The following is a 71,562-nucleotide window of genomic DNA, read 5'->3' on the forward strand; positions in this document are numbered from 1 at the left end:
CTTTCAGGATGGAAAGTACATGTACATGTTCCAGCCAGTACGTGAATGGACAGAAAGGCCCTTCAACTGAAAACCCACCCCAGGTGTGGGGACGGAGGAGGCCAATGTCAAACCAGTTCAGATCCAACACTTAAGACACCAGAGAGCTGAAGGCCAGTTGAGCCTGCTTAAGTTCTTGTGCTGGGGTGCCATTTTCCAACAGGGCAGAAGATACTGAGGCCAGACTTGCTGGATGAAGATCCTGGAGCCCACCAGGATAGAGGTAGATGAGAAGAAGCCAACAGTCATACTCCAGAGCACAGACAATTGCAGAGGAGATTGGTTTGGGCTAAAGAAAGAGGTGAGAGAAGGAGCCAGGGAAGACTAGAAAGGGGAAAGCAGATGGGAGTGCAGAAACATTGGCTGATTGTGTTTTGGGATAGAGAGAACTATATCAGCACTTCCTTTTCCATTAGAGCATGGTCTAAGCGTCTGATACAAGTGGTCAAAATAGGGGGACTACTTAGAACAGATCCATTCCTCCGTCTTAATCAAAAATAAAGATGTCAGAGTACATTTTCTATTAACCTCATAAGCCTAGAGCCCAAGACAGGTCTACGAGCAAGAGTGAAAACGTAAACCTGGATTGTCTCACCTACTGGAAATACAAACAATTCAGCAACTCTGAGCAAGAGACAGCTCCTACACTGATTTGAGTTGTAGGTATATCCTGCAGCTTATTAACCCCCAGGACACTCTGGGGGGCAGGAATGGGCAGGGGTTCAAACAACCCTGATAAAATACAATGTAGTCACCTGCAGAAATGACCACAGTGGTACCAGCTACATGAGCTTCCCAACAGCTTGGGGGCTCCGGAGGAATGTAACTGTGCCCCTCCAAGACAGCCCCACTGGCTTATACAATTACAGAAGTGTAGAACTGGCAGGGATGACCTTGAGAGGTTATCTAGTCCAGTCCCCTGCACTCAAAGCAGGACTAAGTAAAAACTAGCTCATCCCTGACAAGTGTTTGTCTAACCTGTTCTTAAAAACCTCCAGTGATGGAGATTCCACAATCTCCCAAAGCAATTTGTTGTGCTTAACTACCCTGACAGTTAGGAAGTTTTTCCTAATGTCCAACCAAAACCTCCCTTGCTGCAAATTAAGCCTGTTGCTTCTTGGCCTATCTTCAGACATTAACGCAGACACTTTTTCGCCGGCCTCCTTGTAACAACCTTTTATGTAGTTGAAAACGGTTATCATGTCCCTTCTCCAGACTAAACAAACCCTGTCTTTTTTAATCTTTCCTCACAGCTCATGTTTTCTAGACCTTGAATCATTTTTGTTGCTCTTCTCTGGACTTTCTCTAATTTGTCCACATCTTTCCCGAAATGTGGCACCCAGAACTAGACACAATATTCCAACTGAGGCCTAATCAGCGCGGGGTAACCTGGAAAAATTACTTCTCACTTCTTGCTTACAACACTCCTGCTAAGACTTCCCCCTTCATCCCTGGGCCTGGGCCTGGGCCAGGGCCAGGGCCAGCCCTGCGCTGCCAGGAGCCCCGTCCCCTCAGCCCCACCCCGTCATCCGCCGAGCCCGGCCCCCCGCCCCTCTCCTCGCAGCCCCGCCCCGTCATAAGCTGAGCCCGGCCCCCCGCCCTCTCCTCACAGCCCCGCCCCGTCATCCGCCGAGCCCGCCCCCGCGTTCTGGCGAGGCCGGACAGTTTCCGGTCTCCTCACTTCCGGTTCGCCGTGTGCGCTGCGTCTTGCCGCTGGGAGCTGTGGCCCTCTTCCCGCACGTGGCCGGGTCCTGCCGCGCTTCCCCCGGCGGCGCTGCGGCCCCAGTTGTGTCCGACTCTCGCTGACCCGGTCCCGCACCTCTGCCCGCCATGCTGGTGCTATTCGAGACCGCGGCCGGATACGCCGTCTTCAAGGTGAGGCGCGGGGCAGGGGCAGGGGTAGGCCGCGCGCCGCCGCCTCGCCGTTCCCCGGGCGGCCCGTAGCTCTCGCGGGCGTTCCTGCGGCGGCAGCAGCGCTCGCCGTGCCCAGCCTCCGTCAGCCGCTGGTCGCCCTGCCCAGGCCGGGCCCTCGCGAGCTGGGCCTGGCGCCCCGAGCCTAGCGCCGATACCGAGCTGGGGAGCGGGGTCTGGCAGGAGTTAGCCTGGCTCTGGTACGGAGTCTCATCTCTCTGGCTTGCCCCAGGTGCGCAGGCGGCGGGAGCAGGTTAACACAGGAAAGGGAGGATTTACTCTCACTCCCTGCGCCACGAAATCGTTGTCTACCTCGCGTGGCTCCTTGGAGGGTAGGTCTGACCCCTGCCTATGGCAGTGGCAATTGGTGGCTCTGTCTGGTGGGGTAAAAGGGACGTACCCCCTTGGGGGAGGAGGGATAGCTCAGTGGTTTGAGCATTGGTCTGCTAAACCCAGGGTTGTGAGTTCAGTCTTTGAGGGGGCCACCTAGGGATCTGTGGCAAAATCAGTACTTGGTCCTGCTAGTGAAGGCAGGGGGCTGGACTCAATGACCTTTCAAGGTCCCTTCCAGTTCTAGGAGATAGGATATCTCCATTAATTTATGCAAACAGGATGTTAGGAATCATTAAAAAGGGGATAGAGAATAAGACTGAGAATATATTATTGCCCTTATATAAATCGATGGTACGTCCTCCTCTCAAATACTGCGTACAGATGTGGTCTTCTCATCTCAAAAAAGATATACTGGCACTAGAAAAGGTTCCGAGAAGGGCAACTAAAATGATTAGGGGTTTGGAACGGGTCCCATATGAGGAGAGATTAAAGAGGCTAGGACTTTTCATCTTGGAAAAGAGGAGACTAAGGGGTATATAAAATCATGAGTGATGTGGAGAAAGTGGATAAGGAAAAGTTATTTACTTATTCCCATAATACAAGAACTAGGGGTCACCAAATGAAATTAATAGGCAGCAGGTTTAAAACAAATACAAGGTAGTTCTTCATCACGCACCGCACAGTCAACTTGTGGAACTCCTTACCTGAGGAGGTTGTGAAGGCTAGGACTATAACAGCGTTTAAAAGAGAACTGGATAAATTCATGGTGGTTAAGTCCATTAATGGCTATTAGCCAGGATGGGTAAGGAACGGTGTCCTTAGCCTCCGTTTGTCAGAGGATGGAGATGGATGGCAGGAGAGAGATCACTTGATCATTGCCTGTTACATCTGCTCCCTCTGGGGCACCTGGCATTGGCCACTGTCGGTAGACAGGATACTGGGCTAGATGGACCGTTGATCTGACCCGGTACGGCCGTTCTAATGTTCTTAACCAATCATGCAGTGTAGTGCAGAGATAAATTCATTCCTAACCCTGCAGAGGTCCCTTTACGTATGAGGTTTGATTTACAGCAGGGGTTCTCAAATGGGGTCAGGACCCCTCAGGGGGCTGTGAGGTTACTACATGGGGGGTCACGAGCTGTCAACCTTTGCCCCAAACCCTGCTTTGCCCCCAGCATTTATAATGGTGTTAAATATATAAATATATAAAAAGTACACTCAGAGGCTTACTATGTGAAAGGGGTCACCAGTACAAAAGTTTGAGAGCCACTGATTTACAGTATTCTGTTTGACTAAGTGTAATTGTAAATGTTAGGTTTCAGCATGGTAGCCGGGTTAATCTGTATCAGCAAAAACTGTGGTGTTTACCCCTCACTAGTCCTCAATGATTTCCCTCTAAATATGCTCACATTGCATCTATTTCTGGCATTTCTATTTTAGCATTTGTTGTAATTGCTATCATGCCTATAGTTCCTAAGTGAAAGGACTGAGACAAACGTAACAGCAGTGATATTAATATATTTTAAATACTGCATTTACAGGGTGTGTTGAATTTAATTGTCTGCTATTGTTTATGTAAAATGCTTGGCTTGACTGGTGTACACGTGTATTTGCATGCTGGCTGAAATTGGGAGAATTCATCCGCTATATTTGAAAAGCAAAGATTCAGTTCCCACATCTTTCACTGGACACACAACCCTATCATTACATAATCATAGATAGGCTGATGTGCCATGCTGCTGAACTGGTGTACTCTGTAACCTGTGTGCCAGGTGGAGTCAGCAGCAACCAGGGCCAGGTTTAATATCTAGGGGTTCCCTTTCAACAATACAGCACAAAACCAGTAACAGGGGAAAATTACATGGGAAAATTGAATGCTTCTAAGAGGCAGTACTTCCCCTCTTACAAGCACAAAGTCTGAGTGTAGAAAATAAATTTTTAATGAAAGGAGGGAAGTCACCCGGCATTAAATAAACAACAATAATAATATATGGAGATATACCTATCTCATAGAACTGGAAGGGACCTTGAAGGTCATCAAGTCCAGTCCCCTACTTTCACTAGCAGGACCAAGTACTGTCCCCCCCCATCCCGTCCCTAAATGGCCCCCCTCAAGGATTGAACTCACACACTGGGTTTAGCAGGCCAATGCTCAAACCACTGAGCTATCCCTCCCCCCCATTAATTTTGGAAAATGCCACCAGAAGGATTCAACCAAAAATACCCACCCTAGGGTATGTTACATTATTTTATGATATTCATATTGCAATAGTCTGAAGTAGAACTTCTTAGCTGATTTTACCATTTGCTCTACTTAGCTGCTGCTTCCTTCTCTAGATGTTCCTGATTGTGCTATTGCTGCTAGGACCACATTGTCTGCCTGTAAAATGATCTAGAAATCCCGAACTCCACAGGGCCAGGGCTTTGTTTAAATTAGTGGTTTTCAACCTCCGGTCCGTGGAGCCCTGGGGGTCTGCAGACTATGTATAAGGGGTCAACCATAGGTTACTATGAAAATGAAGTTTCATAAGAATGACCATACTGGGTCAGACCAAAGGTCCATCTAGCCCAGTATCCTGTCTTCTGACAAGTGGCCAGTGTCAGGTCCCAGAGGGAATGAACAGAACAGGTAATCATCACCCATTCCCAGCTTCTGGTATACAGAGGCTAGGGCCACCATCCCTGTCGATCATGGCTAATAGCCGTTGATGGACCTATCCTCCAATAATTTATCTAGTTCTTTTTTGAACCCTGTTATAGTCTTGGCCTTCACAACATCCTCTGGCAAAGAGTTCCACAGGTTGACTGTGCGTTGTGTGAAAAAATTACTTCCGTTTGTTTTAAACCTGCTGCCTATTAGTTTCATTTGGTTACCCCATGTTCTTGTGTTATGAGAAGGAATAAATAACATTTCCTTATTTACTTTCTCCACACCAGTCACGATTTTATAGACCTCTATCATATCCATTCTTAGTTGTCTCTTTTCCACGCTGAAAAGTCAGTCTTATTAATCTCTCCTCATATTGCAGCCGTTCCATACCCCTAATCATTTTTGTTGCCATTTTCTGAATCTTTTCCAATTCCAATATATCTTTCTTGAGATGGGTCAACCACATCTGCGCACAGTATTCAAGATGTGGGCATACCATGGATTTATATAGAGACAATATGATATTTTCTGTCGTATTATCTATCCCTTTCTGAATAATTCCCAGCATTCCATTCACTTTTTTTGACTGCCGCGCTGCACATTGGGTGGATGTTTTCAGAGAACTATCCAAAATGACTCCAAGATCTTTCTTCAGTGGTAACAGCCAGTTAAGACCCCATCATTTTATATGTATAGTTGGGATTATGTTTTCCAATGTGCATTACTTTGCATTTATCAACATTGAATCTCATGTGCCATTTTGTTGCCCAGTCACCCGGTTTTGACCCCCTCAGAGAATTCTAGGAAATTGGTGAGGCATGATTTCCCTTTACAAAAACCATGTTGACTCTTCCCCAACAAATTATGTTCATCTATGTGTCTTATAATTCTGTTCTTTACTATTGTTACAACCAGTTTGCCCGGTACTGAAGTCAGGCTCACTGGCCTGTAATTGCTGGGATCACCTCTGGAGCCCTTTTTAAAAATTGGCCCCACATTAGCTATCCTCTAGTCATTTGGTACAGAAGCTGATTTAAATTATAGGTTACAGACGACATTTAGTAGTTCTGCAATTTCACATTTGAGTTCCTTTGATCCTGGTGACTTATTACTGTTTAGTTTATCAGTTTGTTCCAAAACCTCCTCTAATGATACCTCAATCTGTGAAAGTTCCTCAGATTTGTCACCTAAAAGAATGGCTCAGGTTTGAGAATCTTCCTCACATCCTCAGCCGTGAAGACCGATGCAAAGAATTCAGTTAGTTTCTCCGCAATGGCCTTATCACCCTTGAGAGCTCCTTTAGCTTCTCAGTCATCCTGTGGCTCCACTGGTTGTTTAGCAGGCTTCCTGCTTCTGATGTACTTAAAAAAAACGTTGCTATTACTTTTTGAGTTTTTTGGCTAGCTGTTCTCCAAATTCTTTTTTGGCCTTCCTAATTATATTTTTACATTTCATTTGCCAGAGTTTATGCTCCTTTCTATTACCCTCATTAGGATTTAACTTAAACTTTTTAAAAGATGCCTTTTTGCCTCTGACTGCTTCTTTTACTTCGTTGTTAAGCCATGGTGGCACTTTTTCAGATTTCAGATCCCAGAAAAGGCATTCTGGTGCTCTCATCAGTCAAATGTATGTGAATACTCCAGAAGTGTTACCACCACCATAGAAACCCACACTTTAGCGCTCTTTCTCACGCTGTGTCAAATGCCTTGCCGAGCACTTGCAGCATTTATAGTTGAATTTTGGTTAGTCAGTTTTCAGCCTAAGCCTTTTATGGCAGGGGTCTGTGGACCATAGGCTGAATTTCCAAAGGGGTCTGCACCTCCATTTGACATGTTTTAGGCATCCGTAAATGAAAAAACGTTGACAACCACTGGTTTAAATGTTCAGTTCTGAATAAGGAGGAGGAATTGGAATTGGGGAACTCAATAGAGGATTTCAACCTGTGGGGCACGCCTCCCTAGGAGGGTGCAGAGTAACATTGGGGGGGGGGGCTGGGACCTGGACCAGCCCCCACAGATGACAGGGATGGAGGGAGCGCCACCCAGCTCCGCTCCTGGTCCCGTCTGCCAGCCCCACACCCAGGGATTCGCTCCCAGCTGTCTGCCCGGGGTCTTGGCTGCCCATCCCGTGCCCGGGGATCTTCTGCTGGCTCTGTGTCCGTCTGCATTTTACTAAGAATTCTTAGGCCTTGTCTGCACTACAAAATTGTTGACCTAAATTAGGTCAACGTACAGCCACCACATTAATTGCTGCAGTTTTTCATATCCACGCTGCCCACCTGTCGGGGTGCATGTCCTCACCCCGAGTCCTTGTCCCGATTTAAGGGGGCAGTGTGGGGGGTTGACAGCCTGAGCTATCAGGCCTGCACGGGGCTCGCTGCTGGATCCCCCTTTCCCCAGGGCTGACAGGCTCATCGCTGGAGCCCTCCGACAGCGGGGCTTCAGCCATGAACCCAGCACCATCAGCCCTGGGGTGAGAGGTGGGGTGGCTCCAGCTTTGAGCCTGGCGTGGGGCTAACAGCCAACAGGCAATGTAAGTAATACAGTGTCTACATGGACACTGCATCTCCCTAACTACATTGACCTAAGTGCTATGCCTCTCGTGGAAATGGAGTTATTAGGTCAGGGTAGTGGGCGAGTTACATTGGCAGGAGAAACATTGTAATGTAGACCAGGCCTTAGTGCACTGCAAATTAAGTGAACGCAGAATACGGTGGAGTAGTTAGTATAACTGTGATCTCAACCCACCTCTGCTCCCTAAAGGATTTCTTTTTTTGGACAGCAAGCTGAAATATCAGTCTGTTAATCAATTTACTCTTGAGGCTGTATTGGTATGGCTGCATTGTACTGTAAAGAGGGGGAGCTCTGTTTTAGAAGTGGCCTCTTTCTTCCTCAAGGACCTTGAGGCTCTCTATGAAGGTGACTTGTTTTGTATTTATTTTCCCATAAGCCTGGTTCTTAAAAAAAGAGAGAGAGAATGCAGATGTTCAGAGAGGGCCTGCCTTTATTGGGGGGCGAAAAACAATACAGTAGCTGTGTTCCTGCTGAAAGTAAAACGCTGTTAACATGGTTAAATATTGGTGGGGCAGAACTGGAGAGAAAATGGTAAGTAGTGGTCAGAGACTGGATGGCTAAGAGCTAGCCCATTGACTCAACTAACATCAGCTTTCAGGCAGGATGCACCATAAAAAGTGGGGTCACGGTTTCTATACCAAACAATGATCCCAAACATCTTTAAACATTGGTTTAATGATTGTTTTTTATCCACAGGTCCTGGATGAGAAGAAACTCCAGGAAGTTGACAGTTTATGGAGAGAATTTGAAACACCTGAAAAGGCAAATAAAATGTAAGCAGTTTGAGGGGCTGGCAACCTGGCTTTGGAAGATAACTGTATGTTCAGATCAAGGAGCAAGGCCCTGCGTTGTTTTTCAGTATAGTTCACAGCTCTTAAATATTAGAAGAACGATCTGACCCAAGAACAAGGGGAGATCAGTGGAATTAAAAAGTGAGAAATTCAGAACTGATAAAAGGAAATGCTTTTCCCCACTGTGTGTAATTAAACTGTGAAACTCACTGCCACATGAAGGCGTTGAAGCTGAAACCTTAACGTTCTAAAAGGGATTGGATATTTATCTGAATATAAAGAATATCCTGAGTTTGACCAACTTTTGGCAGGTGTATTAAACTTCTGTCTTCAGGGGTTAAGCCAGTCTCAGTATTAGAGATCAGGGTGAAACCTAACATGGGTGGGTGTGGCTGTGGCAGAGTACCCTACATCTGCCCACTGCAGGCTTTTTACACCTTCCTCTGAAATGTCTGATGCTGATCACTGTCAGGATATTAGCCTGAATGGACTTTGGTCTGATCCAGTTATGAAATTCCAGTGTTTCTGAAAAGATGTTTGTCTCACTCAGCCTTGCAGCATAAGCCTTGAGCTGCTGTTGGAGATGACGTAAGTGCAATTTAGTAAGTTAAGAGAGGGTAGCTTTATCGGTGACCTTGCTTCTGTTACAGATAATACAGCTTTTTCTGACACAGATTAATCAGGATTGGACTAGAGTCAGAATCTAGGTCTGGAGATAATTGTCCTGGGTCACGATGGCTTCTCAAGCACAACTCTTTAGATAACAGAGAGGAAGATTACACCAGGAGGAGGAAGTTGGGCCTGAGGAGGTGACACAGCTGATGTAGCTGGGAACAGTCCATAGGCTACTTGGACCTGGTAAATTGATGGGGAATAGAAAATCCTTCCATACACGTGTGGATGTCAGTCTGTGTTCTCATACCCTTTCCCCAGAGCCAGTGATATGCATTTAGTGTGCCTGTTCGCCACCCCTTACCTTTCGGCCTCAACAGTGTATTCTTGGTGCATGCTCCCAGCATGGCTGTTCTGTTTCTCACCCAGAAGGGCAGGGTTTCCCCAGATGTCTGCTCGTGTGGAGAGGCTGGGAGGAGTCAAACACCGTGGATTCTGGCTCACACTTAGGAAGGGAAAATGTGGGGCCCTCTTGTGTTCTCATCCCATATCCTTTCCACTTGCTCTGCCACCCATTTATTCCTGCCCCATTATCTTCTCTGCAGTCCCAGACCCCTTATCCCCTAATTCCCCATCCAAGCGAACGTTTGTATGTATAATTTGTTTTCTTTTCAAAAATGGTTTGAGAGCCTTTTGAATTTTCTGCTATACTCAGATTGTTTCCTCCAAATAAAAAACAAAACAAAAAACACAGATTGTAGGTACATGCGCGCACACACGCACACACGCACACACACACACCATGGCCGAATTAAAGCCTACGGTGCCAGGGTGTTGCTCAGGTTTGATGGCCATAATACATCCCCTTGACTCATACAGGTTTTTGAGTCATCACTACCTACCACACCTCTTGGGCATTGTTTGCACATGCACAGTATAATCCATTTGGCTTTCGTGAGTGTTAGGAATGTGCCTATCTGAAGAGCCAAACTGTTTCATACGCTGTTTTCAATATTGTTCCTCCAAGGGGTTGTGGGTGCCATGCAAAAGCAAAACAGAAAAAAAGTAGAATCTGTTAACTTTAAGAAAAGTTCTTTTGGGGGGCCTGTATCTCAGGAATCCCTTGGTCAAATGACCCCAAATTTGGATGTCTACCCTGTGCCCCCATGAGAGTCTGTGCATTTCAAGGAAATCCAAGTAACTGGATTGTAGAGCTCTTAGAAGAGTCAACCTGGAAACAGAAAGAGTTTCGTAACCTCAACTCTAGTAGAGCTGGTGCTCTGCTGTAGTAGAGGCAGTATATTCCTTGCTTTTACTAGTTAATCAAAGGAGTAGTGTTAAAATCTGAATAGTTGGTGTCTTTTAAATATGAATTGCAAAACAAAAAGATGGTCTCATGTTTAATTTTTTGTATGTATTTTTTCATTAGAAATATTAGCTCTTGATTTCTCACCTCTTTGGAGATCTCTAGCAAGATCTTTGGGGGACTTGGGTGATGAAATAACAGGGGTCTGAAAGTTGATCTACGGTTCCAAGACTCAAATTCCCTTTCCCTTCATTTGGAGGTTGGGAGATCTGAAAATCAAACTTCAGCCTCCTGTGATGTTCTAGGGAAGTAGGGACCCGATATTTATGATGGGAGTTTGGGAAGTTAAGACAGATGCTATGCATCATAAAGGAAGAGGGAAGGACAGGGCTACTCTATTGTAAACTTGAATATAAAAATAAATTTCCTTTCCCCTAGAGTGAAGTTGAAACACTTTGAAAAGTTTCAGGACACAACAGAAGCCCTTGCTGGTAAGTAAAGATGAGAAAGTTAACTCTGAACTTTGCAGCTTGGTTCTTTCTGAAAAGAACCAGTCACATACTTTCATTATATGCCCCATACTCTCCTCTCACCCTCTTATTATTTCTTCATTGTTTATCTTTTAGATTACAGGTGCTTCAGAACAAAACCATAAGTATTTGTTTTCTCGGGCAGCTGCCGTGCCTCTGGACACTAGATAATATTGAAATCTAGTTATTTGCTCCTGTGTTTATGGTCATGAGTGCACAAATCAGTAGTGAATAGAACCCTGTTGTCAATGATGCATTGGTGTTGGTACTGAATTCTAATGATTTGATTCAACATTTCGTCACTACCACTGAGACAACAGATAAAATGCTAGTAAAACCTACATTAGGGCTGTTTACTCTGCACTTCATGGAGATGTATGATGGATATGTTTGTGTATTTGATAAATGCCTATTTTTCTAAGATCATGAATTCCTGAATTATTTGTAATCACATGCAAAACCTGCCACTTGAGTGATTCTTAGGAATTAAGCACAAAAGCATTATAGGCTCTGAATAATCTGAACTGAAGTGATAGAAGAATATAGGCTAATAGTTACTTAGGGGTGGCCTGACTCATGTTCTTGAAAGGAGTGTTTTTGTCTCTCCGTAACAGTAAAATCAGTTGATAAATGTCAAATGTAGTATTTTGGCCAAACAATGAGTCTCGCTACATTAGAGTTGTTAGGATCACAAGTACAAAAAACAAAACAAGGAAAGTACAGGAAAGGAGACCACTTTTAAACATGGGATGGAATGAAATCATAACTGAGATTGAAATTACTGTTTTTTCCCCACCTACATTTGTGCACACTATCTAGAATGAGTGTGGCCTTGTTATAGCACTGGGTGCCAGGAATTCCTGGGTTCTAACTGTTACTGTGATACAGAAGAAGCTCTGTGACTTGGGCAAATCACCCAGTTTCTCTGCCTCAGTTGAGGAATCTGTGAAATCAGGGATACTTAAACTACCCAGCTCACATGATTATTGCTAGGATGGATTTGTAAATTGTTTTGAAGATAAATGATAAATATGTAGCTAAGCATTATTTAAATATCAAATGGTTTAAGAACTATCTGTCAGATTTAAGGTTATATAGCTAATGTCCCAAATAGCAAGGGTGAGAAGGCATTTATCACAGCAGTTACATTTGTTCTTCTATTTCTTTCTTTCTTTCAAGTTTTTTGAAATAATGGGTCACTGGGTTCTGCTTCACACACTAGGCTGGAAATGTTGTACCAATCCCAGAAGGTCAATGGAGCATGAAGATAACTTGTCAAGGGAGTTGCATAAGTGACCTCTTAAAATATGTCATGTGGGTTTGTGAAGCTTTTACAGATTTATTTATACTTCAAAATAAAGATTCTTTTAAAACTCCTCAAATCCACATCACATACCTTAAAAAGGGCTGTATCTGACTTCTGCCATCCGCACAAATTGGCTTCATGCTTCAGTGCGCTTTCATGGATATTGCAACATCCCCATCAGAGAGTATATACTGGACTATTGCCTGTGGTGGGAGCTGGTGATGTATGACTTCATGAGGTCTGAAAAGTCAATTGGGCATTGGGTAACTCAGTTATATGCTAAATCTTCTTAGTCGCTTCTGGGGATGTTCAGTACATCTCTAAAGTTGGTGGACTGTTATCTTTAACAAAGTTGGCAGAGCTAGGAGTCCATCTTGGTGATCTTCCATATATAGGGAGGAGGGAAAAATTAGAGGAGAAATATTCTCAAATTAAGAACAGCAAATGTGCTAACATTTTATGACATTTGTTTAAATGACTGCAAGATCAAAACATTTCAACTGCAATTTTGGTTAGTATAGTAGCTTGCAGAGGTGTGAATGTAAGTGTACAGCCTTGTGTATCAAGTTGGACATGGTATTTTTAGTACCTGTTAGATTTTAGAAAGGTTGGTTGGTTTGTTTATTTATTTAGCCGCATCTTCGTTCTCTTCTTCCCTCTACAGCATGCACAGCTCTGGTAGAGGGCAAGCTCAGCAAGAACTTGAAGAAAATTCTAAAGAAGATAGTGGCAAAAGACGCCCATGAACAGTTGGCCATAGCAGATGCCAAACTCGGTGGTGTCATAAAGGTGAAAACTGACTGCTTCTCTAATTTGTTTTTATTCTGCTGAGATGTTATGAAGAGGGGCCTCCGTATTTTGTGGTCCTGTAGCCATAGATTGTGCTGCAGATTGAGCTTTCATTAGAAAAAAGTTTCTAGTTCTGAGCTGGAAAGAGAAACTTTCAGATGAATATAAGTTGATAGGATGTTGTCTGCTCTGCAACTGGACATCCTGAAACTGCACTCAGGTGTGCACACTTCTTGTTGTCTCAGTGGGGTATCAACTGTGAAAGCAGACAGCATAAATATAAATTGTTGCCCTACTGATCTTATTTATAGAAACATCCAGTAGATGTGCTTATTTACTGTTGGTTGCTTTGGCAAGTGAGGCAGCTGCTTATTATAAGGGTAGCTGGGAGTTCACATTCCCCACAGCCCCCAAATATGTGCCTGTATTCTCCATGTATTCTGAAAGGGGGAAGTATAGAGGAGATACATTAGATTTATATTCTAAAATCCTCATTTGTCTCCGAGATGTCAAAACCCCAAACCATCTCACATTCCTTCTTTAGAACCAGAGCCAGCTACAAAACCCTCCGCTTTCTATTGTGACCTGTTCGATGGCACAGTTGTGGGTTGTTGATAGAAAAATCTGCATAAAAAGTAGTGTGCAGTGTAGAACTAATCAGTTACAAAATCCTGGTGTTGCCCCAGATCTTAGGGGCAGAGAACACAGAGCCTTACTTACAAGTCTTGTTGCTCCTGATACCAGGATGTTAAAGTGAAAAATACGTATGATGATTACAGTGCTGGAAATCCTGATGTTTATTACCCATGAAGGTTGTCACTGCTTCTGACTTTTTTTTGCCTAGCATAAATGGGTAACAAGTATACCTTAGTAGGAGAAAAACTATAAAGATAGTAGTATTGAAAGAGAATTTGTAAGAGGATTTGATTTAACTTGGTTAACACCTAATATCCACCTTAATTTTATAGGATAAGCTGAATTTAAGTTGTATTCATAGCCCAATGGTTACTGAACTGATGAGAGGAATTCGTTCTCAAATCGAGGGGCTTATCACCGGCCTTCCATCGCGGGAAATGGCAGCTATGTGTTTAGGATTGGCACACAGGTGAGTTGCCATTGAAGCTGTAGTTCAGTACTTTCCACCGGCTTTATTCCATTCCTGCATCCTTGGACACCCAAAACTCCGTTTGATATCAGAGGGAGTCTGGGGGGGTGAAATGAATACAGGATTAGGCCCAAAGTCTAAGCACATTAATTTTGGTCAATCTTGCTCTAGAAGCAAGCTCTTACAAGGTTCACTGTGTTTAGCACCACAGGTTCAAGTCAGATCTCTCAATATTTGCTGTAGCGTTAACCTGAGTTGAGTAGTTTTTTCTTGTATATTATGTACGTAATTGAATAGTATCTTTAAAATGCAGTCATTGGCAGTACGAAAATGAATTTGACATTAATTCATCACCACTGAGGTATCTGATACTTCAGTGCTTAATGTAAAAGTTGGACTCAGTGTTTCATGGATATGTAATTTATATCTCCATGTACATATCGCAGTGGTACATAATATAAACATTAAATAAAGGCAGAGTTCTTGACTGTAGATTTAAGCAGAGCAGTAGCTCTGCACACAGCCATGACAAGTACACAATTAGGTGCTAGAAACTTGAGTTTCAATCCAGACTCTGAGAGAGACTCACTGCATGGCCTTGGGCAAGTTGCTGAACCTTTCTTGTTTACTCTTCTAAAAGGGAGATTGTTACCTTCCTTGCTGGGGTAATTGAGAGGATTAATGTTTGTGCAGCTTTTTGAAGATACAAATCCCTATGTACAGGCAGAGTTTTATTTTGGCATAATCCAAATGTGTGATGCAAGATCCTAGAATGTATTTCAAAAGTATAGATGTTGGGCTTGTGCTAAAATGAGGTTAGAAGGACGAGGGAAGTTTATCTACAGTCACACTCCTGAGTTTCACTACTTTATAGACACAGTTTCCTGTGGATCAATCCCAATCGCTGCAAAACTGGCAATACTTGCTCTGTTTGTTTTTGTGAAGAAATTTGCAAAAAGTAATGAACAGCAAATTTCCTGCCACTGTGTTCATGTAGACTATGCAGAGGGACAGCCAGCCAGCCATGCTTCTCCTTTCTGGTGCCTTGGTTCAGCCCATCATACTGGGTACTGTGTGTGCTGCAGTTGTTATGGGACCAACCAGCGGCAGTGCTTCTCCAAACTTCCCATTACATCCAGCAGAGGCCAGTCCTTAGCTTTAAATTAAACAAGTGTGAATGAGCCTACAGCTGGACTCATTCATGCAAAATAAAACAGGTGGAGAATATATGTTTTTTGCAGTGGAATGACAGGGGTGCAGCTAATAACGATATCTTTGTTTTTAGCCTCTCCCGATACAAGCTGAAATTCAGCCCAGACAAAGTAGATACAATGATTGTCCAAGCAATCTGTAAGTATATTCAGGATTTCATCTTTAAGTATTCTGCTGGGGGCAGCTTATTAAAATATGCCCTTTTCAAGATTTTTGCTAGTGTTTTAGTATAACAGGGCAGTTTGAATCAATCCAGCAGAAATTTTAAAAACTATTGCTTATGAAAGGTGTTACTGTAATTTACATATCAAATAGTCAGAGAGGGTGGTATTAAAAGGTGAAGACCTCTAGTTATCCAGAAAACAACTATAGCAGATGCAGTGACAGTTCAAGCTTCCCATTGCTTCAATTTCTAGTGTGACTCACCCTGACTAGTGATAAGTTAATTGTTCCCCTAAGAATTTGGTCCTTGGTACCTCTGCTGTGGGTGCCATTTGTGGTGGTAGCTTGTGTGAAGTGAACTGAGACCACAATGCAGTAACAGTTTTAAAGATGCATGAAAATAACTATAAAAGGTAGTACCACATTCTGCATCGTGGCTTTTTTTTAGGGGAAACAGACTAAAATTTCTTTGGCAAATGGAAAATAGAATATCTGGACTAATCCTTCCTTTTCCTTGAAGAATGCATGTTATAATGGAGTTGCTCCGTCTCAGGCAGTGGTGAATGGAATAGTTCAGTGCTGCAAATTCCATGCTCTGTCGTCGATGGAATCTTGTTGAGCTGAATATAATGATTGAATTCACAATTTCATCACTACTGCTGAGACAGCAGATGGGAATGTCCGTATTGCATTACAAGAAAATGCTTGTAGCCTTGGGGCTTTGTAACAGTATGTGCAGTGGGTGTTCTACCCTGCTGTAATAGAAATAAGCTTATAGCTCATATCTGCAGCACTGGAGTAGACAGCGCATTGCATTAGTTCTAGGTATTTTTATATTTTAAATAAGCTTAAAGGATAATTACAGCTGAAAATAATTTTTCTGGGCTGAAACTAAATCTTTTCAGTTTCTTTCATTATTGCATGGGGGGGGCTATGTGGTCTCTTCACACTTAACTCACACACAAATTGTAACTTAGATTTCATATGGAGGTGGGCATAATTAGTTTACTATGCATGTGTAGTAACTTTAACATACTGCATCACCTCTACACTGTTTGTATCTATGTCTGGTTGTACGGTGCCTCACACAGCAAGGCCCCAATCCTGATCTGGGCCTCAGGGTGCTACTGTAACTTAAATATCAAATAGTCGGACAGGGTGGCTTTTGACATCTGCATCCTGTTTAAAGAAAAAAAAATGGATTAGAGGGCTAAGATTTACACCTGAAACACAGTCCCACCAGCAATTCACACATCCACCATCTGGAATGGATGACTCGGAACTCCCAGATAGCCAAACTGCTGCTTTTGTTTCCCTATAATCATCACTGTTGCAGGAAACTGTTCATATGCAATACATTCAGTGTATGACATGTGAAAGAGGCCCGTCATTTGAATGGCAGGTCCCTGTGATGAAACCTCAGGCCTTACCATCATGTTAACTAATGGCTCTTTTACGTTATTGTGAAGATGATAAAAGTTTGGCTTAAAGCAGAGTTTTGACAAAATGAACAAAAAAAACAATTCAAAATCAAAACTCATCCTTGTGCTCATATGGGATTATTCACTGCCCGAACACTGCAAAACCTAGGTGAATTGGGATGAGTTAAGAATAGAATAGACTCTATGCATCCGAAGAAGTGAGGTTTTTACTCACGAAAGCTTATGCCCAAATAAATCTGTTAGTCTTTAAGGTGCCACCAGACTCCTTGTTGTTTTTTTTAAGAATAGAATGTTAGTCATAAACCTAAATTCCCTATTGTAGCTACCTATGGGAAACACATTAGCACCAGTTAAACTTTCAGAAAATCTGTTCCAAAGTGGCTTTGTACAGAAAATCCATAGCATGTATGTTGTCCAGTAAAATTAACAGTGGAATCATTGAGTGAGGAAAAAGGTTTGAAGGATTTTCATCAAACTGTGCATTACTAAGAGGTAACTTTCAATTTCTGAGCCTTGTTTCTGTGGAAGATAAAACAGCTCTCTGAAAATGCAGGGTTGCATTAGCATCCTTCATTCTGGCATGTCCTGACTTTTGAGTGTTTGACTATGCAACCTTGATGTTCTTTTAACGTAGTGTGTAATTTGATCTATTTTGTTTGCAAAGTACATTTCTTCACTGAAACAAATCCTTCAATGATTTTAAAATAAGATGACGACCAACCTCGTCACAGTACATTGGTGTTTGTATTTGTGCAAAGGAAACATTGTGGAAAAATACCGTGATATTTCCCTTTGCAGTGTTCATTACATCTGACTTTAAAATGTTCCCCTTTAAACTATACTTTTTCTTTAACATGTCTGTCCTGTCTGCAGCCCTTCTTGACGACCTAGATAAAGAGCTGAATAACTATATCATGCGCTGTAGGGAATGGTATGGCTGGCACTTCCCTGAACTAGGCAAAATCGTCGCAGATAACCTAACATACTGTAAATGTGTGCGGAAAGTTGGTGAGTAACAATTTTGAGCATGCATGGGAGACTGTTGAATATTAGTATCAATCGCAACTCGGTAACGCATTGTGGGCCAGATTTCCTGCTGTTCACGAACGTGCAGGCCATTTCACCTGTTCACAATCCTGTATCATCTCAGTGACACTCTAGAAAATGCTTATGTGGGAAATTGATGCTAGGAAAGTAATATAATTTGGCAATAGTTTGTTGTAATCTAGCAGTTGGAAACAAGGAGAGCTAGCACTGGCCAGCTCTCCCGGGACCACTAGCAAGTGCTCTACAGACCACCGTTAGTCCACAGACCACAGTTCGGGGATTATTGCTTAAAACTGATATATAGAGAGAAACATTTAGTGTTTTTTGGTGTTCTCTGAGACCACAGCTGGCTTATATTTACTCCTTGGAACAGAAGTAACAATAGATTTAATTTTGTGGACATCTGCATTTCAACATCTAGGCATGTTTTTTCCCTGTTGATTTGTACAGTGATGTGGTAGCTTTGCAGTTCAGAGAGGAACTTAATTGTTTCTTGTAGGTCATGTTTTCTTTAATTTTTGTTGCTCTTCTGGGCTTTCTCCAATTTGTCCACATCTTGGCACCATAATTCAGTAAAGAACTGGACAAACAATACTCCAGTTGAGGCCTTAGTAGAGTGAAAGAATTACTTCTCCTGCCTTGCTTACAACACTCCTTCTAATACATCTAAGAATGATGCTTGCTTTTTAGCAATAGTATTACATGGTTGTCTCATGTTTTGTTTTTGATCCACTAGAACCCCCTAGATCCTTTTCTGCAGTACTTATTCCTAGTCAGTCATTTTCTCTTTTGTATTTGTGCAATTGATTATTCCTCCCTAATGGGTAGGTGTTTCCATGTTGACACAGTTGGCTCTTACCTCTTTATACTCTCTCTGTTTTTGATTTACTTGATCATCTTTCTCCTTTTCTCCCCACCTTCAATCTTGTCCTGCAGGAGACAGAAGAAACTTTTCTACCTCCGACCTCTCGGAAGTTCTGCCAGAGGAGATTGATGAGGATGTGAAGGCTGCTGCAGAGATCTCCATGGGGACAGAAGTATCAGAAGAAGACATAAACAATATACTGCATCTCTGTGACCAGGTATATATACATTTAGAGCTTTAATTTAAGATGTGTAGCAATGTGGGCTGCTTCTTCTGCAGACAGCTGTTTGCCTATGGTTGCTCCAGCACACTTTCTTAATGGCAGTGATGATTCCTGTATTGTTGCTCGCCTGATGTACAAACATGAGGGCGCACAGTCACTACCTCATCTGATGCCATCTTGGATTGCTGACATGGAGAGGAGACGGAGGTTATTGGGTATGATTGTGAGAGGAAGGCTAACATATATTAATTAAAAAGTGCTTGGAGATCCTTAGAAAGAAGTATGCTATGTAAATTCTACGTTTAAATAGCCCCTTTCATCTCCGTTTCAAAATGCTTTATAAAAGTGTAGTGCTAGCCCCATTTTGTAAATGGAAAACTGAGGCCAAGAGCGTTAATGTTGCTCCCATTCAGTGACAGTGGTAGGATGAGCAGTAGAGAGTTCCTGGCTCTTAAGCCCAAACTCAGTCTGCTGCATCACACTGACTGACCATTGATACACTTTAATTTTTTGTGTCTAACAGTCTTTGAAGTAAAGAATATCCTGTCTTAAGAGAATGGGTACAGATATTTGTGTTAAAAGGGAATGTTCCAGGTTTTGTATTACAGAAAATAGCCTTAGTAATTGTCCTTCACTGTACTTGGCATATTGGGGTTTTACTGCTAGTAGTAGCATAGTGAAGAGAAATACAAATCCTATGCATTGTATTCTTATGGATCTGCTATGAAGCTGCCCATATAAAGCTTTCAGGTAAACCTCACTTTTGGCTGTTAGGATTTCACACCCTGTTACATTTCAGTCTGCTATAATTCACTCACATTATAAATTTGAATTATACAATTATAATTCAGTAATACAATTACAAATTCACTAACAGCCTCCTGACTGCAATCCTTGGTGCTTGACACACACATTAATGCTTTTACAGTTGGTTGTTAGCTGTTAGATTGCTTTAACCTGATCTTCCGCTCTGTCTGTGCCAGGTGATTGAGATCTCAGAGTATCGAACGCAGCTGTATGACTATCTCAAGAACAGAATGATGGCCATTGCACCTAACCTCACTGTTATGGTCGGGGAATTAGTTGGAGCGAGGCTTATTGCTCATGCAGGTAGGTCACTTTGATCAGTATATAGCAAGTTAGATGTGAACTGGCTTCACAAGATCAGTCCATCAACAGCTTTCCCTAAGGACCTGGTCAGTTGAAAGATTTGTGCTAAGCTCTTGACGTAAAACATTTTGCTGAAAGCCAGAAGAACCTAGTGTGATGTCAGAATATTGGCACGAGCACAGAAGTAGTCGATGATGATTCATTTTTCAGTTTGCCTGACTTCTTTTCAGAACATGAGGGCAACTTAAGTCACTACCTCTTCTGAGACGTTTTCTGAGCCTGTTGCCAACAGTTTGGTCACATCTGAGTTAATCTGTTAGGAGGTTGGGCTTAAATTGATGTCAGACTGACTTGAAAAGTGTTAGGTTTATCTCACCTTCTCAAAGTGTAGTGCCAGCCTACAGATTGTGCTGTCAGCATTCTTACTGCAGAGTGCAGTCAGCACTACCCATTAATCCAGTGGGATGTTTTGTGTCAAGTCAGTCTTCCCACCACCTTTCCAAATGAAACCTGGAGATACAGAATTGGTCTTAAGCATTGTTACTTAAGTAGAGGATCAACACCACTTCCCCTCCGCCTCGAAACTAAGGTAAATCATCTTATAAATCCTCCACCATCAAAGCTTGAAACTTGTCTCCTACCTTCCCTCATTTCCTAGTATCGGTCTCAGACTTGTAAAGGTATGTCCACATGGCAATAAAATACCAGTGGCTGGCCTGGGTCAGCTGACTTGAGTTTGTGGGGGTCAGTCTGCGGGGCTATAAAATTGCAGTGTAGATGTTTGGGCTCGGCTGGAGCCTGGGTGCTGGGTCCCACGGGGTTTCAGAGCCCAGGTTGCAGCCCGAGCCCGAACATCTGTACTGCATTTGTGTAGCCCAGCAGCCCAAGTTAGCTTACTCAGGCCAGCCACTGGTATTTTATTTGAGCATAGGCATACCCTTAGGCTGTTCATATTCTGATTAAACTGATAATGCTGTGACTTTTTCTGCCCTAGGTTCCCTTTTGAATCTGGCTAAACACCCAGCTTCCACTGTTCAGATTTTGGGTGCTGAAAAAGCACTTTTTAGAGCCCTGAAGACGAAACGGGACACACCCAAGTTTGGCCTGATTTATCATGCTTCCCTTGTGGGACAAACTACTGCAAAAAACAAAGGAAAGGTGAGTTGCTGAAATGATTTATCTTGCTAATTAGCTTTTTTCCGATACAGGTGAATGTCTGTGGAGATTAGATGGATAACTTTAAGAGTCCTGATAGGGATTTTTCCACTGCTTGCTATACTACTTTCTTTTGTGATGGTGTGCAGAATACCACCGCACCACAGATCTTGCAGTCAGCTGTCACTTTTTTTCCTATTAGAAAAAGGGAATAGAGTTGTCAGTGCAAAAGTCTGAGTGATAACTTGAGTGACAAAATCCTGCTGGATTATGTGATGAGCACTGGGTATCAAACTTCCTTAAAATGCGTTAAATTTCTTTGCTGTTAGTAAAATACACGAAGATTACATTAGGCTTCCTCAATTTCAGAGGAGGAAATCCTTGAAATCATAGGCTTCTACTCCATATTGGAACAAGCAGCTTATATTTAAAGGATATGAGGAATTTTAAAGGTGTTTTTTGTAACATGACTTTGAACGTGTGTTCACATTGAGGAAAAAGTTCTTCAATCGGTTTTTAAAGGCAGATAGCTTCCAGTGTATATGTCAAGTTGGCCTGATGTGAGAAGGGTGGATGGTGAAGTAAAGTTACCATATCAAAAAGTCTTAACACTGAAGTGGCTGAATGGGATGTACTACTTATTTTCAGGGCTAAGTGCTACTACTAAGGGTCATTTCATTCTCTTATTTCTTGAGATGATTTGCAGATCTGAGTACATAGTGAATCACTACCTTGTGTCCCATCTTAGCATTTAACACTCTCACCTCTTTTTCCAGATCTCTCGAATGCTAGCAGCCAAAACTGCATTGACTATTCGTTATGATGCCCTTGGAGAAGACTCCAGTGCTGAAATGGGAGCTGAAAACAGATTAAAAGTAGAGACTAGAATGAGACACTTGGAAGAGAAAGGGGTGAGCCTGGGATGCAGTGTTGAAAAGATAATTAAAGATATCCAGGAGAGAGGAGACTTTCATTTTGTTTCTTTTATGTGAGGGGTGTGGTTCTGAGAAGGCACTTCTCCCAACTCCTCTTCCCTGCATAAGATTGTGGTACTTTCCCTTGCCATACTTTTCCCTGGCCTAGACTGGGACAGAAAGTGGGGGACTTCAGGGTGAGCCCATCCCTGCATTCATAGGCCACCACTTGCATTAGCTTTCCCTCATTCCATATCAACATTTAGATGTCAATGTGAAACCTCAATTCTGATTGGGAGCATGAGTGAGATGCAGACATACGTTCCACTGACATAGATGCTGTGGTTGCTTGATCTTTTGTGGCATTTCTGTGTCTGGGAAGTAAGCTCCCTGGAGCTTTAAGGATTCTTCCCTTCTAATATTGCCCACTTTGATCAACGATACGTGTAGTCCACAAGAGCTCCCTCTGGAGCCAGTAAACAGAGAGCCATTGTCAGCCAAAGAGGATGCAAAGTGCTCCGTTCTTCTCCCATCACCAAGTACTAAGCACCTGCCTCCCCACACCAGTATTGCATCTGTCTACGTAATATGTTGCACTTGTGTCGGTATCATTGCCCTCTTCTGGGTGGAGTATCCACCCTGCTCCAAGTACGTGGTCCTGTTTAGCTCCAGTGGCTGCAGCCTTTAAAGCTTAGACATTCTACTACACAAGCTTCAGTATTGACATTTCTTGTAAATTACAAAAAGGGAACCTTAAACGGGTTAGAAATACAGTGCACTTGACACCTACGTTTCTAAATCCAGATTAAGACCCCTCTCATGAGTTTGCCCCAAAAAATAAATATTGTTCAGTTATACTTCTCTGGCAGCTAAGAGCATGTGTCTTTTTTGCCAGGCATTGCATGCCTGTCTTTGCAGTTTTAATTCCTTTCAAGGGCTGTGGAGTTTGTTCTAAACTGTTTTCGTTATGAGTAATTTGTTTTTCACATCTAAATTTTTGTCCTAGATAAGAAGAATAAGTGGCACAGGAAAGGCCTTGGCCAGGGCAGACAAATATCAGCACAAGAGGTGGGTAGTTTTCTGTTCAGCTTGGCACTGTATAACTTTATTTTTATCACCCTGAGACTTGGGTTTTGATCTCTGTTGACTTCAGTTCCAGGAAACATTTTTCATGCACTTAAATACTGGCAACATGCCCATTACTAAGTACCACCTACTTTTATTTCATTTAACACAATTGTGGCAGAGTAAAACAGGTAGATTAGGGTAACTGTCCTAACTTTCTGAGAATGGGTTGCTGAGACATCCTCTGAGAGAACATTGGGTATTCTTAGGATCAATGACTAGCTATTTTATTTCATGCTAGTCAGAATTATTTAAAATTTTAGAAATACAGGGTTTAGGTAAGCTTTTTTTCCCCCATAACACGTTTGAAAGCCACACTAGAAATTTCCTTTGACAATTTCATTCTAGAAAATGCCAGGCACAAAACTCCCAGGAGAAATCTTCAAAAACGTTCAGTGATGTAGATTGGTTTCATGACGTGATTTATGGCGGGGGTTTTATGTATAGAAAAGCTTTGAAATGGCAGCAGGTGGAGCATCAGTGGCTTTTAGGGTGGAGAGTAGGAAGGTGGTCTGATACTTGTATATCCTCAGCCTGTTGACTTGGGGAGTCTTGACTTCCTGGCTGCACGTGTGTGCAGAACATTTCAGCACTAACAAATGGAACTCTAGGCTTAAAAGGAGAGCGGACTAAAGATAATTTCCGATCTGTGTGGCTCAGTTTAGCAGTCGGGAATAGAAAAGGTGAGATGTACATTTTGCCACAAATAAACTGTAGAAATCAATATTTCTGAGTTTTCAACAAGATTGCCACTTCTGGTAGGATAGTAGCAGCTTTGATCATCAATAGTATTTCAGTGATGACCAAAAGGAGGATTACTGTGGTGGTGCTCTCCTCCTGTCACCACTACTGAAGCAGTATATGCATACCCATAAAATATTCTGATTGTTAGTAGGGTCTATATTTAAAACTCCTTTGCTTCAGTAGAAATACTATTCTTAACTGATGCCAGAGACCATGCCTTAGCAAGTAGCTGTCATTGGATGGGACAAGCTTTTAACTGCCCCAGAGCCTGGAACAGATGTTGCGATATTGAAGGAAGTCTGAATAGAGGAGTGAGCAGAGTGCTGAGGTGGGGGCATGCTAATGAGGGTGGCTAGAGCTGGGATGGTTTCAGAAGATGCTGGAACTGAACAAAGGAGGAGTCTCGGTATGTCTACACTGCGTTTTTAAAACTTGTGGCAGCGAGTCTCAGAACCTGGGTCTACAGACTTGGGCCACTGTGTCTGTGATAAAAACAGCAGTTTACATGTTGCAGCTTGGGCTCCGAAACGCACCCTCTCCTTGCGTTTCAGTGGCTGAGCTCCAGCCCAAGCCCAAACGTCTGCACAGCTGTCTTTAGCACTATAGCATGAGTCCAAGTCTGTAGACTCAGGCTCTGAGACTCTCTGCTTTTAAAATGCAATGTAGACATACCCTAAGACACTTGAGAGCAGAATTCCCAAGACAAAAATCAGAATTAGATATCCAGCTGCCTCTTGTGCCTTTAAAAAAATCTGGCTTTTGAATGCTGTTGAGTAGACTTTCTGAATTGCAGGGGATATCTATACTGCATTTTAAAACTTGCAGCAGTGGGTCTCAGTGCCTGGTCTACAGACTTAATTCACATTTGAAAACATAATCCCGGCTATATGTACAAAAAGATGGGTCTACACTAACTGTTACCATTCCCAAAAGATATCTTGGAGTCATTGTGAATAGTTCTCTGAAAACATTTGCTCAATGTGTAGCAGCAGTCAAAAAAGCTAACAGTGTTAAGAACCATAAGGAAAGGAATGGATAAGAAGACAGTAAATATAATGCCACTATATAAATCCATGGTACCCCACACCTTGAATACAGCGTGCAGTTGTGGTAGTCTTTTGCAGGGCAAGTACACCCCGTCACCCTGGGGGTGGGGCAAGGGCATGATCGCCCCGCAGTTAAGTCAATATGGCTGCCTTCGGCTTCTGGGCTGCATGGACTGATGGCCAGCATCAATGGGACTCCCCTTGTCTGCAGGGCAGTGCAACCTAATAGATAGAGCCAGTTAAACACACCTTGGCTGTAGGGAAGCGTGGCCTAATGGCCAGAGTAGGTAGGCAGGGGTTTGGTGGGCTGCCCCCCAACTAGGGCAGCTGGGGTAGGGGCATGCAGGCCCCCCTACTACACAGAGTCCCAGCCCAGGGCCCTGGTAATGGCGAATGGGTTTGCCACTAAGCCGGCAGGGAATCTGTCTGCAACATGCCAACTGCTGCAGAGACACTGGCTAGTCCCTCCCTGGGCTACTACCTACTGTGACTCCTGCAGTTGAAGTCACAGTGTCCTCGTCTCTGGGCTCCTTGGGTGGTGACTGCAATCTCCCTGGGACATCCTCAGGTACCTGGGCACCTGCCTGGGCCTTGGCATTTCCTGCTCCCAGTGTCCGGGATCCTGGCTGCTCCTCAGATGGAGCTGACGTGGTGCATCCTTCCTCCTTGGTCAGCCCAGACTGAGCTAGGCTGCTCCCTTTTTATACTGCAGCTGGAGCACACCCAGCAGGGTTGAGAGGGCGTGGCTTCTGCTGCTAGAGTGCTGCCCCTTCCACTCCAGCCAAGGGCAGGTACACCCCGCCATATCGTCCCATCTCAAAAAAGATGCATTCGAATTGGAAAAGTTACAGAGAAGAACAACAAAAATGATTAGGGGTATGGAACAGCCTCCATATGAGGAGATATTAAAAAGACTGGGACTGTTCATCTTAGAAAAGAGACGACTTTTCTGAGAGAGGGGTATATGAGAGAGGTCTATAAAATCCTGAATGGTGTCGAGAAAGTGAATAAGAAGCATTATTTACCCCTTCACATACAACAAGACTCAGGGGTTACCCAATGCAATTAATACACAGCAGGTTTAAAACAAAAGGAAGTACTAATTCACACAACACACAGTCAACCTGTGGAACTCATTCCCAGAGGATTTTGTGAAGGCCAAACTATAACTGGGATCAAAAAAGAATTGGCTGTTAGCCAAGATGGTCATGGATGCAACCCCATGCTCTGGATGTCCCTAAACATCTGAATGCTAGAAGCTGGGAGTGGACAACAGCGGACGGATCACTTGATAATTGCCCTTTTCTGTTCACTTACTCTGCAGCATCTGGCATTAGCCACAGTCGGAAGACAGGATACTGGGCTAGATTGACTATTGGTCTGACCCAATATGGCCGTTCTTATGTTATGCTTGTGCACCTGGCCACACCCTCTTGAAGGAAACAATTCTTCAGCTGTGGAGAGAGCAACATAATGGATGACATGTGGTCTCAGACTATAATAGAATTGAAATCTTGATTACAATGACCCTTATAATAAAAAGTAAAATTCAACACCTGAACTGGCTTTTCTGTGCAGATGTGACAGTTGTACTCTGTTTTCAGTGGAGATGTAGCATGGTTGGTGCCAGGATATCTTTTACTGGACCAACTTCTGTTGGCGAAAGAGACCCACTTTTGAGTGACACAGAAGAAGAGCTCTATGTAGCTCAAACACTTCTCTCTCGCCAACAGAAGTTGGTCCAGTACAAGATACTACTTGTTTCTCAATTGTACTACGTAGAATACAGCTCCTGTGTTCGTTTGTTTCTCGGTAAATGGAAACCAGGCCACCAATGATCCTTCACTTCCCATCAGCTGTGCTGTCTCCATTGAAAATCATACAGTGAGGAGATGTTGGTAGAGAATTGAAAGTGAGCATTTCACCATTGTATCTTATTTACAGTGCTGTTTCTTCCCTTGCAAGTTTGCAACTTAACTTACTCAGTTTTCTTCATTCCAGTGAAGTGAAGGTATATGACCCCTCTGGTGACTCTACACTCCCTGCTGTTCCAAAAAAACGTAAAATTGAAGAGGTGGAAGAAGAGGAGACGGAGGTTACAGTGAAAGGAAAGAAGATCAAAGTAGAAATTAAAGGTTGGTTACTGTATTTGTGTCTAATGCATCATTTCCTGTGAGCATTGTATAAAGGGAATTAGAGTGGCATCTGGTGGCCTTTCCGAATACACAACTGTTTTCCATGAGTTTGACATGGTTTTTTTAATCTTGTTGGCTGAAACTGGACTGCATTTGTTTTATATATATTTCTAAAAGGCCAGTGGTGTTCTAAGCATAACATAGAAGAGGTTTTTAAAAAAAAAAAAAAATAGCCTCAAATGTCTATTGCAGAATTACTTGAGGAGTAGATTAATCCTTAACTGACATTGTTTGGTATCATGAAAAGAAATGGCTCTCGCATTTAAAAATTTGGCATCGTGCTAACTTGTTTATCCCATTTACTATGAGTATGGATAAACCCCTATTATCCAAATAGTTTGGGTCATATCCAAAATTGGGGAGGATTAGAATTTCAGGATACATGTCAATTTAGAATTTCACAATCTGAATTTCAGATAATAGGAGTTTATTTGTATGTGTGTTAAAAATAACCACTCCATTCTAGAGTGATAGATCTTTATAGGCTAGCTACCAGCTCTGAGTTACCTTGTGAAAGATCTTGGATTGTAATTTCGGAATCGTTAGTTTTTGTATTGAGAATTGCTTTGCAAACTGCCTAGGCAGCTATGCTAAAAAGCTACTTCTTCCTCTCCTCCAAAACCTCAAAATAGCTACCCTGATACTTGCTCTGGTAGAGGAGCACAGAGTTGGCTGTGAGCTGCTCCAGGTTATGTCGGCTGCAATGATCTAAATCACAATAATTTACTCCTGGGGAATTCTGTGCCAAAAAATTACAAATTCTGCACACAATATTTTAAAATTCTGCAAATTTAAAATAACACTATATAACCACACCAGTTTCAAAAATTCCCCCCGGAGTAGAGAGTTAGTTAAATTCCTATGACAACCCAGTTCCTGCTTCCCTGCTCCCTCCTCCCTAGAGCCCAGCCAGGGGAGCCAGACACTCCCTCCCATCCCCCCAGAGCCCAGCTGTGGGGCCCTCCCTGGCCCAGATGCTCACCCCCCCCCCCACCCCCCCCGAGACCAGCTGCAGCCTTCCCCCTGGCCCTGAAACTTGTACACCTTCACTACAGCCACACCGCACCCCACCCCAGACACTCACACCCTCTACCCCCTAGAGGCCAGCTGGGGGGCCCTCCCGGCCCTCTACTCTCCAGAGCCCAGGGATCCTGAGGGAGAAACAGCCTGATGATGGGTCCTAGGCTTGTACAGAGTTTCTTGCATGCTGCTGCCTCCTTCCTTCAGGGCATGCTGGGAACCCTCCAGTTCCTTCCCCTTCACACCAGTCTTGTCTTCTATTTTCAAGCTGGGGTCTGCTGGTCCAGTGATCCCTAGTGGCAGCCAACATCTCTGCAGCCCATTTCTGTAGGGGGGGAAGGGAAATTCTGTGCGCACATTAATTTCTGCAAAATTCTGCATTGAGCAGTGGCGCAGCATTCCCCCAGGAGTAAACAATGGCTGGCAAAGGCTGTAAGAGCAGCCAGGGCCACTACAGGGATGCCTAATCCACAGCCCCCCTCTACAGCCACCATTCTCCATGCACCAACATTGGACAGTGAGGGTGAGTTCAGCGCAGTTGTGCTGGCTTTGCATCATCCTCAGGTCCCCTAATGCCAAGGTGATTTTCCTGGGGGTGGCTTTATGGCATCTTGCACTGGTGGAGTGGCTCACCGGCTCTGTAACTTAGCTGAGGATTGGGGCTACCCTCTCCCATGGTACAGATGTATCTTTCTGTAGTGTTGGGGAAAAGGTCCACATCATGACTTTTGCTGTGATATTTAATACGGTAATGAAACAAGAACACATGGGAGTGGTCTGTAATGATTTTAATGTTCTTTGCCTAATTCCTTTTGGAGTATGTGGACATTTTTAGTCACTACCTCTTCTGAGACCCTTCTGAATGTGTTGTCAGCACTAAATTAACCCTTTATTATAAGCACAGAAGTGTTTCCATAGACTAACTTTCCATTATAAACCTAGATGTGAAACACTCATACTTATTTCCCTACCCCAAAACTGCCCCAGAAAACATAGTGCCTTGCTGACACTTCTCTCAAGAATTCTCTTAGCACAGTGGTTCTTACAACTTTTGTACTGGTGACCCCATTCACATAGCAAGCCTTTGAGTGTGACCCCCCCCCAATAAATTAAAAACATTGTTTTATATACTTAACGCCATTATAAATGCTGGAGGCAAAGTGGAGTTTGGGGTGGAGGCTGACAGCTCCCGACCACCCCACCCCAGGTAATAACCTTGTGACCCCCTGAGGGGTCCCGACCCCCCGTTTGAGAACCCCTGTCCTAGAAGGAGAAAATCTACAGCCAATTCCGTATTCGTCAGGTATAGTTCTTAAAGATTAGTTTAACGTTTTTTTTTACTCATAAGCATGTCTTCTAATGGGTTATACCACAAATACCTTTGCCTACGAATCATATCTCTTGATTCATTTGGCCTTACTGGGCACTGATGCCTCTTAACATTTTGGGGATATATAAAGCTTAATTTTGGCGAGAGCTTGGAAAATCGGAACCACCAATATCATATGTAGTGGGCAAACTTCAGCGTGGTTCAGTGGATTGGCAAAGTTACGTTGCGCATATGTTAAACTTTGTCAGATGTCCTGGTTTTGTTGGAGAGTCCAGAGCTGAGATATGGTCCTGTCTTTCCAATAAAGAGGTGCATTGGTGAGACACACATCTTAAAAATCTAACTAGCTGCTATCTTCTGCAAACAAACTTTCTTAAATTATAATTAAGGGTGTAAATGGTTCAGGAAAAAACATTAAAATTTACTCAAAACAAACAAACAAACAAAAAAATCTGAAGAGCTGCAAACTCCTAAGTGAAGTTAGACATGAGAATTTGAGTTATAGGAATGCCAAGTTGAGGTACCATAAACCACCTTCATGGTGTCTTTTATCCTCCACCAAAACACACAGCTGTACATCTTACTTCATGGCCAGTATAAACATGTGTGTTGCGCTGTTTACAAAATTTCCCCTTTACATCTGTGCACCCTGCCCATCCAGACCTTTCTCCCAACTCTAATTCTTTTTAAGCCAGCTGTACTATGCTTATTTTAGTGCCCATATGTCCCAGTCATGACTGAGGTGCTATTGTGCTAGGGGCTGTACACACTGAGTTGGGCAGATCTGAAGAGCTTATTTATCTCTTACCATCCATGTGCAGATATATCCTTTCTCATTGTCCTCTGATACTCGTTAAAATCACAACCTCACAAGGTTCACACATTACTGTTGTATCTACGTAGTTCACAAACACCTTTCCCAGCCACCATTCTGCTCACATCCAAACGTCTGTTTATCCTTTGTATTTCGCTGCGAAATAGAACTTGACTTAGCACAGCACCAGTCTACTTTCAATCCCGATGTACCTCTTACTACTTTCCACTCACGTTTAATAAGCTATCCCCCTTACGCCCTGACCATCCACCAACCTGTGTGGAATTCTCCGAAACAGGGACACATAATGACCTCACTGTTTTCAGGTAGATGACAGAAGAGCTGACATGTCCATCGTGTGTTGTGGCAGTGGTAGCTTGAGAAGTTTGGCAGGTAGTTCTAAGTGGCATAAAGAGTGCATTGGATGGCAGGCTAGGACTGTTTATAAAGCCTTAAGTCTGCATTTCTATACTTGGACACCTAAACCCCAAATGTGTTCGGTTCCTTGGCTTTAACTTTTTTAAAAACTGTAGTGCTCTAATGAGGTGGTTTTTTTTTTTTTTTTTAACTTAGCATTACAACCTGAAAGGGACACCAACTTAAAAATCATGTTTGTCTGATGTCTCTGTAACAAAAATAACAGAATTTATTTTGTCTCCTCTGAGCATTTGGTAGCACTTTGGACGTCGCTTTCAGTGTTTCCCTATTTGCGTGGATCTTTCAAACAGCAACCGGGGGCGTGCACATGCTTTTTAAACACAAAGGGTTTGGAACCCCTTCAAAAATTAGCAGGGAGAGTATCTGAAGTCATGTAACGTTTTTTTAAAACTATCTAGAAAATAAGTTGACACTGTCCCTTGAACACCACTATTTCAGTGGGGGGGGGGGGACACCCAGTATGAATCAATTAGACAGAATAACTTGAGGTTTTAGTCTTCTAACATGACCACTAATAGTGCTAACCAGTACCACCAGTAAAACGTTCAGCTTACATTAAAGGTCATAGTGTGCAACTATGGCTTGTCACTAAAACTCCTGTACTGCAAGAAGGGGAAGTATCTTTTTAAAATAAATTAATGGAGTTAACCCTGCAGGGCAGGCTCAAGTGATGGGGGCTACCCTATCAGGGCACATTTTAATCATATGCTATTTGACCTGTCATCTGTACACTGGAAGAAGTGGGTGGAGTATGATGTGTATACAAAGTGGTTGGTATGTAAAAATGCATTAAAGATTTTTGTATGGTAAAACACTCATGGTGGAACCCAGGGTACTGATCCCTACACTGTATAGGTACTGGTACGTACATCAGTTAAGCTATGCTATTCTGGGTGCTGTTCAGTCTGGTTCAGAGCCTGCTGACAAAGGCTCTTGCCTCTCTTGTCAACTGCTGTATTGCAAAGAAACCCTACTGGGCTGAGTGACTTGCCAGTGCCAGGTCTGGAGGGAAAGAACAGCCTCCCTGGAGCTGTTATCCTCATTCTGTCCAGGTTCGAACATGTGAAATCTTGTGATGAGCTCTGTTGGAAACTAGCAATTTAAGTCTTTATTAAGGCATCCTGCTGCTCGCTGTGAGAAATTACAAGACCTGTGAATACAAAATACATTATTTTGCATTGAAATTTGTGACAGTTCCCTTGGTTGGTGTTTCAAAGCAGATGACACAGTAAATAACATAGGTTATTTTCCAAAGGTAACCACACAGCACATTGCTCAGTATCCCAATAGAGTGAAAACTTACAGCAAATGTGACTCAAAATAACGTATAGCAAGATAAATGCATGAGTACAATTATTTGTATGTTGTTACTTCTCTTTACATATATATTATCCATTTGTGTAGGAGGTTCTATTATATGCACACACTAGTTGCATGTTGGCCTGCATATCTGTTGTGGAATCAGTTTATTATTGTACACACCAGGCCTTTCATCTGGAATCCTCTTCTAATGAGGGTTTGAGCATTTTTATTAGTAAACTGTATGTTTTGTTCTATTTTGCTGGTTGCAATTTGCAGGTTGCAAAAGGCCAAGGGGGAAAGGGTTAACTCAACAATCCAGCTAGGCTCAAAAAAAAAAAAAAAAAAAATTGCAGCCCAAGGCCAGTGCACACAAACCAGTTCTCTGCTGCCTGCCAAACAGCCAAAAGCCTATATATTAAAAAAAAAAAGCCAAGCCAAACAAACCTAACAAGGTTGTAAAACTAAAAAAATTGCAAAGGCCAGTAAATTAAAAAACAGCCTTGCAACCCTAAAGCCAATATGTTTTAAAAAAAAACCTAAAAAAGCTGTAAAAGGCCAGTTCAAACTAATACAAAGTGCACAAAAAACAAGGGACCCTAAACAAAAACGCCCCCCAAAAAACCCAGGGCTTAAAACTCTCCCAGAAACTAAAGCAAGTCAAAAATTTACAGCAAACCCTAAACAACCTGTGCACATGGCAAAACTCTCGTCTACCCTTCCCCCTCTTCTTCTTACGTTACACCCAGGCTTGGCCAGCCTTGGGTTGTGCATGTGTAAGTATAAAAGTGGGTTAGGGCTCGAACACTAACTTCCTTCCTCGAAGTAACATGGGGTGCATCCAGCACTCACCGCTGTTATTTGGTTAATAAAGCTTTAAACTTAGTTACTTGGTGTGCTCCTTCATCTTCTCCCCTAAAAATCCTGCGGCCTCAGCCTAATCACCTAAAGCCCCAGGCATATTAGTAACATAAATCTGTCACAGTGTAATCAGGCATTTTATAAACTGGAGTCAATTTTGTATCTTATGTTTGCACTTGAGGCAAATGTTAAAACATTCTTTTGTATCATATTACTCTTCTGCTGGTCTGAAAGAGTTAACCCTGCTGCTACATTTTTGTAAGTTTAACGGAGTGTCCAACTCTGTTCAGTTTATTTTGTCTGAGATGTTTCTTTTTTGTGTTATTTGATTCACCTTCTCACTTTCAATATTGAATATGTTCTGATTTTTGGAAGTGGTGTACTAATTGTTTCCTCTTTTGAGTCATGACTACGTGCCACAAATGCTGCTGACATCAGCATCCCAGTTAAGTAGAAACTGAAGTATTGTTGCTACATCATGAGTTTACGCATTACAAGGCATTGCGTGCTAAAGGCCGTGGTATCCAAGACTGACTCAGTTAAGCAAAGAAATTTAATGAGGTGGGGCTTTAGTGGTAGTGTGACTCTGCTGCATAAGCTGTCAGATCAGTAGTGCTTTATGCTTGATTTCTCTATCTCAAGGTTCCTAAAGGTAAATGGTGTGTGTGTGTGTGTGTGATAAATTAATAGTAGATGATACTGTACTTGCCCAAGTATCTGTTGGAAGACAGAACTGAAAATTAATCGTAGGTAGCTGTGTGCTCAGATCTGTTTGATGAAATTTTGAGTCTTAAGCAGAATTGTGAGCCCTGATACCAGCGGGCAGTAGGCATGTGAAAAAGGGAGATATAGTGGAGTGGGAGAAAAGAGAGGTGGTGTGGAGAGGTAAAACTGCATGAAGGACTCCTGAATGCACTGTAACACGCACAGCTTCATCCTCTCATGAAACACAGACAGTGCAGCTACGGTTTTCATTCTGCCTTAAATCCTTTTGACAACTGACAGCCTGATGTTTTGCTTTTCTGTGGTACAGAAGAGGCAGATGTAGAGGAAGGTGAACCGGTCAAAAAGAAGAAAAAGAAAAAGGAAAAAAAACAGAGAGCTGAGGAAGAGGCAGCTTCGGCTGAAGAGCCATCCACTAGCGCAGCGGTGGAGGTGAGATGGGAATCATTCTAAATAATCAGTTGCGTTGAAATCTGCAAGGATATTTTCTTTCCGAAACAGTGAGGGGAAGAAAAATACCCATGTCTGTATAGCTCAGTGTATGGGGACTATTGTTTTATATTATCTTCAGCCCTTTTATTTTGTAATATTCAATATTGAAGGGTATGAGATGGATCAGCTTACAAATTAGGATCATGGGAAATTCATGACTGTCTCCAAGGCCACTATTTCCTATTCTCTTACCCTCATTCTGAAATGCGATCTCTAACTTTATACTTCTACGCTTCCAGTTCAGCTTAATGGCCACTACTCTATCTAAAGACTGGACAGGGTGTCCTTCAATTCGCTCAGTGGTATTCACTCAGCAACGTCCCTTAAAAGCTCAGAAAAATTTCTGTGCGACACTGGGGCTGCACCATCCCGTTTCACTGCACCAGCTGGGCTGCTGCAGTGAGCCAAAAGATCTCCTAAAGGGCAATACAGAGTGGCTGCCAAACAACCAAGCACTGAATGAATGCCACATTCTTTAAATGTGTTCTGTTTTGGGCCACCAGGGGTCTTAAACCATGCTAGCTACAATTGTGAGCTACCAGCAGTGGTGACTCGCTACAGTTTCTCCCGTAAAGTTGGACAAGGATTTTTTTGAGACCTGTGCCAGTGAAACCATACTGTAAACCGGTGGAGTGCAACCCAGAAATGGAGGGAATGCCAGTTGGTTTTGCGCCCCTCTGGCTGAGTACTAAAAGCTGGGGTCACTAGAACACAGTGGATGCTTAAGGAGGGAGGGAGCACCTCACTCTTTGCCCTTCCCACCTAATTCTCAGGCCACTTCCCTGCCTGCACAGTGCTTAGCTCCAGGGGAGGGGTAGTAGCATTTCAAGGAGGCTGTAAAGCTGGCCCTGCAGCCCCTCAAAATGGAACTCTCCAATCCTTGATGTTGATTGCCAGGGAGGGGAGGAAAAAGCATTGCTAACAGCAGCTCCTTCAGGCCACATCACCACTCACCCACTGTTCCACTCTGTAGCACTTCTATAAGACCCCACCACCCAGAAGCTTCCAGTCTTTCTCTCTGTGACCCCAAGCCCACAATGTTGTGGCCACAGTACATTGGGAGGCTAGGGTGAGTTAAGGGATGATTTTTCAATCGGGTTGTGGGCCAAAAAGTTTGAGAACCTTAGATAAATGTTACTCCTCAGATAACATGTAATAGTTATCCTGTTCTGTGCTAGTGATGGAATTAGCACTGTTTAGAAAGCAGTGTGGACATTCCCTTGATTTTTACAAATGAGCTTTGGTTCCACTAAATGCTGACATCTGTAGAAGAATCTCAATTGCAGACCCCTATTGCTGATGACTTCTTCCCATATGGATATAAAAGGATGTCTTGCTTTGTGAAGTCCTTAGAAATTAGTCTGTTCTGTGGCTGAGCTCCATGTTTGCAGGCTTCAGCTTGGTCTGCTTTGCGTTGGAGGTAATTATGGGTTCCTGCAGTCCTGTGAGCATCCTTTTCTTTAAGAGACTAGGGCAGGAAATGAATGAGTTTGTGGACCCCTAACGGCAGTTTAACATTTGTAAACCACTTTGTGACTATGAGCAGCACTATCCAAGTCCTAAGTTATCTAGCTGTTCCTGTTGGTGTTCTGTTATCGTATGTTCATAGAAATATTTCCTTTGTTTTGCAGAGTACAGAGAAAAAGAAGAAGAAGAAGAAAATCAAAGTAGAGCAAGAGGACTAGTGGGGGAGAAACAATTCATTTGGACGCTTCAATTCAGAATAGATTCCCTAAAATACTTTCTCTTTAAATACTTGCTCAAACACCATAACTTCCCCCAATAATGGGAGGGGCAGGTGGAAGATGAATTTGATAAGTCTCTGCTGTCTCTTCCTCAGAACAAAATATTTAATTTGTTTTTGGCTCCTTAAGTAGGCCGCTGCCTTATTGCAGTTTCTTTAATTGAGAAGGTCACAATAGGTCTTTGTTCATATGTGGTCTTTTGTGATACTGAATAAAAATATTCTTTTTGTATATATCTGGAGCCAAGATTGTTTTGCCTCTTTCTGATTTGCTGGCACACAGTAACCAATTTCACTAACGTTTCTAAGTCAATTTAATTTTGTAAAATGTGTAACCATGAAGAGGAGGATCTGGCTTTCTTACCTTTTTTAAACCTTAAAGGTTTTTGTTGTGATTGTTCTCTACGAAGGCAATTCAAAAGCTGCGGTACAATTGCAGTATTTCTCATTTAGAAGACATACCCTAAAATTAATGTGAATAGCCATGTATTCATAAGGTGGTTGATTTCTACAGAAGCCAGAAGAATTCTGTATAGAACAGATGAGCTACATTATCAGTAGTGTACAGTGCAGTTTTCATGAGAGACCTTGAGAGAATTTGGAAGCAAAGATTACAGGGTTTTGCAAAAGACTGACAAGACAGAGACTTATGTTTGTAGTAACGTGAGTGAACTTCTAAATTGTCTTTTGTGGTTATCATTCAACAATTCCATTTTACTTGCCACTCAAAAATCCAAAGGATTGACTTCAGCAGCTGCTTAGTGACTAAACTGAAAGGGGAAGCTTTTCTTTTGTTTTCGAAATAGAAACGACTTATTTCAACTATTGTTAAACGTTTTATTGCTTCTGGGTAGCAAACGGTATACTGCACTGCTGAGCCTTCAAAAGACTTTTTAGTTCCTGACTACAGGGTTTACAGTGGAAAAGCAAATTCAACTTTAACTGTATAATTGACCTTTGCCCAGTATTTAGTGTAGATTACCCTTTCATATTATCCCACGCATTCCCTTTTCTTATCTTTTTCTATAAGGCATTTTATATTCCTCCCTAACAAAATGGGGGATTCTGTCTCTGGCTGGAAGATGTTTGATATCTGCTTTAGGTCATTGCAGTTGATGATTTTCTGTGGTAGATAATGTATTGACCAATTCTTCACATTTAACTGCTTACCCATGTTTGTTTTGTGACCGTGTAAACGGACATGTTTTGTTGACTCTCTAATGAAAATGTTTATCTGTTTGCTTAATTCAACCCTCTTGATATGCAGAGGATGCAAAATGCCACCTCCTTCTCTGCCCATGTGAATGCTTAGCCACTGCCTTCCCTGGTGCTCCAAAGGAGGGCAGTTCTAATTAGCAGAGGGAGGCTTCTCAGAGGATGCTGTGAATCGGCATATCGGGCACCTATCTCTGGCACATCCTTCTGCTCTGAACCCCCTGCTTATCCTTGTGAGAGGCCGGGTTGCTGATCCTTGTCGCCCATATGAGGTGATCTTCCCCCACTTGGAGCTCTGTGCAGTGGAATTCTCCAGAGGCCAATGGGAATCTCCCGAATTTTTGAGTGCATTCTGATTTTACTGGCTAAGTAATAAGGCACATTAAATCTGAATCTTGCAGCAGAAAGAAAAAGCATGTGCAGTTATCCATGAAAGACAGAAATCTTTGATGTAATGCCCTGAGCTTTTTTTATTATAAATGTATTCTCAAATACAAATAATTACAGATGAGGGATTTCATTATCCTCTTTAGCATTAATGTAATCACTTGCCCAGAAGTCTTAAATAAATTATGTAGTCAATGCTCAGACACTGTCCTATATAATTTATCCGACTCAGAACATTTGCATGAACATTTTATTAGCTAAACAAAAGTTATCAGTCAGATCAGGATTTTTAAAGATTATTCACAGTTCCATGTTCTTTTAAGTGCTGCAGGTTCTTATATTGCAAAACAAAACTACGCTGTAGAAAATGAGGTGGTGCTGAAGGCTTTCAGTGTTTGGTGAAGGTGATGGGTCATTTGGACCAAGGAACACGGGAGGGAGATGGTTCAAGTTTTGGATCCTGGATAGGTGATACATTGCATCTCTTCTTTCCCACCATCCCTCTTTTGAGCAAGGCTGGAGATTACTTTGCAATCAGAGTTCTAATTTGAACTGCTTGAGAGCAACTAGTTGTCTGACTGCAATATTTGGATGAAGCATAGTTCTACAAAAATGGCCAGTGACAGTGAACAATGTTATGTTGACACTGAAATGGTAATCACTATACTCCAGAGTTAACAAGCCTGAATCTGTTTGCTGCTATAGGCATTTAACACTGGCTTGGTTACACGGAGTTCCCCTTTTGAAGGTAGTATTCATTGCCTCACTTCTCCTCCCTTGGTGTTCACACCTCAGCTGCTAGCAGAGCACCTCACCCTACCTGATTGAACTAAGCTCGTTATCTCCATACTGATTTATACCTGCCTCTGGAGATTTCCATTATTTGCATCTGAAGAAGTGAGGTTCTTACCCACGAAAGCTTATGCTCCCAATACTTCTGTTAGTCTTAAAGGTGCCACAGGACCCTCTGTTGCTTTTGGTATACTGTGTTGCTGAAAACACATATCATTGTGAAGGCTTCATTGATGTGTGCCAATCACTATGCTAATTCCCCGTGAAAGAGCAGCTTATATTCAAGGTCCTGATGGTGTATTCAGAGCCCTGCTTTGGACAGCCCTTATCTGAAGAACCACTTCTCCCTCAGATAGTGATAAGGGAATAGTCTTCTACAAAGGTAAAGGGTTCTAGGAAGAGCGGGCAAGCTATCTGTTGGAAGACCTGAGACTTTAGAACTCCCACAAGACTTGTCACCAGAAATCAAACCAAAATGTAAGGCCCACCTCTTTGATAGCTTGTCTACTGGAACACGGCCATAGAAAATAGGAAGGGTAATTAAAGTGTGATAATATATATTTTGAGGTGCTGACAAGTGCTTATTCAAGTGTCAGAGCAATATATGTTGTGTGTGGGCCAGCAGCACTCTTCTCGCTCAGCCTGAGAGATTTTGCCATTTAAAAGTATGGAGACTGGATGGTTCCGGGGCTTAGAAATTGGACACACAACCTTTCCCTTGGTTCACGCTTGGTCCAGGCTGGCAGTGAAAGAAAGTTACCTAGCTTAAGGTTTTGTGTAGTTCCATCACTGTAGTGCCTAAGTGCATGGCAATGTCCGCAGTGGACTTTATGGAGTTTTCTGCTCTGTCTCCCAGCTTCTAGGAATCTGTATTTCCCCCTTCAGTTCTGGTGGGGAAGCTTTAGCAAACCGTGGGGTCTTGTAGCATGTTCTCATTACCTTCTGATGTCTATTCGGGCTGTTTTTACATGAACTTATGAGCCCCTTTCCTAGTAGCCAGTACACACTGCTAGTGCTTCTGTACCTCTTGAATTAATGAATTCATTGTCTAGAGGATCATTCTGGCAACTTTCATGAGCACTAGAGTTTGTTCAAAATTAATCAGGTGATATTTTTTTTAATTAGAATGTAAATTTTACAAACTACATTGAAACTTCTCCCTATTAAGTCATTGGGAGAGAGGAAAATATCTAACATCTTAATATGGGCTTTAGTACCAGGGCCTACCTAGAGCATAACTAGTCACAAAAGTGACACCATAAAAATGGCACTACCTTACTGAACATATTTGCCTTTTTCCCCCTGAGATTGCTGCAAACAAAATTTGATTCCTATTAGCACTATAGATCCACTATGGCTTAGGGAAGTGTGAGCTGGAATCTTTTCATGGGCAATTGTCCATGACGTTCTCCTTTTGTAAGTTCTGTTACTTTATATGATGCATGAGGAGAAAAGAAAACAACGTGACTTGATCTGGATGCTATTGAGAGAATAAATAGTGGAGCTCACTGGAGGATGAAGATTCTGTTTTGCAGCAACTCACAATGTTTAGAAATTTGTTTGTTTTGGATTGGAATGAAAATAAAACCTTTCCAAAGATTTCATCTAAAAAGTGCATATGCATGTTAACCACTTTCTATAGTGTGGTCATTAGGGTGCTAGGCTGAGATGTGGAAATCCCAGGCTCAAGTCCGTGTTCTGACTGATTCAGAGCAGTTATTCATCCCAGTGCAACCTTTTGTCTAGACTTTACTCTGAGCTTGCTTAGAAGACACAATTTAGAATGGCAGGTGTGCCTTAAGTTAGAAAAACATTTCCTTCTGTTTTCTCCTATGGGAGAGAACTGGAATATGTCTTAGAATTATTCTAATTCTTCACAGATATAATTGTATCCAACCCCATACCAAAGTTGTGCCTCATTTGTACAATGAAAAATTCCAAGACTTAACCAAATCCAGGAAGTGGTGGGAAGCTATTGAAGTTAAACTTGCACGTAGAGAGACTTAAGAGTTTCAGTGCAAAATAAAACAAGTTTTAATATAACCAGTAGAAAATTCAATAAGTTTTCATCATCTAGAAATTTTGTGTGTGCTTAAGATCCTCTCTCTTTCTGTTTCTATCTGTGAGCACGTTATATAATGGACATCTTTCGGTCAGGCTATTTGTTTCTCTGCCTTTATAGTTAGGCCAACAAGAGCTTTTGAAAATCCTAACTGCTTCTATTGAAATAATGGTAAATTGACTTCAAGGGGAGCTGCTTCGGCCAATGCTGAGCACGTCCACCCATAATCAATTTTTCATCCACTTTTTAATTAGTCATACATTGCAAAACAACCATTTTTCTGTCTAGTATCCCCTCTTGTTCTATGGTTCTGGTGATTATAGACTGATTCAATGCTACCCACACAAGTCAATGATATCAGGTACAGCACCTTGGATTTACCTAACTATCCCTAGTGCCCCACTGGGTGTTATAATTTTAGTCAGTATTCTATGCATCTCCCTTGAGTAGATAAGTCATGATCCACCCTCCGTCTATCCCATTTTCATTTCAAAAGCAACTTGCATGAACAGTTACGTGTCTTTACCGCACGCAATACTGTCCCCTCATACAGGCTTGGTTTATTAATACATAGGTACCCCTTTGTGTCCAAGATGGACATGTGACTTTCAAACCAGATTAACATTCTTCACCCACTCTCTCTGCATAGCCTGGCTTAATTCTTAGGCAATGTCATTACTGTCCCAGCCTTAAAATTGCCAAATGTTCAATCATTCTGTATCTTCGGTAATATCAATCTACAGCAAATAGGATTTCTTGACAGTATCTCATCATGGTTATATAGAAGCTAAGGATTTCGTCAGTGGTGATAACCAAATGACAAATGGAAATAGTGATCATGTCTGTGCAAAGATGGGTCAGAATGTAATCAACGGATTGTAACTGGAATTGAATGATATGAAATTAATGATCGATACCTCTGCTGAAGGAGGGGCCGGGAGCACAGGACTGGGAAGTGGGACACTCGGACTAGAGCAGTGGGCTCAACAGACAAAGCTTGGTTCTGGACCTAAACTGCTCCAAAGTGTGTGGGGTATTCAGATCTTGTATGCTGGATCAGGCCACGCCCCCTGGGTTTTGCCACAGATTTAATCTATGCCCCCAGCTATAAGTCACTTTATCTCTCATTCCTTCTCTTTAGAAGTGAGACGATTCTTCCCAACTCATAGAAGTGTACAAGACTGAATTCAGTAATATTGGTAAAGCACTCCTGAGAACCTCAGCTAAGAGGTGCTGTAGAAATGTATTATGTAGGGGGAGGAGAGGAGTCTTTGAGAACTCAGCGTGGACTACGGCTGTTTGAAACCACAATTAAATCTCTATTATAAAACTGCTGCCAAGGGCTCTGTCACGGTAGCCATCTCAGATTCACTCCTGCAGAAAAGGGAATTAAAACACCTACTTAGAATCTTTAAACGTTCTATGTTTAATGTTGTTTGGCGTAATAGGAATAGCATTAACAAAATGACCCAATAATGGTCTAGAACCACTTTAAAATCTCGGCATTTAACTAAAAAGGAACACTCCAGCCTTTATCTGGTGGAGCGCAGACTGTTGCTGAACTCTGAGTTCTCCTTCTATCTGTTCTTGCTCAATTATGAGATCGTAAAGCTCATAACAAACTGCAGCCACAAAGGATGGGAGATAGACTGTTTATACAGCTGTGAATGCAACACCATAACATTACAGAGATAAGAAAAAAATAGTAGCAAGTCCCCAGAAAGTGTATTGCGACACACTGAAGCAATAACGGACAACAGTGTGGCAATGGCGAGTTTGTTTCATATTCGGTGTGTCAATACCGGGGTGGGGAAGAATAAGAACATTCAAAACAATACATGGCCTTTATTACTATTCTCTGCATTTTTATTAGATTGGCGCCAGCCAGCCAAACTAACAAACAGGAAAACCTACCTTACCAAACAGAATGAATATCAGTAATAATACTTCATACATATGTGCTTCTCCAAGATTATCAACAGGTATTACTAGGATCAATTAACTCACAGCAGCTCCCCGAGGGATTAGCCTAACTCTGAAGAAGGCAGAGTGAGGTTAAATGCCTTGTCCAAAGCTATACCGGGTGAAATTGACCCCTTTGTAGAAAGCCAGCACAAGGCCCGTGCACTGTTTAAGTCCAACTTCAGCTCTCAAAATAGAGCTGAAGCAGGCCTCAAATAGTGCATATGCATTTTAATGGCCCCAGGTACAGAGGGTCAGTTTCAATTACAAGGAGTCAGAGACTATGACAAATGGAACCCAAGAATCCTTGCTTCCAATCCCCTGCTATACCCACAGAGCAACAATGCTGCTGTGCAAGTAATTAATACCCAACCATTTTAACATTGATATATAAATCAATTTGCTAAGGGTGTAATAAACAGAACAAATATAAAGGATCAACATCAAATGTCAGATAAATGAGCCTGTCACTACCAGAAAGGAGATGAAAATAGAAATCCATGTTCAAATATTTGTTTTATAGCATCACTCATTTTTCACTTTGTCTAGATATGTGTCCTACCAAAAAGCCAGAGGTTATGTTCCCATTGTACCAAACTGGAGACTGGCTGGCCTGAGAATTGCAGTAATTCTTTCCTGGAGGAAATCCTTTTTGATCCCCCATAGTTCAGGGCTCTAATTTGGAGGGGAAAAATAGTTTGGCACTCTTTCAAGCAACATGATTTTTATCTTTTAGCAGTCTCCAAAAGCCTATTGTATTCTGATCCTGAGAGTCATAAAGGGCGGCAGTCACTTTATCTCCAGCCTTGCTAGCTAGGGATTGGCTTCAGTTGGGAATCCTGTAGTATCGTTTTATGGAAATAGGGTCCTCCATCAAATCTGTAGCCAAAAGTTTTGGTGAGAGAGCTTCCATGAAACTGAGGGTATTCTTGCTTTCCCTCCATCCACGGGTCCTCGATATTCCCTCATTGCCAATGCTCAAGCATCTCTAGGCATCCCTTAATTCCTCAGGAGTTATTCAGTGGTGATGTCTGGTGTATTTGCTAACTGCTACCATCCTCCAAATGACCCTGGATTCATTCTTTGTTTCAGGCAAACAGCCTATATTCTACCATCAATTTTTAACCAGGACCACCTGTGTGTTTTCCATGGAGTGTTCTGCTTAAAGTCTAATGGCAGGACATGGGCTAAGGGGAGGCAAGGGCACACTGCACCTCTCAGAGTTGAGCCATAAAGATTCTTAGTCCAGACACCACCCTACTCTACAGTAAGTGTTCAGAACTCTGAATAGCAGAGTATTCAGTTTCTGGACCCCTGATTAAATAAAATGAAATATTTGGCTCCCTCTACTCCCCCCTTGGTCCTGTAGAAGGTCAGAGGATTTGTTTGGGGGTAGCCTCTTTTTCTATCAATAACCAGGCTCTGGTATAATTAATGTAAAAACTTTTTAAGTGCCCAGTGCCCAAGGCTTATGGTAGGATAACTTCCTAAGAGTTACTGCACCTTGTTTCTCTGCTCCAAGACTAAGGGCATGGCTACAATTGCAGATGTAGAGCGCCGGGCGTTAAACCAGCCCTCGGAGACCACAGCAGGGAAAGCGCTGCCGTGTGTTCACACTGTCAGCTGCAAGCGCACTGGTGTGGCCACATTTGTGGCACTTGCAGTGGCATTGGGAGCGGTGCATTATGGGCAGCTATCCCACAGAGCACCTCTTCCCATTCTGACGCTGTGGCTTGTGGGAAGGGGCTCGGGAGGAGAGGAGCATCCTGGGTCCTGTCCCAATGCCCCATGATGCATCGCTTTGCAACCCAGCAATCCCTGTGCTCCCGTCTGCATTTGGCGCCATCTTTCAACGTTTTTTGTACTGCGTCTTCCCTGTCGGTCTGCAGGAATGGATCCCGAATTTGTGAGGAATATGCTGATGGCTCTCATCAGCACATCCCGAATTGCAGTCGAGTTACTCCTTAAGCTACAAAGTGACAGTGAGGAGTCAGACAATGATGTCGACACGCGTAACGCCTACAGCGTGAGATTGCTTGTGGCATTCACGGACACGCTCACCACAGTGGAACGCCGCTTTTGGGCTTGGGAAACAAGCACTGTGTGAACACACGGAGCGATTTCCCTGCTGCGGTCTCCGAGGGCTGGTTTAACTCCCGAAGCTCTACATCTGCAAGTGTAGCCATGCCCTTAACATCTACAGTAGGAGGAAGGGCTTTTCTGCCTGAGAAAGTTGCACTGGTTTAACAAAAGCTGTTGTTTTAAACAGATTTAGCAGCAGGCTGTGTGGGCACTCGCTTCAGTCTAAACGCATTTATTTCCATTTATCTTAAGGCCATTGGGGACAGGAAGGACTAGCAATTGTCACGCATCTCACATGCTGTGCACCTGCCTGCAGCTCAGCCTGAATCTCGTGCATTTGCAGAGCTGTGGGAAGGCAGCACTGAAGTTCAGCCTTTGGGCAGCAGAGCTGCTCTAGTGCTGTTGAGCAGGCAGCCAAGCACAGCTGGGTGGGGGATTCGGAGTGGGAAGCCAGGTGAGTTCGCTGCTTGGGGGCTGCTCTCTTGCCGCTCCCTCTGCTGGGTGCCGGGCAGCCAGGAAGGAGCTCTCCGAATGAGGCAGGGGCAGCAGCAGCAGGAGGAGGTGTGGGGCCCAACACAGGTGTCTTCCTTCTGGACTATTCTTGAATTCTCATGTTTGAGCAAAAAAATATATCGTTGTTAGAGTATGGTACTATAATTTTAGAAGCAGCTGTGATAAAAAGCAAATCGCTGAAATAGGTAGATCTTCCTTTTACAATTTCACCTTTAAAGTAGTACTGAGTGTCAGTGAATGCAATGAGTAATACTAAATGAACAGTATGGTAATCATTCTTCTTCGAGTGCTTGCTCATATCAATTCCAGTTAGGTGTGCACACGTGCCAGGTCCACAGACGTCGGAAACTTTTCCCCTCGCAGCTACCCGTCGGGCCGACTGTGGAGCCCCCTGGCATGGCGCCGATATGATGCTCTATATTTGACCCTGCCGGCCTGACCCCCCCGTCAGTTCCTTCTTACCACCCATGACGGTTGTTGAAACAGTGGTGTCTTGTTCTCAAATGCTCCACCACTCCCTAGCTATTCTACTTATCTCTGTATAGATCTCTGTATAACCCATTGTTAGTTAATTGTTATCTTTAGTTGTTCAGTATAGTCTTTAGCACTTGAAGGGGTTTTCCCTTCAACGAGTGCCCCACGGGGCTACGGGACGTGCCATCCCAGTGCTTCAAACCTTGTAGCTCCTGCGGCAAGCCTATGCCCACTGGTGACTCCTGTCTTTGGTGTGTGGGAGAGGCCCGGTAGGAGGATAAGTGCAGGATTAGCAAGGCATTCAAACCTCACACTAGAAAGGAGAGGGATGGGATGGGTTGGATCACAGAAATCCCCTTGGGAGCTGCCACCTGATGTGCCAAGACTACTTCTACTCCTGCCTTCCCTGCCAGCTCGGGGCCCCAGCACCCTGTCTTGCTGAGCCAGACACTTCCGACTGCTCCAACAAAAACCCAGGGTCTGAATTACTTGCCCCAAAGCTGCAGGTTTACCTGAAAGCAGCTAACATAAGTGTTCCTGCTTTTAACACTCAGATGCCCAACTCCCAATGGGGTCTAAACCCAAATAAATCCATTTTGCCCTGTATAAAGCTTATACAGGGTAAATGTTCGCCCTCTATAACACTGATAGAGAGATATGCAATAGCTGTTTGCTCCCCCAGGTATTAATACATACTCTGAGTTAATTAATAAGTAAAAAGTGATTTTATTAAATACAGAAAATAGGATTTAAGTGGTTCCAAGTAGTAACAGACAGAACAAAGTAAGTCACCACGCAAAATAAAATAAAATAAAAGGTGCAAATCTATGTCTAATCAAACTGAATACAGATAATTTCACCCTCAGAGATGCTTCAGTAAGTTTTTTCCTCAGACTGGACACCTTCCAGGCCTGGGCACAATTCTTTCCCCTGGTACAGCTCTTGTTCCAGCTCAGGTGGTAGCTAGGGGATTCTTCGTGATTGCTCCTCCCTTTAGCCAGTTGAAGATAAAATGAAGGGGTCTCCCAGGGGTTTAAATAGACTCTTGTGGGTGGAGACCCCCTCCTCTCTCCTATGCAAAGTCCAACTCCAAGGTGGAGTTTAGGAGTCACCTGGGCAAGTCACATGTCCATGCATGACTCACAGTTTTTACAGGTAGCATCCATTGTTTACATGCTACCTTGAACGCCCTCAAGTAGACTTTTTATGTGGATTGCAGCATTCCAAGCTGCATTGTCCTTTAAGTGTTTCTTGATTAGTTAATTTCAACATTCCTTTCTCCAGGAACTGACCAAATGCTCTACTAAGGTTATTTAGAAACCAAGCCAGTACACAGCCAATATTCATAACTTTGAATACAAAAATGATACATGCATACAAATAGGATTAATACATTCAGTAGATCATAACCTTTACAGAGATATGTTACATGGCATATGTAGCATAAAACACATTCTAAGCATATTTCCATAAAGCCTTATGGGAGGTACTGTCACAAGGGACATTAGACTAAAACAACTCCTCATGGAGTCTGCTCTCTGTCCGCCACAAGACTTGGACCCGAGCGCCTTGGTGCAGAGTGCTCCTCCAGCGGTGCCATCTACAGCACTGAAAAAGGACTCAGCCTGCCTTTCTAGGGCCCGGCAGTCTCCCGGGGCCCAAAAACGCTCTCACCCGGCACTGCTCCCACTCCCCGGCCACCCGTAAAAAGCAGGCCACAGAAAAGCCTCCTCAAAGGCTTGAGGCGGACACCGCACCCCTGTCAGGGCATGGTGCGGGCCAGGGACATAAGGCCGACAAACCTTCCAGTAGGCCTCAACCTGCACGGGCCCCCGCCTCCCCGGGAAGCTCCACACTGCCAGACTCGCTGCAGGTTGAGGAGGTCACGCTACCCTCCACACCTGATACTTTTGAGGCCGCTAGAGGGATCATTAAAATGACGGCGCCCAAATCCCCGGTCTTGAGGTCTCCACCATCTTGAGCCCCGGTACCGTCACGAGGCAAACCAGCAATCTTTGGGCTGTCTGTCCCCAGACCAGCATCACCATGCCGCTCTGAGTCCCGGCACTGCTCTGAGTCCCGGCACCGCATGTATGCTCCACGCTTATCTGACTCACGGCACCGATCCGACTCGCGGCATTGGTCTCGCAGCCCCGATCCTCAGAGCCGCTCCCACTCAAGGTGGTCATTGGTTGATAGTTCGTCCTGCTCAAGGTTTAGGTGACATCTGAGACCTCGCGGCACCGTTCAGACTGACAACGTTCCGCGCAGCGGCACCGCTTCTCATCGCAGCACCGATCGCGGCACAGCTCCCCATCATGGCACTACTCTCCATCACGACACCGATCACAGTTGCACTCCCGTTGCCACTCCCCACTGAGGCAAAGCCCAACTTCTCGGCACCGGTCAATCTCCCGATACCACTCTCCACAACGGCACCGCCGATCACTGTCCAGATCTCGCCATTCCTCGCAGTACCCATTCCACCCGTCAGGGGACGTGGACCCTTCCCTGGCACTGCGCACTGCCCCTCCTTGGCCGTCCCGCTCCCACTCACCCTCCCTTAGGTCAAATAGGGCATTCGAGGTACCCCGATCAGGTCCGGGCAGTCCGGCTTCAGCGCCCCACTGGCAGTTCTGGACCCCCTGGGCGTACCACCAAGCCCAGGGTGCCCCTCCTGGCGTCCCTCCACCATCACGTTCGGGGTCCCGTATCCCCGAGGCAACCCTCAGTCGTCCTCCTCCAGACCCTGCACAAACTCTGGCCCCAGCCCCACCCCCAGTGGAGGCTACTCAGGAGGAACCGCAACCAGTAGAACAAGGGGCTGTTTTGGATCCGGTCCTGCCGGTTGCCTCCTCCTTGTCTTCTCCTGATGAGGCAGTGGCGGGTATGTCCACATCCAGCCCCCCACCCATGGACTACAGGGCCCTGCAGGAGCTCCTACAACGGGTGGCCGTAAACATGAATGTCCAGGTGGAGGAGGTGGTAGAAGAAGAGAACCCCATGGTGGACATTTTGACACCAGAAGGGCCCTCTAGGGTGGCCCTGCCTGCTATTAAGATCATCCAGTCAAATGCCAAAACAATCTGGCAAACTCGATAGGAAAGATGCTTATTTTCATGTTTCAATCACCCCGTCTCACACACGTTTTCTCTGTTTTGTGGTGAACAAGACTCATTATCAGTTCACGGCTCTCCCATTCGGCCTGTGCACGGTTCCCCGCGTCTTCACCAAATGCATGGCAGTTGACTGGCTCATACGAGGCTGGTCTCGCCAGCAGGTAGAATCACAGGTACGAATGGTCAGAGACACGTTCGACCGCTTGGGCATCATTCTCAATGTCAACAAGTCTGTTCTCACCCCAACCCGATACAGTTCATTGGGGCAGTCCTGGATGCAAACCAAGCGAGAGCGTTCCTCCCAGAGGCCCGACGTCTAGCCCTCGCACACATAATCACTGGCCTTTGCAGCTTTCCCACCACCACGGTGAGGCAGTGTCTCAAGCTGCTGAGTCACAGGGCGTCCTGTACTTACATGGTGCAGCATGCCAGGCTACGGCTACAGCCCCGGCAGGCGTGGCTTGCATCCAGTACCGCCCAGGGCGCAACGGTCTGGACATGGTGCTGACCGTCCCGGGGCATACCCTCGATTCCCTACATTGGTGGCTGGACCCCTGCATGGTGAGCGATGCGGTCCCGTTCCACCCTCCCCAGCCCACTCTGACCCTAGTAACGGATGCGTCTGTGCTCGGCTGGGGAGCGCATCTCAGGAGCCTGACGACTCAGGCCTATGGCAGGTAGAGGAACTGGCTCTGCATATCAACATCAAAGAGCTCAGGGCGATCCGCCTCATGTGCCAAGCGTTCCTGTCCCGCTTGCAGGGCCACTGTATAGCGGTGCTGACGGACAATACCACGGCCATGTTGTATATAAAAAAGCAAGGCGGAGCCCGGTTGTCTCCTCTCTGTTGGGAAGCCCTCCTACTACGGGAATTCTGTCTAGCCCACTCCATCCTTCTCCAAGCCTCATACCTGCCGGGCGTTCAGAACGTACCAGCGGACAGCTTGAGCAGACGCTTCCTTACACACGAATGGTCGATTCGGCCAGACATTATCCACTCCATCTTCCACAGCTGGGGGTTTCCTCGAATCGATCTGTTCGCCACGTGGGCCAACAGGAAGTGCCCAACCTTTTGCTCCTTCCGGGGTCACAGCCTGGGCTCGATTGGACCATGGAATCGGGAAGGCATCTGCAGTTAACTACTATACGCCTTCCCGCCATTTCCACTCACCCACAAGGTGCTTCTCAAGGTCTGCAAGGACAAGGCGGACGTCATCTTGTCGATCCGGTCGCCGATCTGCCTACCTCTCACTTCCGACCTCATCTCCTCCACCCGGACCTCCAGTCACTCCACTTCATGGCCTGGAGAATCCATGGTTGAACCAAGCAGAGCTTGCCTGTTCGGACCCGGTGAGGCAGGTGCTCCTGGAAAGCTGCAAGCCTTCTATCAGAACCGCACAAAGCAAAGTGGAAAAGGTTTTCTATCTTGTGTGCCCAATAGCAGGTGCTCCCACTCCAGGCTTCAATTCCGTGCATCCTGGACTATCTGGTGCACCTGAAGGATCAGAGCCTAGCATTCGGTTCTCTTAATGTCCACCTCACGGCTATTTCAGCATTTCACACGGGCGTTTCCAGGCGCTCAGTGTGTGCTCACCCCATCAAGGGACGTTTCCTGAAAGGACTGGAAAAGATCCATCCCCCGATGAAGCTTCCTGTCCCGGCCTGGGGGGACCTTAATTTAGTCCTGTCTCAGCTCATGGATCCTCCCTGTGAGCTGCTAGCTTCCTGCTCACTCCTCTACCTCTCCTGGAAGGTTGCCTTCCTAGTGGCCATTACCTCGGCATGACATGTTTCTGAATTACGGGCCCTCACATGTGAGTCCCCGTATATCATTTTTCATAAGGACAAGGTGCAGCTTAGACCTCACCCGGCCTTCCTACCAAAAGTCGTGTCCTGCTTCCATGTCAGCCAGGATATTTTCCTGCCAGTTTTTTATCCAAAGCTGCACGCCACCGTTCATGAGCAGCAGCTGCATTCGCTGGACGTTAGAAGGGCGCTCACTTTCTACATAGACCGAATGAAGCCGTTCCACAAAACAACCCAGTTGTTCGTCGCTCTAGTGGAACGGATGAAAGGTTTGCCGGTCTCTTCCCAGTGTATATCCTCCTGGATCACGGCGTGTATTTGTGCTTGTTATGATTTAGTGAAGGTCCCTCTGCCTGTTGTCATGGCTCACTCCACAAGGGCTCAGGCCTCGTCAACAGCCTTCCTGGCACATGTACCCCTCCAGGAAATCTGCAGTGATTGGCGAAGCTGCCACATGGGCTTCGGTGCACACGTTTACGTCGCACTACGCCATCGTCCGCCAATCACGTGATGATACGGCCTTCGGCAGGGCGATTCTTCAGTCTGCAATACCTTGACTCAGACCCCACCTCTGAGATAAGGCTTGGGAGTCACCTAAGTGGAATTGATATGAGCAAGCACTCAAAGAAGAAAAAAATGATTACTCACCTTTTTGTATCTGTTGTTCTTCGAGATGTCTTGCTCATATCTATTCCATCCCCCCACACACCTTCCCCTCTGTCGGAGTAGCCGGCAAGAAGGAACTGAAGGGGGGTCGGGTCAGCCGGGTCATATACAGAGCACCACTCCAGGGGGGATCCACAGCCGGCCCGATGGGTAGCTGCTAGGGAAAAAGTTTCCAGCATCGGTGCACGTGGCGCGCACACACACCTAACTGGAATAGATATGAGCAACACATCTCAAAGAACAACAGTTACAAAAAGGTGAGTAACTGTTTTGTAGATAACTGCATTGACTTATTTTGTTTAGGAGAATCCATCCTCAACATACAGGATTCTGAAGACTATCCACCTTCAAGATCATCATCATTTTCTATAGTTTCAGAGTTATCTGCCAATGATAGTGTTTCAGTCACATCATGTATGTCACATAACCACAGTATATCACCTGTAGCAAAAAGAAAAACAAAAATCTCCATCATCCAGAAACAACCATAGATAAGTTTGTGATAAGAACCAGCAGATTACAAAAAGAGGTCATTGATGAAAAAATTGCCCAGTTTGTTTATGCAACAAACTCTCCTTTCCGTATGACTGAGAACCCACACTTCATTAACATGGTTCAGTCATTAAGACCAGGATACAGTCCACCCAACAGAGCAGATGTCGCAGGGAAATTGCTGGATAAAATGCATGAAAGAAAAATTGAGGAGTGTACAAAAGATCTAGAGGGTGAAATTGTTAACCTGAGTCTTGATGGGTGAAGCAATGTCCACAATGATCCTGTTGTATGTGCTTGTGTGACAACAGAAGAAGGGAATGTCTTCCTTCCAGAAACAATTGATACATCAGGAAATGCACACACAGCAGAATACTTACAAAAAGTAGCAGTAAAAGCTATAACAAACTGAAAAAAATGTCAAATGTCTAGTACGCAGCATGGTCACAGATAATGCTGCAAATGTACCCAAGATGAAAATAAATTATTTAGAATAGAGTCCCAAGCTAATAACATATGGTTGCAGTGCTCATTTGATGCACCTACTAGCCAAAGACTTCAGTGTTCCAGAAATAAAGGCTAATGTTGATGAAATTGCAAAATACTTCTGTGACATCACTTTGCAGCAGCTGTTCTGAAAAAAGTGGGAGGAACGAAGCTAAGTCTCCCACAAGACATGCGATGGAACTCAGTAGTGGACTGTTTTGAGCACTATATCAAGAACTGGCCTAATCTGATGACAGTTTGTGAACAAAATCACGAAAAAATAGATGGCACTGTCACAGCCAAAGTTCTCAACATTGGGCTTAAGATAAATGTTGAACACATGCTGAGTACTATGAAGCCTATTTCTATACTCTTGAACAAAATGCAGGGAAATAACTGTTTTATTGCTGATGCAGTTGAAATTTGGAAGAAACTGAGTGAGATCTTAAAAAGAGAAATATGCAATGACAAAGTTAAATTACAAGCATTAAAAAATGAATGGGACAAGCACTATCTCCAGCTCATTTTCTTGCAAATATTCTCAATACTCGGTACCAGGGTCAAACCTTAACTGCTGAAGAAGAGGAGTTAGCTATGACATGGATATCCATCAATCATCCCTCCATAATGCCAACTATAATAAACTTCAGAGCTAACGGTGAACCATTTAAGAAATATATGTTTGCTGATGATGTTTTAAAGAAAGTCACACCAGTGAACTGGTGGAAGTCACTTAAGCACTTGGATTCAGAGACTGTTGAAGTGATAATCTCACTTTTAACAGCAGTAGTGTCTTCTGCCGGTGCAGAAAGAATATTTTCTTTTTTTGGACTAATTCATTCCAAATTGATAAATCGTTTGGGACCTGAAAAAGCAGGAAAGCTGTGAAGACGACCAAGTTAGCTGCAGAAGTGAATATATTACATTTCTCATATTGACCTGGCTGACATAATAATAATAAAAAAAACCAACACAAAAATTAAATCAACTCTCTCATTTAACTATTTTAGTTAAACAATTTTAAGAAAAACAAACCTGATTTAAAAAAACTTGAATGTTTAACTAAATTCAAATGCTTGTTTTGTTGCTGTTGAAGGGAAAAAATCCAGAATACATAATGTTGTTGTTTTAGTTAAATAAAACAATTTAAATGTCTGTCTGGTGATGTTCTCCTCCTAATACAGAATGGCAAGAAAATCCTCTAAATATTAATGATTAACCTGTTGAACTGGAGATAGCTCACCTCCCAATGACATCATAAATATCTGCTTCAATTCCCCTTGGTAAATGAAATAACCAATCATTCATTTTCTGATATACTGTAAAACTAATCTGAAAAGTTTTCAAAATAAATCACTTAAAAATGTATTGTGTGTACCTTCTAAAAATGAAACCTACATCTATCTCTGAGTTGTGAAGAAATATGTATTAAGGTTATAACAACCAACAAGAATGCACTTTTATGTAGAAATCCATGATTAAATCGAGTCTTCTTTACTAGTGATTTAAATCAATTTGATTTAAATCAAATCCACCCTGCTCACACCAGGGCCGGCTTCAGCGTTTTTGCCGCCCCAAGCGGCAAAAAAAAAAAAAAAATGCCACAATCGGCGGCACTTTGGCAGCAGCTCTACTGCCGCCGCTTCATTCTTCGGCGGCAATTCGGCAGCAGGTCCTTCCCTCCAAGAGGGACTGAAGGACCCGCCACCAAATTGCCGCTGAAGACTCGGACATGCCACCCCTTCCCGTTGGCCGCCCCAGGCAGCTGCTTGCTGCGCTGGTGCCTGGAGCCGGCCCTGGCTCGCACGCACCAGCTCCCTGTCTAACACACACTTGTATTATTGTTATTACTGCTTGGTACTTCCTGTCAAAATGCTCGTGGTGATGGCTAGGGGCTGCAGGAAGGCCGTGGGCTCTAGCAAGATGCAGCCCCCATGTGACAGCGCAAAGCCTGCCTTGAGCCACTGCTGCAGTGTCTGCTGCATATGAAGCTCAGTGTGTGTCAGCAATGGCGGGGGGGGGGGGGGGACACGTTCTGGGAGTCTGCGGGTAGAGGTGGTGGCTCTGCCCCCTCGAAACCTGGGGCCAGCAGTGCCAGCTGGGGACTGCCTTCAGTGGAGCATAGGGGCACCAGTTTAATAATACTGCGTAGGACCCCATAAATCCTAAGGATGGCCCTGCATCTAGGAAAAGGAAATTCCTATTTCAAACCAAACCTGTCAGGCTTGGACAATTGACCTGTAAATCTCCCCTCATAGGTATGTTCATGTGAAGTGTTGTCCATGTCAAATATACCCCAGAGGGCTAATGCAATGGTTCCCAAACTGTGGGTCGTGTGCCCCCAAGAGGGGTTGTGCCATCAGCAAATGGGATCACAACAATCCCTAGTGTGCAGAGGAAGCCATTTTGCTCTGCACAGCATACCCTTCCATGTACAGTGCATGCAAGGTCACACTGTGTGAAGGATGCCATTTTGCTGTTCAAAATGGTGTCCTTGCTGTCTGGGGTCCCAAGAGGAAATTAAAAATGGGGTCATACCAGCAAAATGTTAGGAACCCTTGGGCTAAGGCATTCCCCATAACTGCCAAACAACAGCATTGCCTGACTCTTGTAACTGGGCAAGAGCTGCAAAAGCAGTGGTTCCCAAACTTCTGAACTGGTGACCCCTTTCATGTAGCAAGCCTCTGAGTGTGACCCCTCCCCCTTATAAATTAAAAACACTTTAAAATATATTTAATACCATTATAAATGCTAGAGGCAAAGCAGGGTTTGGGGTGGAGGCTGACAGCTTGTGACCCCTTCCCCCATGTAATAACCTTGCGACCCCCTGAGGGGTCCCAACCCCCAGTTTGCGAACCCCTGTGCTAAAGTTAAGGAAGTGAGTAAGCTGAGATGTGCAAGTTGGAATGTAGTAATGCTGGCTGGACAAAGTTTGGAGCTATGTGAGGTCTTAAACTGGAGAAGAGTCAATGTGGCATGTGTACAAGAGACCAAACAGAAAGGTTGCAAAGCCAAATTGCTTTAATTACCATAATATTAAAATGAAAGTCATACAATACCTAGAATCAAGGTGCTCTTAAAAGTTGCTCTCTTCAAAGGTCAAATAGTTACAACATGAGTCCTAGATAAAATCCTGTTTGAATAACCACCAGAGGGTGTCTGAACGGGCAGGAACAGAAATTTACTAACACTAGCAGCTATAAAAAATTTTGATAAAGCTATTGAGTTTATTAATTCACAAAAGTTCATCCTCTAGTTTGCAGCAACTTCTATATTAATACAAGAATTCACTAAAATCTATGGGCCAAATTCAGGCCTAGCTCCTTTATCTTTGACAAAAGCCAGGGAAATTAAATCAGGATGAATTCTTGTATTGATGTAGCCTAATCCATCCTACTGCAATTTGATCACCGAGATTATAATTAACAAGAACCACCATGTTCTGACTCTTTGACTTTGTTTCTCTAAAAATCCAGCATGCTTTGTTTGCTTTATTTTGTTTGTATCAGATCTTACTTTAAGTAGGTCTACATCAAAACACAATTCCATAATCTTAGGGAAATTTCCAGAACAGTTCCATCCAGTGTGGTCTGAATAGACATGATATGGTGCTTTATTTCGAACTTAGCTTAAGCCACTAAACTGTTCCATTGACTGCACTAAGAAAAACGTTTGTTTTGCCCAAAGACTTAGCAGAGCCACCCTCTTGAACCTTAATATAGATTTTTTTCCTACCTGGTCTGCAACAAAAAGGGCTTAAATTCACTATTTAAGGGTAAAATGCTGCTCTGTTACACCTGAGTAAATCCAAAATACAGTGGTGATGTTAGCCCAAGGGTCAGCAACCTATGGCACTTGTGCCAAAGGTGGCATGTGAGCTGATTTTCAGTGGCACTCACACTGCCCAGGTCCTGCCCACCGGCCTCAGGGCTCTGCTGCTGGCCTGGGGTTCCGTCTGCTGGCCCCAGGGCCGGCTCCAGGCACCAGCCGACCAAGCACGTGCTTGGGGCGGCCCTTTAGAAGGGGTAGCCAATGTTGGGGGGGGCACTCGCGGTGTTTTGGGGTTTTTTTGTTTGGTGGGGCGGCACTCGAAGGGTTTTTATTGTTTCGGCCGGGCAGCGCGGGGATGTTTCAGCGGCGCGGCGCTGGGGAGGGCGGGGGTTTGGGCAGCCCGGCGTGGCGCACCGGGGGTTTGGGCGGCCAGGGTTTGGCTTGGCCAGCCTGGCCTGGCGCGGCGCTCAGGGAGTTTGGGCAGCCCAGCGCGACGTTCCAGGGGGGCAGGGGTTTGGGCGGCCTGGTACTTGGGGGCAGGGGGGGGGTTTGGCGGCATGGTACGACGCTAGGGAGGGGAGGGGGGTTGAGTGGCCCAGCGCTCCGGGAGTTTGGGCGGCCCGGCGCGGCGCTGGCAGGGGGGGAGAAGTCAGCGGCCCAGTGCTTGGGGGGAGGGTGTGTTACAGCGGGGCAGCGCACGGGGGAGGGGGTGTTACAGCGGGGCAGCGCACGGGGGAGGGGGTGTTACGGGGGGGGGTGCTCTTCTTTTTTGCCTGGGGTGGCAAAAAAGTTAGAGCCGGCTCTGCCTGGCCCCCTGCCAGCCGGGGTCCCAGCCGCCGGCCCCGCTCAGCCCGCTGCCAGCCTGGGTTACCGGCCACCGGCCCCCTGCCAGCCAGATTTCCATCTGCTGGCCTCGCTCAGCCTGCTGCTGGTCCCAGCCACCAGTCTGGGGGGCTCCGCTGCTGGCCAGGGGCTCTGCTCCTGGCCTCAGCCCGGCGCTCTGCAGCCGCCCCCAGCTGTGGCCCACTAGTCCCAGCCTGGCAAGAGGGGGCGCAGCTCAGCACCCACACTTTAAAAATTGTTCCAGCGCCACTGGGATATTTTTAAGTCCTGATTTGCTGCTTATATCAGGCCACTTGGAACAGCGCACTGCGTTTGACGTTGTGCATGCTGTCTGTCCAGTTTTTTTTCCCCCACTGTGAGTTGAGGGGTACATTTGACAAAATGTCAGCTCCTAAGAAAGCAAAGTTAGATGTCTGTCCAAGAAGACTGAAATGAACGAACACATTTGGATTTATTCAAAAGAAGGACCGTGCTGTTTGTGCATTCTGTTGTGAAAGTGTTGTTTGTTGCACATCAAGTGTTCGACGACTTTTTGAAACGAAGCACGAGAAAACCTTTCTTGACGAAGCAGACAGGACTCAATTGATCAAAAAGACAGAAGCAGGAATGAGAAGCAAAGCAGTGATTTTAAATGCTTAAGTGTAAGTAAAAATCAAGCTACAGAAGGAAGTTACAAGATTGCACAGTGCATTGCAAAAAACAGAAAGCCGTTTACAGATGGGGAATATATAAAAGAAGTTTTTCTCAGCAGTTCGGAGGTTTTGTTCAATGATTTGCCAAATAAAGATACGATCATATCTAGAATAAAAGAACTGCCTGTCTCTGCCAGAACAGTTGAGAGACGCACAAGCGAAATGGCAGAAAACATTAACAAAAAACAGACAACTGCATTAAAAGTCACAGCAGTGTTTAGCGTTGCAGTTAACGAGAGCATGGATATAAACAACGTTACACATTTGGCGGTTGTTGCAAGATATTGTGCTTTCCGATGAAATCCAAGAGGAACTTTGTTGCCTAAAACCCCTGCATTGCACAACAAAGGGGGAAGATATAGTGGAAAGTTGTGTAAACCATTTTGAAGAACGAGGAGTTGACATCAGAAAAATATTTTGTGTGACAACAGATGGTGCTCCTGCCATGGTCGGAAAACAGAAGGGATTTGTAAAGTTATTTGAAGATCAAATTGGCCACCCGACAGTCAAATTTCACTGCATCATCCCTCAAGAAAACCTGCATGCTAAAATTTCTAATTCAAAGCTTAATAATGTGATGAATACAATGATGCAAATTGTGAATGTCCTTGTTGCTCAATCTGCTTTGACTAGGGTTACCATATTTCAACAATAAAAAAAGAAGATGGGAGGAGCCCCTGTCCTAGCCCCACCCCCGTCCTGTCCTAGCCCTGCCCCCGTCCTGTCCTAGCCCCGCCCCTGCCCCTTCCACTCCCTCCCACTTCCTGCCCCCTCAGAACCCCCAACCCTCCCCCCCACTCCTTGTCCCCTGACTGCCCCCCAGGACTCCACCCCCTCCCTAAGCCTCCCTGCCTCTTGTCCCCTGACTGCCCCCTCCTGAGACCTTCCCCACATCCTAACTGGCCCCCTAGGACCCTACCTCCTACCTGTCCCCTGACTGCCCCAACCCTTATCCACACCCCCACCCCCTGACAGCCCCCCCCAGAACTCCTGACCCATCTAAACCCCTCTGCTCCCTGTCCCCTGACTGCCCCCTCCTGGGACCCCTGCTCCTAACTGCCCTCCAGAACCCCACCCCCTACCTAAGCCTCCCTGTTCCTTATCCCCTAACTGCCCCTTCCTAAGACCCCTCTCCCTAACTTCCCCCCAGGACCCTACCTCCTACCTGTACCCTGACTGCCCAAAACCTTATCCACCCCCCCCCAGAAAGCCCCCCCTGAACTCCCAACACCCCCCCGCTCCTTGTCCCCTGACTGCCCCCTCCTGGGACCCCTGCTCCTAACTGCCCTCCAGAACCCCACCCCCTACCTAAGCCTCCCTGTTCCTTGTCCCCTAACTGCCCCTTCCTGAGACCCCCCCACCTGTACCCTGACTGCCCAAAACCTTACACCCTCAACCCCCAGACAGCCCTCCCCCGAACTCCTGACCCATCCAACCCTCCCCCCTGCTCCCTGTCTCTTGACTACCCCCCCCCCCCCCAGAACCTCCCTGCCACTTCTCTGGCCCCCGGCCCCCTTACTGTGCTGCAGAGCAGCGCGCTCGACAGCGGGGGAGGGGAGCAGGGTCGGAGCTCCAGACGGCTGGAGGCCGAGGCGAACGGCTGGCCGGTGATCTGTGAATGCAGGGAGGGAGGGGGAGGGAGAGAGAGGAGGGGAGTGGTGTCAAGTTTCAGGAGAGAGGAGGAGGAAGTGAAGGAAGAGCTCTGGCTGCCAGAGCCCCGGCTGCTCTGTAAGCCGCGCGCACGCTCTGTATGGGGGGGAGGAGGGGAAGTCCAGACATTGACAAATTCCCCCCGGACGCTATTTTTAACTAAAAAATGCTGGACATGTCCGGGGGAATCCGGACGAATGGTAACCCTAGCTTTGACTCACAGACAGTTTCAAGCACTGCTAGAAGAGATGGACAGTGCTTATAACAACATTCCACTTCACAGCAACATTTGGTGGCTAAGTCGTGGCAAGGTTTTGGTGCGCTTTGTAAACTGTTTTGATGCAATCAAGGTTTTTTTGTCAGAAAAAGGACAAAACTGCCCCGAACTGGACGATGACAAATGGCTGCGTAAGCCCATGCTTCTAACTGACATCGCCGCTCACCTAAACAAACTCAACCTCTGTCTCCAGGGTGCAGGGCAAACGGTTTGAAGAAAATTGCGTTTGCAATGCTTTCAGCATTTGGATCCACATACCTGTGTGAACAGGTATTTTCACACATGAAATCTGTCCTCTGTCCCTCTCAGAGCCGGTTAACAACTGATCACTCAGAAGCCTGTGTGCAGCTTAAAGTATCTAAATATGTGCCAGACATTGGAAAACTCAGCAAGGAAAAAAGCAAGGGCTAGGATCACACTAAACTGATAAGATCTGTATTTTAATTTAATTTTAAATGAAGCTTCTTAAACATTTTAAAAACCTTATTTACTTTACATACAACAATAGTTTAGTTAGATATTATAGACTTATAGAGAGAAACCTTCTAAAAACATTAAAATGTATGACTGGCACGTGAATCCTTAAATTAGAGTGAATAAATGAAGTCTTGGCACACCACTTCTGAAAGGTTGCCAACCCCGTGCTAGCCCATTGGGGACCCTAAACAGGCCCCCACAACACATAATAAAAAACGAATAAGAGACCCCCTTGAGTTGTTTGTGGTCCTAAGCAATTGTTTAGTCTGTTTATGCCCAGTGCTGGCTCTGCCAGAATAATAACTCCAGTAGAGTTATCCTGGATTTTGAATGGGTCATTGAGAGCTAAGGGCCGTTGCTGCCAGGTTTCGTGAGACCCCTCTTGAATGCTGTATTCTTCTGATGTGATTTCATACAGCTAACATATTAAGTGCGAGATTGTGTTCTGTGCCTCCTGGAGATATAACATGCGCGGTCCAAGGGAAGCAAAAGTGGCTTTAAGGTCTATCTATTTTAACTTTGCCCGCTGGTGTAAAATATTTTTACCTGAAACCCCTCCCAGTTATTTTTTCCTTTTGAAACTCCTTAAGCATGCTGTTTCTAGTGTTTCTGACTGAAAAACATTCTAGCTTTATATTTTATTATAGTTATTTGGGTTTTTTTTTTTCATTTTAGGATGGTTGATACAGTCCCTTGTCTTTTATAGCAATGAAATGCTTCCTGTTCAAATATTAATTATTTTGTCATGCTTGTATTTGGTACCACTTTAAAAATTACAGGTTGCCAATATATTACTAACGGTAATGCAAGGCCAAAAGCATTGGCTGGGAATGGTGATGTGCTTAATAGCCCTCAAACAAACAGGAAAGAGAAGAGTTCTCCTTGAGACGTGAAAAATGTTAAAGCACTACTGCATTGAATTCATTTGCAGGCAAAATCTAAATTTAATTAAGACTGAGTGGGTCCTGTAATTTCCAGATGCTTAAATGTAAAACTATTGAATACTAAAATTCCACCATTTACAGATTCATAGAAGACAAGATAATCAGATGAAATTCAATGGGCAGAAGAATTGTTTGAGACAATATTTGCATGCCCATTGTCAATATACTGATCATTTTTAATCCAGATCAGTTAATTTAAAAATGTGCTTTTGTCCCTGCTTAGCTGAAACCTACAAAATAACATCCCGATTATGCAAAGACTTACACACACAAGTAATTTTACAAATGAGCAGATCCATTGAACTCAATGGCATGTGCATCAAGTTAACTGCATGTATAACCATTTGCAGGATCAGAGCTTAAGATGTTCTTCCTTACCTCATGGGGTAGTGGGAGGATTGGCTGATATTTCTAAAGTACTTTGAACATGTAAATGATTACATAAGTGCTATGTTACTATTATTACTATTTTATTTTTCTTCCTTTATGGTGGCATTCTATACTTTTATGGTTTCTATTATACAGGAGTAGAAAATTAATTCAGTTAGATGCGTCTCAGCAGAAATATTTGTCAGGTACTAAACATATTCTAAGAAGTTTATTAATGTACCTTGAAGTATATATTATTGCAATGCATTGTTCCTGCTTAATCATACATCAGCCACACAATTGATCAAACCCTGAAGATAATATATTGTATTTAGCTTAATGTTTGTGGCCAGAGCCAGCCGGCCCTGCCCTTGCCAAAATAATCAAAAATATTTTCATCGATAATAACTGAATTTTACAGATAGGCAAAGTAAGAAAAATGGTGTTTGAGAACATTTATATTTTGATATGTGATGTTGACAAGTTGTTTTGCATCTCAACACCTATGTAATTAAATAATTGCTTTTGACCCCCTCCACTTTCCCACAACTGTGAAAATTTTAATCAGTACAAATGAAAAGAAACTTATCTCCCCCCCACCTCCCCTATCGGGGCCAGATTCACCACAGCAGCGCCTCCTCCTGGTTGGTTTGGGAATTAGCTCTTTCAACAGTGCGCCTTCACTAGTGGTGTCTCACCCACCATTACTCTCTCAGTCTTCACCGTCCTCACAGTCGAACCCACGTCACTCCCAGACCACGGCATCCACTTCGGGACACTGCTCTCTGGCTGTAGCTGCTCCGCTGGCTCTCCCCCCCTTCCAGGGGACCAGCAGCTTCTGGTTCTATTACGTGCCTCTGTGGCTAACTGCAGTCCTCAGTGTAGCCCCTTCCTCCAAGGGCAAACTGCAGTCTGGCTTAGCCAGTCTCATCACTGGCAAGTGGGGGGGAGGGAGGGGAGGTAAAAGGGCAGGCCTGCCTGCCTGCTACTCTGGGCTCTAACCAGAGTCCCTCTAGCAGCAACCACTTACTGCCCTCTTCCAACTCTCCTCTACTGCCTACTTCCCTGTAGCCCCAGCACCTTCTCTGCCCCTTTGCCTCAGGACCCCAGTCTGGCAGTTGTCAGCCTAGACCTCTCCCAGCCCCATGCTGTCTTAGGTGCCTCTCTCTCTCTAAGAGCTAGTTCTTCTCCCTCTGCTCCTCTCTACCCTGCAGCTGTCTTATAGGGCCCAACCTGGCCCTGACAGGCTGCTTTCAAGCCTCCACTTGATTAGCTTCCAATAAGCGTTTCCATGATTGACTGGGGCTCTGCGCAGCCTCTCTGGCTTGCTCCAACTCCTTCCACAGCAGAGTGGGGTGGCTGCCCCACTACACCCCATAATTATATGCAACAGTGAAAATTTAAATCCATACAAATTGAAAAAAAAAAACGTAAAAACAAACATTTATATTATCTGTCAAAATTATATTAAAAAAGTCTACTTCTGCCAAGCCTAGCTAAAGGTTAGCAATGTTTCCAAATACAATATGAGAGCATATCAGTGCAGTGTTGTGTGGACTTTGTGATACTCAAGGCAAGTATCTTAAGCCACTTTAGACAAAGCAATGCATATGCACACCTTCAGTTTAGTTATACCTGTGTAATTATAGCAAAACCAAAAACTATGAAAAAAAAAAACCCTGTCAGTCCTAATTCCTGTAAATCCTGTGCTTTTCTAATCAGCCTATTGCATCAAACAACAGTTGGTTTGAGCAGTATACACATCTGGTCTTGGCTTTACTAAAGCCTTCATAATAATCTCTAATAGAAACCATTTCTAGAAGCAAATTATGACTGCTGTTTGGACTGAATGAGCTCTGAATAGGCTCTGTAATTGCTTCTTTTATAACTAACAAAAGCTCAGTCATTAGTATTAGGTCAGGCAGGGTGAAGAGGGAGGGTTTTGTAGATATGAATAAGTTTCTAAGACCCTCCTGTACTTCAGCTGATTTATACAGATATAAATTTAAGCATGGACTAATGATTAAGTTTTGAACTTCTAAACAGAAGACAACTAGATCTGTGATTACTGATTTTTTATTTTATTTTAAAGGCAAGCATTTTAAGCCCCGATTTATCCAAGGTTTGTCAACAAGAATCTCTAAGATACATAGAACAGCAAGTACCAGTGCTGAAATGGAGGCCACATTTGTTGAGATGTATTTGACCATGACAAATGGAAGTTAGAAAGGAAGAAAATTACTAGTGTATAAGAGGGTGAGCAGTTGAAAGAGTAGCCACTTGCATTAACTACTTGTATCTGTGGAAGCTGCGAAAGAAGATAATACAGTAGCAACAGCTGCCCCTGAAATTATTTGTACACATGTTTGGTTTCAGAGATTCCAGTGAAGCTGGCTGGAGGTCATTGTGAGGGCTGATAAGGATGCAGACCAAATGCCAAAAAGAAGAGAGGACAAGGTCATAAGCCTTCCTGGTGAAAAAGCAGAGCATATTTAGCAGACAATGCTATTTTTAAAATTTGGGTAAGAGATTTGATCAGAGAAGAAAACAGTGGAAGTATGAATTCTAGAAGAGGGCAAAAGGTACCTGTTTAAATATGGCTTTGTCTTTGCTTAGGGGGATGTGGATATTGTCCATTTAATTTCAAAGCTGAGATCAGTGTTTTGGATTCCCATTGAAGATTATGAATACCAGATTTGTTTAATTTCAAGATTTTTCCATACAGAGGAGTTGAGTATTAGATAGACAGAAACGTTTTAAAAATAGGTCATGGGCCCTTCTGCCTAATGGCTATAATCCTGGGGATGGGGGTAGGGGAGCCCAGGCTCACTCTACTCCATCAGGTTCTGACCCAGGGCCCTGCAAAGCAGACCACATGCTTGGCCTAGGGTCTGGTACCCCTACTCACACTCCCTGGATCACTTCCCACCCCGGTTCCCTGTACCTCCATCAGTGTCATGGCTCAGTCTTGGGATCGCTCTTGGCTTCCTCCCAGGTTCATTTCCGGAGCCCCTTCCCTTGACAACAGTGCTCGGTGGGCTTCCAGCAGCTTGCCTGGGAGGCTCGGCCCTAGTGACTTGGAGTCCTGGCAGCTTCTCAGCAGGAGGCTGCTGCACCGAACTGCTCTTCTCCTTGGTCAGCCCAAACTGAGCTGAGCTGCTCCCTTTTGATTGTTCCCACCGCTGGGAGCATGCCCAGCAGAAGGGGTGTGTGGCTTCCTGTGTCCAGAGCAGCTCCTTAACCTTTGCCTCACCAGTGCGGGGTTGATACACTCTGTCACACTACCTGAGAGATGAAAGGGTGATTCAGTCTGTCTTTTCAATCCTCAATCTCTCTGCAAAGAGATGACAATAATGTCCTGCCTACTGGGGACTTAATTGAGAATCACATATTTAATAGAGCCACCATTGAACACCCATCAGATAACAACAACTTTCATTCACTATGTATCTGAACTAGAGTTAAACTGGGGACATAGGAATCAGATTTTTTCTGATCAAACAGAAAGGCTCAGTAAATAGCCTTAGATTCAAAGGGCCAGATTCTCCTCTGCCTTACAGCTTTTTATATTAATCTAACCTCGTCCAAAGTTTCAGAGTAGCAGCCGTGTTAGTCTGTATCCGCAAAAAGAAGAACAGGAGTACTTGTGGCACCTTAGAGACTAACAAATTTATTGGAGCATAAGCTTTCGTGGACTACAGCCCACTTCTTCGGATGCATCCAATAAATTTGTTAGTCTCTAAGGTGCCACAAGTACTCCTGTTCTTCTTCTCGTCCAAAGTGTGTGCAAAATGTCTGTAAAATGCTGCCATTCAGTAGCAGGTGCAAGGCAGTTGAGAATCAGGCCCTTTCGCAGAAACTAAGTAAGAAAACTAATGGCCATCTTGGAATGGGATACTCCCAATAACAAACCTCCCACCAGCTGCTTCCCTTTCCCACAGCCTCCTTTTGGACAGACCAAAGGGGCTATGTGTCAAAATAAAAAAGACTTGAGGGAGTTTAAGCTTTCCTTTTCCTTCACATAAGGACAGTGATCAATTGTTCTGCATTTCCACCAAGGAAGGAGTAACAGCTTAGTTTACAGCAAGGGAGATTTAGGTTAGATATTTGAAAAAACTTTCTAACTATAAGAATAGTTAAGCACTGGAACAGATTACCTAGGGAGGTTGTGGAGTCCCTGTCACTGGAGTTTTTTAAGAACATGTTAGACAAACATCTGTCAGAGATGGTCTAACTACACTTAATCCTGCTGGGTGAGGCAGAGGGGAATGGACTAGATGACCTCTTGAGGTCCCTTCCAATCCTACATATCTGTCATTCTATACATGTATTGCATGCAATGATATAAAAAAGGAGAAAAGAAAAATGTAAACGCTGTTGATGATAGTGTCACTATGTGACTTTACTACCAAATATGTGACTGTCTCAAAGTAAAAAATTAATCCACAGGTAGGCTCTGTATTATATACTATACCTAGAGTTCCTTTGAAAGGCTGAGAGGATCATAATCAGAACTTCTGATTACCCCAGGAGAAGAAAGCAACCCAGTCCTAATCTGGAACATCAGTAGTAGAGCTGATCAAAATATTTTATTCAGAACCTTTTTTTTTTTAAAAAAAAAAAGGTGGATTATTTTTAAAGTGTAAACTTTTGCTAATTTTTTTTTTATTTTTCAGTTTTGTCACAACTGAAAATTTCAGAATTTCAAATATTTTGGTTTCCCCCCCTTTTCTGTCCCTCCGCCTTTTTTTTTCTTTTGCCTTTTAATGCAATAAAAAAAGGATGGTTGGGTTTTATTTTTTATTCACTTTTTATTTTTTTCTCTTTCTACTCTGTAACTTTTCAAAATGTCCTCAATTTTGGAAAAATTACAGAGTGGCAGTGTTACAGAGATTCATTTTTCCTTTTGCCACTCTGTAATTTTTCCAAAATTGAGGACATTTTGAAAAGGTACAGAATGTTAAAAGAAAAAAATTAAAAGTGGTGCTGGGGGGAAAAACCTGCATATTATTCATTTTATTGCACTCTCTACAGATTAGAACTGGTCAAAAAATGAAAGAAAAATGCCTCCAAAATGTTTGACATTGTTTCCATTTCACAGGGTTTGAAATAGTAAAAGTTTTTTATTTTTAATGTTTTTTCACAAAATATTCTTTTGAAAAAATCTAAATTTTTGACATGTATGTATTTATTTTAAAATCTGTAGGGAGATCATGATTGTTTTCACTTTTTGAAAAGCGTTTGCTAAGGCAATCAGGGGGCATGTTTTCTGCATCTATTACCACAATGGTTCTCAACCAGGGGTCCGGGGCCCCCTGGGGGGCCATGAGCAGGTTTCAGGGGGTCCGCCAAGCATGGCTGGTGTTAGACTTGCTAGGGCCCAGGGCAAAAAACCAAAGCCCCACTGCGCAAGACTGCAGCCCAGAGCCCTGCCACCCAGGGCTGAAGCTGAAGCCTGAGCAACTTAGCTTCGTGGGGGCGCCTTGTGGTGTGGGGCCCTGGGCAATTGCCCTGCTAACTAAATCCTAACCCCAGCCCTGACTGTTGTATTCAGAAAAATAATTGTTGTGGCACAGCTGGGCCGTGGAGTTTTTATAGTATGTTGAAGGGGCCTCGGAAAGAAAAAGGTTGAGAACCCCTATATTAACAGACTCTCCAAGATTGTGCGTCTATTGCAAAGTTGCCATGAACTAAAACTTGGTGAGTGGGAGCAATGTAAAGATGTAATGCTTTTGTTTACTTAAAAAAACTAGATGGATTTTGTGCAGCTTTTTTTTTACTAATAACTGTGTATTTTAATTTAAAAGCTTATTTTAAATAGCAAGTAGGGGAGGAGACTGCAGGGACTCAGAGGACTGCATACTGGAAATGTCATTGGTAGATTTAAGTCCATCAGTTTTAGTCTGAAAATGACCTTTGCACACCAGTGTTTCTCTTTTGTGAATCAAAGCTTATAGACCTTTAGAATGTGGGACTAAAGGAAGTTATTGTGCCAACTAAACTGGCTATGTGCCTGGGGGACCAACCACTAACTTCAACGGAAAAATAACTTTTCTGTTCTAATATAACGTTGTCAAAAAGGTTCATTAAGAGGTGTGCGGTGGAAGGAAATATTTGTTTGGGGTTAAAAAATTATTTTTAAATATTTATACAGAATCCAGACAAACCCTAGGGATATAGTGAACTTCTATTTCTCATTAAGGTATTTTGCTAGGATAGGAGGCTCTGACTTGGGTGAAAAAAAGAATATCTGAAAATGTTACACAATAAATTTCAGGTAAAAATGTATGGAATAAAAATCCTACTGATACAGGGTAGTGTTATGACTCATTGCACTCCTGCAACTAAATCTCAGAAGGCACTTGTAGGCTGCCTGAGCAATCTAAATTGTTAAAGAAGAACCTTTTTTATTGATTCTTTGCAGTTTCCAGAGCAGAAAAAGATTAAGATGTATAATTTCCTGAAAAGCAGTAGCTAGTAGCATCTAAATGTCTGCTTAGGCCTTGAAATTCCACCACCTGCCTGGCAGTGACCTCTGGCTTAGAGAGGATAAAGACAGAATGTGTGAATTAGACATTTAATACCATCGTTAAATTAAACTCCTAGTGGGAACTCAGAAAGGGCAAAAATTCAGATTTGATAATGACTTCTATATGTGTTGAGAGTTGCATGGAATTTAGGAATAACTTTAAAACTGCTTCCAGGAAAGGGATTTAGGAATAAACATATAGCAGCTTCCTTCTAATCACAAAAACTGAGAGTTTTGTTCTTGTGTTATCTAGAACAGATAATCTAATTTGCTTTGTACAGTACAAAACTGATAGTTTAGCTTACTTTACTTTGATGGGGATTAGTGGCCTCAGTGTTTATTGTACCCAAGACAGAAATGCTGAGCAGGCATTGCTCAAAGCTGCATCTTTCCTTTGAAAGAGATGTCTCCAATAGGGTTACCATTCGTCTGGATTTACCCGGACATGTCCTCCTTTTTGTGCTAAAAATAGCGTCCAGGGGGAATTTGTAAAGCACTCAAAATGTCCGGGATTTCCCCCCTCCCCCGGCAGAGCAGAGCGAGCGGCTGGGAGGGCTGCAGGAAAGTCCCGGGCTGGACTCCGGACCAGCTGTAGAGGAGCTCCGCCCTGCATTCTGAGCCGGCAGCTCTCCCCTGCAGCCCGGTCCGGCAGCACTGTGCAGGGCCAGGGACCGGGTTTTGTTGTGCTGGGGAGCGCAGCCACGTGTCCGGCTCGCACAGAGCCCAACACCCTGTTCTGAGCAGCAGGGTAAGGGGGCCAGGGGGCAGGAGAAGGGGCAGGGAGGTTCTGGAGGGGGCAGTCAAGAAACGGGGGGGGGCTTTTGGGGGGGAGTGGAGAAAGTTTTGGGCAGTCAGGGTACAGGTAGGGGGTAGGGTCCTGGGGGGCAGTTGGGAGGGGTCTTAGGAGGGGGCAGTTAGGGGACAAGGAACAGGGAGTCTTAGGTAGGGGGTGGGGTTCTGGAGGGCAGTTAGGAGCAGGGGTCCCAGGAGGGGGCAGTCAGGGGACAAGGAGCGGGAGGGGTGGGGGGCTGGGAGTTCTGGGGGGGAGCTGTCAGGGGGCAGGAGTGGGGAGAGGGATCGGAGCAGTCAGGGGACAGGGAGCAGAGGGGTTTAGATGGGTTGGGAGTTCTGGGGGGGGCTGTCAGGGGGCAGGAGTGGGGAGAGGGATCGGAGCAGTCAGGGAACAGGGAGCAGAGGGGTTTAGATGGGTTGGGAGTTCTGGGGGGGGCTGTCAGGGGGCAGGAGTGCGGAGAGGGATCGGAGCAGTCAGGGGACAGGGAGCAGAGGGGTTTAGATGGGTTGGGAGTTCTGGGGGGGGCTGTCAGGGGGTGGGGAGTGGTTGGATGGGGCGTGGGAGTCCCAGGGGTCTGTCTGGGGGTGGGGGTGTGGATAAGGGTTGGGGCAGTCAGGGGACAAGAGGCAGGGAGGCTTAGATAGGGAGTGGAGTCCTGGGGGGCAGTTAGGGGCAGGGGTCCCAGGAGGGGGCAGTCAGGGGACAAGGAACGGGGGGAGGGTTGGGGGTTCTGGGGGGGGCGGGAAGTGGGAGGGGCGGGGCTAGGGTGGGGCTCCTCCCGTCCTCCTTTTTGCTTACTGAAATATGGTAACCCTAGTCTCCAACTAAGGTCTGTCCTTCATTATAATGTTTGTGATGGCAGTGAACTCTATAGTTAAAAGACACTTCCATTCTAACCTCTCTTTTCACTTGCTCTTGCCTTTTGAAAAAATTTTGCTTTGAGACTGAATCTGCACACACCTTTTCTCAGTTCAAAGGTGAACTATTGTGAGAAGTTTGAGCAAAATCTATTCACTGAAGACAGATGTTATCTCTCTTTTTAAAAGTGATGGTCCAAATAACAATGAGGTTTCTATATAAGGGAACACTAAAGGTTGAGGGCTAAATTGTGGCTGGACTTTCAATGGTCATAGAGTGTGGGGATGGAATAATGACACAGGTGATTGGCCACAATAAAAGGCTCTTCACTTGAGGGAGTGCAGGGGCTGCTGCTGGATTGCTTCCCCGGGAGGTTAATTGCCAAAAAGAAGGTGGTAAGAGGTCTGGAGTAGGCAGAAACTTGACTCTGCCACCACTATCCACCAGCCAGCAGGATTAACTGGCCATATAATGGGGAGCATACTGCACCCTTTAAAGGAGGGGAACAAATTTACTCCCTGACCGACCAGTGTGACTGGAGAGCTCAGGCAGAATGCCTCTTGGTACTCCCTCCAAGGCAGTGCAGCACTATACCACTCCTTTCCGCAGTCTGTGCCTAACAAGCACAATTTAGCCCTTGTGAGCTTAGTTCTGTTGAACCCAGTATCTTTGAGGATTCTAGAGAACTGGTGATTGGAGAGGTTCCAGCAGTGAAATGTGCTTCTTCGATGCATGTAACAACGAAGGCTTTGAGACCTGCAGTCAGGAAAATACGGTAAATACTGGTTTTCCATATGTAACAGAAAAAGAAGAGAATCTAAAACATGTGCCAGTTTACACCTAGGTGGGGTAGTTTTCCCACCCCAAAGCTTGGTGCCTCTTTCCTAGGAATTTAGATTCCTTTCAGTGGCTTTGGAATAAGATGGGTAGTTGAGGGTCATAGAACCTAACAACACTCAGGATATCTTGAGACATGTTTAAAGGAATTACTAGTTTAGCTTCAAGATATGTAAAGTAATAGGTCATTTAAAGTAGTAAGTAACCATTGCATTTGGTAATATTGTTAAAGAACCTGTGCTGTGACAAACTCGTGACCCCCATCCCTCCCATGGGAAATAGCTCCTATAGACATGTGATTGGCATTTGGCAATCCCTGAACTCCATGTCAAATTGAAAGCACAACATGACTGCACATGGATGCACATTTCTTCTTACTGACCTATTTTCTCAGCCTCAAATCAAATGCAAGTCTATGCAAGGTTGGTTTGTTCTCAAAGTGTACTATTTTTTCTGAGCCATTCAATTAGCTTTCTTCTATAACTTGTGTGTTGATTATATCAATATTATTATGTCTGATTGTAAAAGCACTCTTACAGAACAAAAAGAAAGGGTAGCTTTGGAAAATCAACATGCCTTTTTATCGGGAACCAGCTGGGGTAGACAGTGATTTTTAAAAAAAATAATGTAACTATAGCAGGAGGATTCTAACAGTACCACAGCAAATGCGAAAATATGATTGTTGACAAGAATGAAAATATGAAAGTGATTGTGACAATGACATACCCCTTTTGTTCACAATCAGAAGATGAATTCTGACATGACTCATTATATCTCTATTTCTGACAAGGTTATTTTTGGACTTAGCAAGTAAGTGTTATTTCAAATAACAAACACCCTCTGGTAAATTTCCCACTTAATATTATGATGAGTAAGCCAAGAGTTTCATGCAAACACTAAGGATATGTTTACTCTGGAAAAACAGACCTGCGGTATGGCCACGGCTGGCTTAGGTCAGTTGACTCAGGCTTGCAGGGCTTGGGTTGTGGGGCTAAAAGTTGCTGTGTAGGCATTCAGGGTCGGGCTGGACATCGAGATCTGGGACCCTACCCCTTCCAGGGTCCCAGAGCTCAGGCTCCAGCCTGAGCCTGAATGTCTACACAGCAATTTTACAGCTCTGCAGCCCCAGCCCCATGAGCTCAAGTCAGCTGAACTGGGCCAGCCATGGGAGTTTAACTGCTGTGTAGATGTACCCTTCTCACAGGACTCAATGAAGACGGGAGGTGCTTCTCAGAGGTACAATAAAAGAACAAATAAAGGAGGGCATGGGCGGCACGTGAACTGCCAACTGGGGGAGGCTAGCCCACAGCCCCACTCCTTCTGCCTGAAGCACCACCCCTTCCATGCCCCCTCTCCCTCCACTGAAGTCCAAAGTCCCCCCTCCTCCCCCCAGCAGCCCTCACCACCACCCCGGGCTACTGCCCTCCACCCGAGTGCCCCCAGCCTCCCCCCCCCCAGTCACGGTGTGGGCGGCGCAGCCACAGCCCCCCAGCCCCGGAACACAGGGAGAATGTAACCATGCCAAACGGAAGCGGGCGGGGGGAGACCTGGGGGCAGAGT

General features: G+C 44.3%; 1 protein-coding gene and 4 non-coding genes across 5 annotated transcripts; all 5 read left to right on the top strand.

The window, feature by feature from the left end:
• The first annotated feature begins 1,682 nt into the window (after nt 1-1,682).
• NOP58 (NOP58 ribonucleoprotein) lies at nt 1,683-36,148 on the top strand. Its single transcript, XM_005306226.5, has 15 exons — nt 1,683-1,914; nt 8,203-8,279; nt 10,654-10,706; nt 12,716-12,840; nt 13,809-13,945; nt 15,231-15,295; nt 17,635-17,769; nt 18,745-18,890; nt 19,880-20,006; nt 21,001-21,164; nt 21,938-22,072; nt 23,082-23,143; nt 26,992-27,125; nt 33,981-34,102; nt 35,794-36,148. The coding sequence occupies exons 1-15, from the start codon at nt 1,870-1,872 to the stop codon at nt 35,845-35,847; spliced, it is 1,581 nt and encodes a 526-aa protein (XP_005306283.1). The 5' UTR covers nt 1,683-1,869; the 3' UTR covers nt 35,848-36,148.
• On the top strand, nt 10,981-11,069 carry LOC112059364 (small nucleolar RNA SNORD70). The gene has a single exon (XR_002888639.1). It is a non-coding gene; the product is annotated as a small nucleolar RNA SNORD70 (small nucleolar RNA).
• LOC112059367 (small nucleolar RNA SNORD11B) lies at nt 18,990-19,074 on the top strand. Its single transcript, XR_002888642.1, has one exon. It is a non-coding gene; the product is annotated as a small nucleolar RNA SNORD11B (small nucleolar RNA).
• LOC112059365 (small nucleolar RNA SNORD11) lies at nt 20,191-20,276 on the top strand. The gene has a single exon (XR_002888640.1). It is a non-coding gene; the product is annotated as a small nucleolar RNA SNORD11 (small nucleolar RNA).
• Nucleotides 28,978-29,061, top strand: LOC112059366 (small nucleolar RNA SNORD11). Its single transcript, XR_002888641.2, has one exon. It is a non-coding gene; the product is annotated as a small nucleolar RNA SNORD11 (small nucleolar RNA).
• Nucleotides 36,149-71,562: the final 35,414 nt, after the last annotated feature.

This window comes from Chrysemys picta, chromosome 11 (genome assembly GCF_011386835.1).
Source record: "Chrysemys picta bellii isolate R12L10 chromosome 11, ASM1138683v2, whole genome shotgun sequence".
Classification (NCBI taxonomy): domain Eukaryota; kingdom Metazoa; phylum Chordata; order Testudines; family Emydidae; genus Chrysemys; species Chrysemys picta.

Bases quoted from the DNA above. Each gene is read 5' to 3' on its own strand.
- NOP58 (XM_005306226.5), top strand. From the start codon at position 1,870: ATGCTGGTGCTATTCGAGACCGCGGCCGGATACGCCGTCTTCAAG. The intron at 21,165-21,937 runs GTGAGTTGCTGA...CTCTTTTTCCAG, and splicing joins CTGCAAAAAACAAAGGAAAG to ATCTCTCGAATGCTAGCAGC. The intron at 23,144-26,991 runs GTGGGTAGTTTT...TCTTCATTCCAG, and splicing joins GACAAATATCAGCACAAGAG to TGAAGTGAAGGTATATGACC.